The following is a 72,089-nucleotide window of genomic DNA, read 5'->3' on the forward strand; positions in this document are numbered from 1 at the left end:
ATAACCATAATGACATGTCATTTGTATCCTAAGTATTCACAAGGTTTGAACGGGACTTTTACATCTCAAATCCTTTATTTTAATCGCAGTATAACATTTCTGTATACCATCATGAATTTCACAATTATAAATTACAGCTTTAAGTAAACTAACCTTCCAACAATATCTATAATATCAATTATCAAATCAAGATTATAATTCCCAAAATTATAAATAGTAATTCATCCAAAACATAAAATGAAAAATTTAATCTCTATATGAACTTACCTTTTAACACCCCTAACCCACAACCGCCGCCGGAATAGCATTTCGGAGCATTACTGATCAAACAGACATAATTTCAAACATTTCATATTATATAATATTCAAGTCTAAACCAATCAAACTTATACATATTGTCCCTTATTCGACCCCTCGAGACCCAAAATACTTGTTAAAAGCAAATCGAGACTAATTTGTAAACTCAGAGAATTTTTCGCGAAATATTAAAAATTTTCAAAGTTGTGGGGTTCACACAGCTGTGTGGTCAAGCCATGTGACTCACACGGTTAAGAGACACGTCCGTGTCTCAGGTCATATGGATATTCAAAATAGGGACACACGACTGTGTCCCAACCCGTGTAACTCTCTCATTTGGGTCACATGGCCAAGCCACACACTTATGTGCCAGACCGTGTACCCTTCCGAAATGGCCTCTCACGCCCGTGTGCTAGTCATGTGTCTCACACAATCTAGTCACATGCCAGTGTGTCTGGCCGTGTGGACTCAAAATGAACCTTAAACAACAAGTTTACCATTCCCTACAAGCTTTGACAATAAGCAACTCAAAAATCATTCATTTAACCAATTCAAAACACAATCGAACACATCCAAAACATGTCAAAACAATCATCCTAGGTACCTAACCAATGTGCCCTCTTTGGTACCATAATTATATCATCAAAACATATCAACATAATATCATTGAAATCCAATTTTTAAACATGCCAAATTCAATCTATTTTGCTATTTCAAGTTCATTTCAACATTAACTTAAACATGCCATTATATGACCTTAAACATAAATACATATTTATATGTATATAACCAACCAATATTAACTTATAATCTTATTTACAATCAATCTACAAAATGATTAATAGTTAGACACCCTAGGTACATGCCGACACAAAAGGATAAACATCATTACATTTGAGTTCGGGATCATTGTTGGATGCTAAATCGGTGATCAAAATTAAGTACCCACCGTGCACACGAAAAACAAAATCGTATGCTGAGTAAAAACTCGGTGGTATTTTTATAATCCAAATATCAAAAGATATGAAATCACAAATATACAATCTAAATATTACAATAACCATATTACATTTCATTTGTTTCACAATATCTCAATTCTTATACTTGCTATATAAATAGCTTTTCACAATATAATACACATATCATCTAACATCAATCATAATGCAATTTCAATTAATTGCCCCTATTAACACGACTTGGACTTGGACTCGGACGGATACACGGATCCAACCAAACACACCAGTTTGGCACTCAGTGCCTCATTGGATAATTCGAAGTAATAATTTGACACCCAGTGTCTCATTAGCTAAACCGAAAAATTGTCACCTAGTGCCTCCACGAATATATTCGAAGTGATAAATTGACACCTAGTGTCTCATCGACTCGAAGTTGAAAAAATCCCTGAACTCTTCCAATCCTATGGCATGCCATCTATATCCGACTCAGCTCGATACAGTTAATAGAGTTTAATTTCACATTTCAGATATAATCAATATCCAATACTGATTTTTCATATAATAACATAATTACACATATATTCATTTCAATTCAAAAATCAATCCAATATATATATAAATTCAATTCATTTAATTAATTATCAAAATATCAATTACTTACCTCAACATTTACCATATACATTAAATAAAATTTACAACAATTAATAACTAGTTTCGAATTATAGAAATACAAACCAAAAATTTCGAGCTATTCCTCGTCGACTTTATCTTTCTCCTTTTTAGTCGAGGACTCCGGCACGACGTTAGCTATGGAATTAAAACAATGAAAATTCATCAATACAACACAATTCAATCACATAATTAATATTTCAATTTTTATTTCATATTTGGCTAAATTTCAATTTAGTTCCTAAACCGAGACTAATTTTTATTCTTCACAATTGATCTTATATTTTCATACTAGTTCCATTTTAAACTAAATTTAACTCCCTATTTTCACTCAAATCCCTTAATTTCAAATTTTTCATAATTTAGTCCCTATTACACAAAATTTTCTATTTGTTCTACAATTTAATCCTTTTTTATTTCTAATTTAAAAAACTATAAATTTAATTCCTAATATTAAAAATTAGTCAACATAGATAATACTTAAAATCTCAATAATTTCTAAAATTTTGACATGGTAGTATTTAATATCGGGATTCCAAAAACATAAAAATTACAAGAAAAATGGACTAAATTGACTAACCAATTAATCTTGAAACTTTGAAAACCTAGCTTTGGCCTTTCTCCATCCTTCTTTCTTTTCTTTCTTTCATTTCTATTTCGCTTCCACCTTTCTTTCTCTTTTTCTTTATTTATTCATTCTTTATCTGTTTGTTTTTTTATACATTAATATATTATTATAATATATATACTTAAATGTGAAGTAAATATATTTTATTATAATATATATTAACTTTTTACATATATTTTTTTTACTTATGCCGCCTCATTTAATGCCAATGGCATACTTACTTTTTTAGTCCTTTTAGTTTTTCTTTAATCTGTAATTTAGCTTTCACTCTTTATGCAATTTAGTCTTTATACCTAATTACTCTTAATTCATGCAAATTCACCTAACCAAAATCTAATTAACTATACAACTACGTTCGTAAATATTTTTAATAAATATTTACGAGTCTAATTTACAGTAGTGAAGTCTCGAAAATATATTTTTCGGCATTCGTGACTATCGGGTCCTTACAATTCTTCCCCCTAAATAAATTTCATCCCTAAAATTTACTTGAAAAGAGGTGGGGGTACTGAGATCTCATTGTCTCTTCCGGTTCCCAAGTCGTTTCCTCAACACTATGACTATGCCATAATATTTTCACTAACAGAACTCGCTTATTACGCAACTCTTTTACTTCACGTGCCAAAATCTCAACTGGTTATTCTTTCTCCGACAAATCAGGTTGAATTTCAATATCCTCTGTCGAAATAACATGAGATAAGTTTGATCTATATCTTCTAAGCATTGAAACGTGAAAAACATCATGAATTTTTTGCAATTTCGCAGGAAAAACTAAAAGATATGCAACTGGTCTCACTCTTTCTGTGACCTCATACAGTCTAATAAATCGAGGACTCAATTTTCCTTTTCGGCCAAATCTCAAAATTTTATTCCAAGCAAAACTTTAAGAAATACTTTATTGCCAACAGAATATTCAATATCTCAACGTTTCAAATCTGCATATGATTTTTTTCTGTCAAAAGTTGTCTTCAATTTATCTCGAATTTTCCAAACAATGTCTTCCATTTCTTGAATTAGTTTCGGCCTGATCATTTCTCTTTCACTCAATTCCATTCAACAAACAGGTGATCGACACTTCCGACCGTATAAAGTTTCATATGGAGCCATTTGAATACTTGATTGAAAACTAATGTTGTATACAAATTCGGCCAAAGGTAAGTAACGCTCCTAATCTGATTCAAAATCAATAACATAAGCACGAAGCATATCTTCCAAAATCTGAATAACACGCTCAGATCGTCCATCAGTCTGTGGGTGAAAACTTGTACAAAAATTAAGTCGTGTACCAAGAGATTCATGTAACTGTTTCCAAATTCTCGAAGTGAACCGCAGATCTCAATCAGAGATTATTGACATAGGAACACCGTGAAATCTCACAATTTTTTGAATATAAACTTCAGCAAGCTTTTGAAGAGACCAATCAGTCCTAACTGCAATGAAATGAGTCGATTTCGTAAGTTGATCAACAATCACCAAATAGCATTTTTCTTACTTGCAGGTAAAGGTAACCCCATTACAAAATTCATCGTGATACAATCCCACTTCCATTCAGGAATAGTAATAGGCTGAAGTAATCCAGTAAGAACTTGATGTTTTGCCTTAACTCACTGACAAGTTAAACATTTAGCCACCTATTCAACCACATCTCTTTTTATTCCTGGCCACCAATAAGATTCTAGCAGATCACGAAACATTTTCGTTCCTCTAGGATGCAAAGAAAAAAGACTATTGTGAGCTTCGCGAAGTGTCAACTCTTTCAATTCAAAAACATCTGGAACATAGATTCAGTTATGAAATCTCAAGCAACTATAATCATCAATGCTGAAATTTTCTAATGTACTATTCTGAACCAGTTTTCTTTTCTTCGCCAACTTGTCATCTTCTAACTGCGATGACTTGATTCGATCAAATATCACAGTTTGATTTTTAATTCAACCAATAAGCTTCCATCATCATTGATACTGAGTTGAGCAAATATTGCTCGCAATTCAATCACTGCTTTTTACTCAATGCATTAACTACAACATTAGCTTTACCAGGATGGTAATCAATAACACAATCAAAATCTTTCAAAAGTTGTATCCAACGACGCTGTCTTAAATTCAACTCCTTTTGAGATAGAAAATATTTGAGACTCTTATGATCTATATAAATATAACACTTTTTACCGTACAAGTAGTGTATCTAGATCTTTAGAGCAAAAACCACAGTAGCTAGCTCTAAATTGTGTGTCAAATAATTACGTTCATGTGTTTTCAACTAACAAGGCGCATAAGCAATCACTTTCCCGTCTTGCATCAAAACACAACCAAGACCGCTCAAGGAAGCATGACTATAAACAACAAAATCATTTTTCGATTCCGGTAAAGTCAAAATCGGCGCTTCAGTCAACATCTACTTCAATTTCTCAAAACTTTATTGACATTGATCATCCCAGACGAACTGAACATTATTATACAACAACTTTTTCATCCACAAGGCTATCTTCAAAAATCCATTTACAAATCTTCTGTAATAACCAGTTAGCCTAAGAAAACTATGAACCCCAGACACATTCCTCGGTGCTTTCCACTGAACAATTGCTTCAATCTTTTTCGGATCAACTCTAATTCCATCTGCTGAGATAACATAACCCAAAAATACAACCTCTGATAACCAGAATTCACACTTACTAAGCTTTTCGTATAACTGTTTCTCCCGTAACACTTGCAAAACAATTCTGAGGTGTTGTTCATGCTCGGATTCGTATTTTGAATAAACCAAAATATCATCAATAAAAACTACCACAAATTGATCCAAATACGGTTGAAAAATACGATTCATGAGATCCATAAATGCTGCAGGAGCATTCATCAGTCCAAAAGGCATCACTAAGAATTCATAATGACCATACCGTGCTCAAAATGTTGTCTTTGGTACATCACTTTCTTTCACTTTCAACTGATAGTAACCCGATCTCAAATCAATCTTTGAAAAGATAGAAGCTCTTTTTAGTTGATCAAATAAGTCATCAATACGGGGTAGAGGATATCAATTCTTAATCGTCAACTTATTCAATTGCGGATAGTCTATACAAAGCCGCATCAGACCATCTTTCTTTTTAACAAAAAGCCCTAGAGCTCCCCAAGGCAAAACACTACAGCGTATAAAACCACAATCTAATAAGTCTTGTGACAGCCCTAAATTGACCCTAGTCGGAAAGTGGTTTCGAGACCGCTAAACCGAGTCACCGAAGTATTTGAATATGATATTTATTGTCTAAAATATGTGAATATGAATGTGTGAAAGTTTTAAGCTTCGATTTAGTCGATTGCATGTGAATTTAATTAATAGGACTTATGTGTGACACTTTTAAAAGGTGATAGGTTAATCTATAAGGACCTATTAATGCATGTTATAAAAATGATGGGTTTGCATGTCAAATTTCCATTTATAATAAGTAGTGGCCGGCCATGGTATGGGTCATTGATGATAATATGTATTTTCTATTAGCATTATTAGTTTACAAAATAAAATAAGGAATTAAGAATAATAAAACATGTGGTAAATGGAAGGAGAAACCAAAGTTTTCATCTTTGCTCCTCATTGCCGTGACTAGGAGAGAACAAGCTTGGAAAAATTCAGCTATGGTGGCTAGCTAAATCAAGGTAAGTTCAAGGATGATTCTTGGATTTCTAGCATTTTTTTTGAGTTAGTCATTAAGCTCATTGCTTAGCCCATGTCCAAATTTTGAATCTTGTTGGTAACATGAGTAATCGGTTAAGAGAAAATGTTCAAGAAATGGTTGTTGTTCATGTTATTTGGATGAAAAGAAAAAATTGGTAGTTAGGTGAAGTAAAGTTTAACAAATGAGCACATATGTGCATTAGTTGGGCCGAATATGATTTTGGATATTATTGGGCAATGTATGTGTTTTGAATTCATGGAATGGAGAGGATGCTTTAATTGTGTTATGAACAATTATATGTTAAATTAAGGTTTGCTAAGCTACATATTAAGGTGAAGTGCAAATGTTAGTATTTGATTGCTAGTGTATATATGTGTAATAGCCGAAATGAAGATGCTTGATGTCATGAATAAATGTTGTTTATATGTTTGGGAATTGAGTAAAAATTTGATGTTTAATCACTTAAGGATTCGGCATTGTTTAAGATAATTTACTTAAAATGTGATTTTGAATGTTATGAGTATTGGGATGTAAGTATATGTGTGTGCTTGGTCATAGGAGTTTGCTATGAAATTTTGTTTGGTTGAGTGATGAATGGCCGAATGAACTATAGGCTAGGGTGGATAAATTTTTGTACGTAAGTAGTGTGTGTGACTATTGGTTAATGAATATTCGGCATAATGGGGTTTATGAGTAAATGGCATAATATATATATGTGTGTGAATATGTGGTAGTGCATAAAACAAGAAATCGATTAAATTGGGATGGTCACACATAGGTATATTCGGCTTGTAGTTTTATAAATGTGATATGAGTATTTTGTTTGTAAATGAGTAGTAAATATGTTAAGAATGGTTCTAAAATGTATATGGATGTCGTGTGATTGTGTTTGATTGGGAAGTAAATTGTTTGATTTAGATCAAGAGCTTAGAGGATCAAAGTTGTATAAGGGAAAGGAAAAAGTGATCGAATAGCCGTTGAAATCGTTTGACAACATCCGAGGTAAGTTTTCGAGTAATGAAACTTAGTTTATGATTTGATTAAGTCATGACATATAAGCATAACAAATAAACGGTGATATAATGATTCTACTTGAATTGTATATTGAGGTGATTAGTTTATACCTATGACGGGTAGCCGAATGTGTATAGAGATCATGTTATAAAGCAAATCAAAATCATGCTCTTTGTATGTGGCTATTGAGCCGAAAATGGTAATGGTTGATAAGCGTCTTGTGTTTGAATTCTAGTTATGATAATGAAATATGGATGTGTCATGATTTATTGGTATATGTGCTTGATTATTCGGATGATATCCGGGCTAAGTCCCGAAGGCATTTGTGCAAGTTGCTATATCCGAGCTAAGTCCCGAAGGCATTTGTGCGAGTAGTTGCTATACTCGGGCTAAGTCCCGAAGGCATTTGTGCTAGTGACTATATCCGGGCTAAGTCCCGAAGGCATTCATGCTAGTGACTATATCCGGGCTAAGACTCGAAGGCATTTGTGCGAGTTGCTATATCCGGCTAAATCCCGAAGATACTTGGGTTTGGAAGCGAGCGATCTTGCTGTAATAATTTCAATTAATACGCTCATAAAATACAAACGATAAGGTATGTTTCGTATATGCATCGGAAAGGTTGATTCCTTTCAAATAGTACTCGCTCAATTGATTAACGAGCTTCCGGCCTCTAGTTAGGTTTGATACCCTGTGTATGAATATATTGGTTGAAGCGTGAAGAAATTATGATTTTGAGAATGTGCATATATGAAATTATTCATTTAGTCATATGAACGTTATACTTTAGTCGTAAATAATTTCGTTACTCAAAACTTACTAAGCATTAAATGCTTATTCCGTTTCTTTAATTCTCTGTTTTATAGATTTTTGTTCGTCAGCTATCGGACTCAGGATTGTCGAAGTCGAAGTCGTCCACACTATCTAATCCCTTTTGGTACTCTTTTAGTTAAACGTTGATAATGGCATGTATAGGACTAACCTTTGTTGTTAATCAAGTACCTTTGGTAATGTGTATATATTCGGATAGCCATGCGAAAATGGCTTAAATATTTTGAGCATAGTATTAAAATCATTTTGTATATATATGGTTATTGAGAGGTGTGGAAATTCTTGGCAATGATTAGCCATTGGAATGGTTAATCACGATCATATTTGGTGCTATGTATGTCAAATGGCTAGTTGAATCATGGAAACTATGAAATAGGTGAAATTTACCTTAAAATAGATGCTGACAGCAGCAGTGATGTGAGTTTGAAAATTCACTAAAAATAGTAGGAATGTAATTAAATAATGAATAAATTATGTAATCGAACCTTGATGAGTCTATTTTCATATGGAAGAAGCGAAATGATCATATGAGCCGTATTTTATGAGATGTTTAAGTTTTCGTGAAATAGGGCCAGAACGGTTACTGGATCCCCTGTTCTGAATTTGGAAATTTACCATAAATTAACCAGAAATAATTAGAAGTCATTCCTTATATGTACAGATTCCTTTTTGAGTCTAGTTTCATTAGAAACAAACGTAATATGTATTGAAGCCCTGTACAAGGAGATATCTAAGTCGTAATGCATGAAGGTCAGAGTAGTCGAACCCTGAAACAGGGGAGACTTTAACTAATAAAATGTACTAATTGGCCTGACCAAAAATTCTAGAAAAAAATATGTAGATGGATATATGAGTCTAGTTTCAGGGAAAATTTACAAAATCAGTTTTCAAGTTTTGGAACTCGAGATATGATTTTTAAGGTGACAGTGATGCAGTTAGCCAGCTTGTCTGGAAATTTTAAAATAAACTGTGTAAATAAATGAATTAAGTTCGTTAACACCTCGTGTTCGACTCCGGCAACGGTCTCGGGTGCGGGGCGTTACAAGTCTTGCAATTTTACTTTTAATTCTTTCAATTCCGTAAATGACATACGATAGGGAGCATTGACACTGGAGCTGTACCAGGAAACATTTCAATTGCAAATTCAACCTCCCGATCCGGTGGTAATCCGGTAATTCATTAGGAAACACATTAGGGAATTTACAAATAGTTCGAATCTTACTGCACTGACTATCAACAGAATTCGAATTGATAAAATAGGCTAGAAAAGCTTCACAACCTTCATGAAGAAGTTTATTAGCTTGAATTGTTGAAATGATACGAGTTGAACCACTTGTTTGAATACCATTCACCTTAGTCATATCACCACTTTCACTCTGAACAACAACTTCTTTTTACAGCAATCCAAAATCACTCTGTACTCCGTAAGCCAATACATTCCCAAAATCATGTCAAAATCACCAAACGGAATTATCAACAAATCAACAGGAAAGGTCATATACTGTATCATTGCGGACATCTCCTACACACCTGATTCACTAACACAGATTGTCTCAATAGACTAGACACCACTATCGACACTCTAGAAGTCTCAGATTTTAAACTTCCCGACTCAACCAATTTAGTATTAACATATGAAGGTGAAGATCCCGAATCTATCAAAGCATAAACAGGTTCTGAATGTAATAAAAATATACCTATCACAACATCATTAGTATTACCATCCTCACGAGTCCACACAACATAAGCTCGAGCTGGCGTTCTAGCTTCTGATTGTTGAGTAACAGCATCATTGCCCTTTCTAGTACCACCTCTCAAAAATGAACCACTTCGACTTGACCCGCGACCTCTAGAAACAGGAATAGATCTCTGAGAAGTAACAGGTGTAGCATTCTTTTTCCTAATATGTTTTCGTTTAATATATTATTACAATCTTCAGGTTTTTTGATTAAATTATGGTCAATAAAAAAATCGAATCTTTTGTAAAGCATTGCAATATAAATCACATGATATATTAAACGTGATGTAGCTGGTGTCATAAACTAAAATGCTTCTCCACAAATTCATAGAACATAGGTGAGATCCTTTGCTTGAGAAAGTGAAATTATTTTGTAAAGATCATGAGATAGAAGTCCCCAATTTAAGTACTCCATACAAAGTTGGTTGAGGTTGGTCTCGCATCCAGAGAGATAACCTCACAATTGACCATCACTATTGGTCTGATATATTCATTACTAGTATCGATTCATTGCTAACAGAAATGAATTCTCGCTTTAATGAGGTAATGGAGTTACTTGTTCTTAGCTCCGCTTTGGATCCACGCGATAAACCACAAAGCTTTTCGAGTGGAAGCTATCTACAAGCTTGTGAACGATTTTTATTCGGACGCTTTTATAGAGCAAGAAAAGGTATATATGAAGATTCAATTGGAGCATTTTCAAATTGTTAGAATTAAGTGACCTGAATCCTTATTTAAATAAAATACAGTGATAAAATAAAATAAAAGAAAAATCCATATAGAATTACACTTCTTTTATTTATTTTAGAATAAGGTTTTTTAAACCTTATTAAATTCCATCTATTTGATATTAATTAGAATAAAGTGTTTCAGTCTTACTAGAATATGGCTTTACAAGCCTATAAATAGACATAGTCTATTCCTTTTGTAATTATTCGAATCAACATAGTGAATTTTCTTCTCCTCTGCCCGTGGTTTTTTCCCGAAAGGGTTTCCACGTAAAATCTATATGTTCTTTATTTTATTTTATTTTATTTTATTTTTCACAGTTTGGTATCAGAGCTTCCGGGTTGTTCATCTAAATCACAGTATGTAATGGCCTAAATTCAAGGTTATCGGAATAGTGGTTTCGTAACTACAAATCCAATTTAAAGAGAAATTTATTTTAATATTTTTGCATGAAAAATTGATATGATAGGAAAATCGTATGAAAATATTGATAGAAAAATTTTACCGATTTAGTGGTTAGTTAGAAAAAAAATTATTGAAGAAATTGGGTAAAATAAGGTATCGGGACCTCTATCTCGTAGAATCGAGTCGAAAATAATTTTATAAATATTTATGAAATGCTAGTAATGTGGTATTAAAATTTCGTTAGGAAATTTTAATGTTTGGATAGTTGACTAAATAAAAAGAACTAAATTGTAAAAGGTGTAAAAGTGGATGGGATGATTAAATAGCTTAAGTGTCTAATGAGAGAGGATTTAAAAGGCAATTAGACCCAAAATTTATTTGGGCTGGACGACAAAGGCATGAAATCAGCAAGAAAATTGATAAATTAAGGGCAAAATTGGAATATTGTAAAATTAACTAAATAAAACTAGGACTAAATAGGAAATATCTAGATTTCTCTTCATTTCTCTTCAATTCCAGCAGATAAAAATGCCATAGGAGGGTTCTCTAAGCTGGTATTCCATAATTTTTGCACCAAGTGAGTTAATCCTTGCCTTTTTCTTGTAATTTTTGTGTTTCTAAGACTTTTACAACTAGGTCCTACTATTAAATTCATTAGTTTTTGATTTCATGGATGAAATTGAAAGTCACCATGGTTGAGTGCTGCAATTTTATGATGACATAGAATGAAATTAAAGCTTTAATTTGTTTATGAGATGATTTTATTAGGTAATTTGAATAGAAATTGATTTTCAGGACCTAATTGTGAAAATGTTTGGAATTAAAGTCTATTGCTGAAATTTTGATTCCTAAAGGTTGTAAACTAGTTTAAGGTGATAGAATAAAGTGTTAATTGAGAAAAATCAGCTCAATTGAGAGGCTAATTAAGTAGGGACGAAATTGTTATTTATTAAAAGCTTAGGGAAAATGGTAATAAACAGCTTGCACTAAAACAATATTGGACAGCAGCAGTAGACTAACTTTGAAAAATCACCATAAATTTTAGAAATCGAATTAGAAGATGAACAAAATATGGAATTAAAGCTTATTGAGTCTAGTTTCTCATAGAAGAAATAGTGTAAGCAATAGATTAGTAAACTTTGAGATATAATAAATTTTGTGAGACAAGGTCAGAATGAATTCTGGTTCCCCTGTTCTGACTTTTAAAAATCATAAAAAATTGAAGAAAAGAAAAAAATTAGGGGCTTAAATTTATATGTCTAGAATTCTGAATGAGTCTATTTTTAAGAGAAACAAACGAGAACATCATTTGAATCCTGTATGAAGAGATAATTAATTTTTAGTGAAAAAGGGTCAGAACTGTCAAAAAGCAAAACATGGGTGATTTTAAAGAATAAACTGTACTTATTGAATAAACAAAAAATTTTGAAAATTTTATGGTAAGAAGATATATGAGTCTAGTTTCAGGGAAAATTAATGCATCTTAATTTGGTGTTCCGTAGCTCGAGTTATAAATAATTTAGTGACTATGACTCAAATAGACAGCTTTGAATAAACTATAAATAATAATAATGAAATTATAGAAATTGTTGCATATGAACATGAAATGTATTAAATTGATAATTAAATTTATTTATTTAGATCCAGAAGATTCAAATACGAAGCTAGATCGAGGAAAGGAAAAAGTTCAGGATTAGTATATTTTTGTACACGAACAAGTATCAAGGTAAGTTTGTGTAACTTGAATTATATTCTTAAATACTTGAAAGGTATGTTATTGATGTGAATATGATTTGAATGTTCATTATATAAAAAAATTTATGAAACATTGATATATTTGATAAAAAGGGGAAGAAATCCCGGTTGAATGAAAGGAAAATTCGATGGATCTCTGAGAACGAATTGATGATAAAAAAGGATCTAGCCTGGACAGGTGATCCTATCCTGATATAGCCCTCCCGAAGAATATGTGAAAAATGAATTTAGCCCGGACGGGTAATCCGAATTAGGGTCTGAATTTAGCCTGGACTGGTAATTCAGATCCAAGCTCATTAGAGTGATTGTCATTGCAGGGGATTTAGCCTGGACTGGTAATCCCGACAATACTCTATGAGTTTATATTACAGGGGATTTAGCCTGGACTGGTAATCCCACTGTAAGGATGAGGTTCGCGGGAGTGTGCTCTCTGAAATGGAAATGTGCGCACATGAATATGAATTGACGGACCCGAAAATGTACACTAAAAGTGTACCTCTGAAAATCCATCGAAATTCTGAGAAATTCAACGGGATAAATATGGAAAATAACAAGGAAATGGAAATCATGGTATTGATGAGCTCATCAATCATAGTATATATTATGGGTACGTGGAAATTATTTTACTAACTTGAATGTTGAGTTTGTGCATGTTAGGGTAATAATGCATTGAATGGATATATAAATGTTTATTGTATTGTATTGAAAATATTAGGTAAGTATAATTCTTGTTACATGAGCTTACTAAGCACAAAGTGCTTACCCTATTTCCTTTCCCCCTGTTTTGTAGTGTTAAGAGCTCGGAGGTCGGATTTGGTCGGAGACACATCACACTATTAACCTCAGGATTTCGGTATATAAAGAAACTTTATTTTGGAAGTCAATGGCATGTATAAGCTAATAAAGTAAATGTTAACGTGAAATGAATTTAAAGTTAGCCGTTAGTATGGTTAACAAACCTGGTTTTAGGTATGTGATGAAGTTATCTTATAAATATGCATGAATTTATCTTGAAAATATGTTGAATTGGTTTGGTTGAAGTGGATTGGTCTCGATTTAATATTGCAGGGAAGGTTAGATATTTATAAATGGGCTATATTGAATATAAAAAGAATCGTAAATTCCGGTAATACCTCGTACCCTATTCCGGCAATAAATACTGGTAAGGGGTATTATATTTTTTGGTATCAGAGCTATGGTTTAGTCAGTTCTAAGATCGATGTAGCAAATACGGGATTAGCTATACATGTCATTTAAATTATTTTTGATAGTGTGATATCTCCTGACCATTTAAATGTGTTTTTCTTATAGTAAATGTCTACCAACTGAGCTCAATCTGAGGAAGCTGGGAGTCATGCTCCGGCTTCAGTAGAAAGAGAAGAAATTAGCAGTAGAAGGCCCGAGATAGAGGGTCGAGAGGAGGAGGCAAAAATAGCCTTATTTCAAATGATGAATGAATGGTTTAGTCAATACTTAAGAACTAACCCTGTAGTGCAGCAAGTTCAAGCTCCCCCTCATGCTCCTCCACCAGTTCCCGAGATCCCACAGGGTACAGGTACTGAATCTGTCAGAAAAGGGAAGCTCCAGTAGATAAAATTCAAAAATATGAGGCCGAAGAATTTTGAGCAGCAGTTGATGATGATTCCGAACAGGCTGAATTCTGGTTAGAAAACACTACTCGGGTTTTGGAGGAATTATCTTGTACACCAGAAGAATGTCTGAAATGTGCCGTCTCACTGCTAAAAGATACAGCTTACCATTGGTGGAATACTAAAGCTTCAGTTGTTCCGAAAGAATAAATTACATGGGAATTCTTTCAGACCAAGTTCAGAAAGAAATATATCAGTCAGAGGTTTCTCGATCAGAAGAGAAAAGAATTTCTTGAGTTGAAACAGGGTAACAGATCAGTATCTGAGTATGAAAGAGAATTTGTTCGATCGAGTAAATATGCTCGAGAATGGGTACAGTCAGAAGCTGAAATGTGCAAACGATTCGAAGAAGGGTTGAATGAAGACATTAAGCTACTGATTGGAATTCTTGAACTTCGATAGTTTGCTACATTGGCAGTGAGAGCTTATAAAGTAGAAGAATTGAGCAAAGAAAAGAAACGGGCTGAGAGGGAAGCTCGAATTTTTAGTAAAAGACCGATGGGAAAATCCCAGTTTTCTGCTCCAAAGAAATTGAATAAGTACCAGGATCGTTCTACCTCAGCCACTGGGTATTCGGGTAGAGAGCGAGGATCTCAACGCGCTTATCCAAGACCTTCCACTCCATCAGTGGCCAGTGTTGGCAATGTTGGCACTCCTAAGCCGAGATATCAGTACTGTAATAAATCTCATTTTGATGAATGTCGATTAAAGAGCGGGGCTTGTTGCTGATGTGGTTCTTTTGACCATTTCCTCAGAGACTGTCCAGAAAGAGATGAAAAAGAAGTTGAGCAGATGTCGAAGCTAAGTAATCCAGTTTCGAGGGGCAGACCACCTCGACCATCCGGTAATGTTAGTGGTAGCCAAGGAGCTACAAAAGATATTGCAGGTAGGTCTGAGGCACGAGCACCTGCTAGGACATATGCCATTCGTGCCAGAGAAGATGCCTCAGCACCCAATGTTATTACTGGTACATTTTCTTTACTTGATACTGATATTACTGCATTGATTGATCCTGGTTCTACGCATTCATATATATGTGTTAAACTTGCAATTGTTAAAAATTTATCTGTTGAACCTACTGAATTTGTGGTTAAAGTCTCGAACCCCCTGGGTCAATCTGTTTTGGTGGATAAAATTTGTAAAAATTGTCCACTGATGGTAAGATGTTATTGTTTCCTGGCTGATTTGATGTTACTGCCATTTGATGAATTTGACGTGATATTGGGTATGGATTGGTTAACCCAGCATGATGCAATTGTAAATTGTAGACAAAAATATATTGTACTAAAATGTTAGAATGGTGAGTTGCTCCGGGTTAAATCTGATCAGACAGAAGGGTTATCTGATGTGATTTTAGTAATGGCAGCACAGAGGTATGTCAAAAAAGGGTATGATGCTTACTTGGCTTATGTACTCGACACCAAGGTATTTGAGTCAAGGATACAGGCAGTGCCAATAGTATTTGAATTTTTCGATGTGTTTCCAGAGGAATTACCAGGGTTGCCACCAGAAAGAGAAGTGGAATTTTCCACAGATTTGAATCCAGGAACTACTTCGATTTCTATAGCTCCGTACCGAATGGCTCCTACTGAATTAAAGGAGTTAAAGACACAGTTGCAAGAGCTTGTTGACAGGGGTTTTGTCTGACCGAGTCATTCACCTTAAGGTGTTCCGATTCTATTTGTGAAAAAGAAGGACGGGTCTTTAAGACTGTTTATCGACTACCGGCAGCTTAATAAAGTAACCATAAAGAATAAGTACCCGTTACCCCGGATTGATGATTTATTTGATTAGCTGAAAGGTGCTACTGTGTTTTCAAAGATTGATCTTCGATCAGGTTATTATCAGTTACGGGTAAAGGAGTCAGATGTGCCAAAAACAGCCTTCAGAACCAGGTACGGACATTATGAGTTTCTGGTTATGTCGTTTGGGCTAACTAATGCACCTACAGTATTCATGGATTTGATGAACCAGATATTCAGACCGTACTTAGACAGATTTGTAGTAATATTCATTGATGATATTTTGGTTTATTCTCGGGATGAAGAAGAACATGCAAAACATTTGAGAATTGTGTTGCAAATTCTACGAGAGAAGCAGTTATATGCTAAATTCAGTAAATGTGAATTTTGGCTCCGAGAAATGGGTTTTCTTGGACACATTGTATCTACCGAAGGCATTAGGGTAGATCCAAGTAAAATCTCAACTATTGTCAATTGGAATCCACCAAAGAATGTATCTGAAGTTAGAAGTTTCTTGGGTTTAGTTGGTTATTATCGGAGATTTGTATAGGGATTCTCTATGATAGCTTCTCCAATGACTCGATTATTACAGAAGGATGTAAAGTTCGAATGGACTGATGAATGTCAGCGGAGTTTCAACCGATTGAAAGATCTACTAACGAAAGCACCTGTATTAGTGCAGCCTGAACCGGGTAAGGAATTTGTTATTTACAGTGATGCCTCATTAAATGGTTTAGGTTGTGTCTCGATGCAAGAAGGTAAAGTAATAGCCTATGCTTCAAGACAACTTAAACCACATGAAAGAAATTACCCAATACATGATCTTGAATTAGCTGCTATTGTATTTGCACTGAAGATATGGCGGCATTACTTGTACGGTGAGAAATGTCATATTTATACTGATCATAAAAGCTTGAAATATTTGATGACACAGAAAGATTTGAATTTGAGACAGCGCAGGTGGCTTGAACTGATAAAGGACTATGATTTGATTATTGATTACCATCCGGGTAAAGCTAATGTCATAGCTGATGCTTTGAGCCAGAAATCTCTATTTGTTTTACGAGCTATGAATACCCGGTTGTCACTGACTGGTGATGGTTCAATCATAACTGAATTGAGAGCTAAACCGACATTTTTACAGCAAATATGTGAAGCTCAGAAGAATGATGAGAAGTTACAGGTTAAACGAGCACAGTGTGAGTCAGGTAATGATTCTGAATTTCAGATTGGTTCTGATGGTTGTTTATTATTCAAAGGTAGGGTATGTGTACCTCAGAATTCAGAGCTCATACAGAAGATTCTACGTGAGGCTCATAGTTGTACTATGTCTGTACATCCGGGGAGTAATAAAATGTATAATGATTTAAAAAAGATATACTGGTCGTTGGGAATGAAACATGATATCTCTGAGTTTGTATCAAGGTGTTTAATATGTCAGCAAGTTAAAGCTGAACATCAGGTACCTTCGGGGTTACTTCAGCCAATTACTATACCGGAATGGAAATGGGAAAGAATCACTATGGATTTTGTATCGGGGTTACCTTTGTCTCCAAGGAAAAAAGATGCTATTTGGGTAATTGTTGACTGATTGACAAAGTCAGCGCATTTTATTCCTGTACGTATGGATTATTCTTTAGATAAATTAGCTTAACTATAAATATCTGAGATTGTTAGGCTACATGGAGTGCCTGTCTCTATTATATCAGATAGAGATCCCCGATTTACGTCTCATTTCTGGGACAAATTGCAAGAAGCCTTGGGTACTCAGTTGTATTTCAACACTGCATTTCATCCTCAGACAGATGGTCAATCTGAGCGTGTAATTCAAGTATTGGAAGATATGCTACGATGTTGTATACTAGAGTTTGAAGGTAATTGGGAGAGGTATCTACCTTTGATTAAATTTTCTTACAATAATAGTTATCAGTCCAGTATTAAAATGACTCCGTATGAAGCTTTGTATGGTAGAAAATGTAGAACACCGTTATATTGCACAGAACTCAGTGAAAGGAAGATACATGGGTTGATTTGATCAGGGAAACAGAAGAAAAAGTAAAGGTTATTCGGGATAGTCTAAAAGCAGCTTTCGATCATCAAAAATCATATGCCAACCTTAAACAAAAAGAGATTGAATTTCAAGTCGGTGACAAGGTATTCCTAAAAGCGTCTCCTTGGAAGAAAGTTCTTTGATTCGGTCGAAAGGGTAAACTAAGTCCAAGATTTATCGGGCCATATGAAATCATAGAAAGAATTGGACCGGTCGCTTATCGATTGGCATTACCACCGGAACTTGATAGAATCTATAATCTTTTTCATGTATCTATGTTACGACGATATCGATCAGATCCTTCACATGTTATTTCTCTGACAGAAGTAGAGATTCAACCCGATATGACTTACAGTGAAGAACCGGTCAAGATATTGGCACGAGAGACAAAAGAGCTTAGAAATAAACAGATAAATTTGGTGAAATTATTGTGGCAAAAGCACGGGATTGAGGAAACGACATGGGAACCGGAGGAGGCAATGAGGAAACAATACCCAAATCTCTTTACTGCTAAGATTTTCGAGGACGAAAATCCTTAAATGGGGGAGAGTTGTAATGGCCTAAATTCAAGGTTATCGGAATAGTGGTTTCGTAACCACAAATCCGATTTAAAGATAAATTTATTTCAATATTTTTGCATGAAAAATTGATATGATAGGAAAATCGTAGGAAAATATTGATAGAAAAATCTTACCGATTTAATGGTTAGTTAGAAAAAGAAATTATTGAAGAAATTGGGTAAACTAAGGTATCGGGACCTCTATCTCGTAAAATCGAGTCGAAAATAATTTTATAAATATTTATGAAATGTTAGTAATGTGGTATTAAAATTTCGTTAGGAAATTTTAATGTTTGGATAGTTAATTAAATAAAAAGAACTAAATTGTAAAAGGTGTAAAAGTGGATGGGATGATTAAATAGCTTAAGTGTCTAATGAGAGAGGATTTAAAAGGAAATTAGACCCAAAATTTATCTGGGCTGGATGGCAAGGGCATGAAATCAGCAGGAAAATTGATAAATTAAGGGCAAAATTGGAATATTGCAAAATTAACTAAATAAAACTAGGACTAAATAGGAAATATCTAGATTTCTCTTCATTTCTCTTCAATTCCAGCAGATAAAAATGCCATAGGAGGGTTCTCTAAGCTGTTATTCCATAATTTTTTCACCAAGTGAGTTAATCCTTACCTTTTTCTTGTAATTTTTGTGTTTCTAAGACTTTTACAACTAGGTCCTACTATTAAATTCATTAGTTTTTGATTTCATGGATGAAATTGAAAGTCGCCATGGTTGAGTGCTGTAAGTTTATGATGAAATAGAATGAAATTAAAGTTTTAATTTGTTTATGAGATGATTTTATTAGGTAATTTCAATAGAAATTGATTTTTAGGACCTAATTGTGAAAATATTTGGAATTAAAGTCTATTGCTGAAATTTTGATTCCTAAAGGTTGTAAACTAGTTTAAGGTGATAGAATAAAGTGTTAATTGAGAAAAATCAGCTCAATTGAGAGGCTAATTGAGTAGGGACGAAATTGATATTTATTAAAAGCTTAGGGGAAAAATGGTAATAAACAGCTTTCACTAAAACAATATTGGACAGCAGCAGTAGACTAACTTTGAAAAATCACCATAAATTTTAGAAATCGAATTAGAAGATGAACAAAATATGGAATTAAAGTTTATTGAGTCTAGTTTCTCATAGAAGAAATAGTGTAAGCAATAGATTAGTAAACTTTGAGATATAATAAATTTTGTGAGACAAGGTCAGAATGAATTCGGGTTCCCCTGTTCTGACTTTTAAAAATCATAAAAAAATTGAAGAAAAGAAAAATAATTAGGGGCTTAAATTTATATGTCTAGAATTTTGAATGAGTCTATTTTTAAGAGAAACAAACGAGAACGTCATTTGAATCCTGTATGAAGAGATAATTAATTTTTAGTGAAGAAGGGTCAGAACTGTCAGAAAGCAGAACAGGGGTGACTTTAAAGAATAAACTGTACTTATTGAATAAACCAAAAATTCTGAAAATTTTATGGTAAGAAGATATATGAGTCTAGTTTCAGAGAAAATTAACGCATCTTAATTTGGTGTTCCGTAGCTCGAGTTATAAATAATTTAGTGACTATGACTCAAATAGACAGCTTTGAATAAACTATAAATAATAATAATGAAAATATAGAAATTGTTGCATATGAACATGAAATGTATTAAATTGATAATTAAATTTATTTATTTAGATCCAGAAGATTCAAATACGAAGCTAGATCGAGGAAAGGAAAAAGTTCAGGATTAGTATATTTTTGTACGCGAACAAGTAGCAAGGTAAGTTCGTGTAACTTGAATTATATTCTTAAATACTTGAAATGTATGTTATTGATGTGAATATGATTTGAATATTCATTATATAAAAAATTTATGAAACATTGATGTATTTGATAAAAAGGGGAAGAAATCCCGGTTGAATGAAAGGAAAATTCGATGGATCTCTGAGAACGAATTGATGATAAAAAGGATCTAGCCCGAACGGATGATCCTATCCTAATATAGCCCTCCCGAAGAATATGTGGAAAATGAATTTAGCCCGGACGGGTAATCCGAATTAGGGTCTGAATTTAGCCTGGACTGGTAATTCAAATCCAAGCTCATTAGAGTAATTGTCATTGCAGGGGATTTAGCCTGGACTGGTAATCTCGACAATACTCTATGAGTTTATATTATAGGGGATTTAGCCTGGACTGGTAATCCCGCTGTAAGGATGAGGTTCGTGGGAGTGTGCTCTCTGAAATGGAAATGTGCGCACATGAATATGAATTGACGGGCCCGAAAATGTACACTAAAAGTGTACCTCTAAAAATCCATCGAAATTTCGAGAAATTCAACGGGATAAATATGAAAAAATAACAAGGAAATGGAAATCATGGTATTGATGAGCTCATCAATCATAGTATATATTATGGGCACATGGAAATTATTTTACTAACTTGAATGTTGAGTTTGTGCATGTTAGGGTAATAATGCATTGAATGGATATATAAATGTTTATTGTATTGTATTGAAAATATTCGGTAAGTATAATTCTTGTTACATGAGCTTACTAAGCACAAAGTGCTTACCCTATTTCCTTTCCCCCTGTTTTGTAGTGTTAAGAGCTCGGAGGTCGGATTTGGTCGGAGACACATCACACTATTAACCTCAGGATTTCGAAAGAAACTTTATTTTGGAAATCAATGGCATGTATAAGCTAATAAAGTAAATGTTAACGTGAAATGAATTTAACGTTAGCCGTTGGTATGGTTAACAAACCTGGTTTTGGGTATGTGATGACGTTATCTTATAAATATGCATGAATTTATCTTGAAAATATGTTGAATTGGTTTGGTTGAAGTGGATTGGTCTCGATTTAATATTGTAGGGAAGGTTAGATATTTATAAAGGGGCTATATTGAATATAAAAAAAATCATAAATTTTGGTAATACCTCGAACCCTATTCCGGCGATGAATACGGGTAGGGGGTATTACACGGTAATGGCGTCTTTGAAGTATGAAATTTCGTTGTTGGATTGCAACACCATATTTGTGTTGTTGCGGATTAAGATGCAAATAGTTCTTGCGTAGATGGATTTAGAGGAAGCTCTGCTAGGAATAGATAACATGCCTTTGTAATTAACAGATGATGAGAATAAACGTAAGGATCAAAAGGCATTAACACAATTACATCTGCATTTTTCTAGCAAAATTTTCCAGGATGTGATGAATGAGAAGATCGCCGCTGGATTATGGAAGAGGTTGGAATAAATATGTATGTCGAAAACTCTAAAAGCAAGTTGCATATGAAGCAGCATCTTTATGGTCATCGTTTGGAGCAAGGTGCGTCTGTACATGAACACTTAACAATATTTAAAGAAATTCTCTTAAACTTGGAGGTAATGGAGGTTCAGTATGATAAGGAAGATCTAGGGTTGATTCTACTTTGTTCGTTGCCTCTGTCTTATTCAACCTTTAGAGACATGATTTTATATAGCCACGAGTCTCTCACAGTTGATGAGGTCTATGATTCTTTGACCTTGTATGATAAAAAGAAGCATCTTGTGGTTAAACTTGACTCTCAGGGAAAGGGTCTCATTGTTCGTGGGAGACAAGATCGGGGTGTTGATGATGAGCGTAGAAGGACACAGGAATGAAATCCTCGCGGTAAATCTAAGGGTAGATCGAAATCTTCAAACAGAGGTAAAACTTATAACTTCTGCAAGAAGAAAGGGCATATTAAATCTGAGTGCTATAAGCTGAGGAATAAGATTAAAAGGGAGACTGCGAATCAAAAGGGAAAACAACCAAAAAATTTCGGTGAAGCTGATGTTGTAGAAGACTATAGCGATGGTGAAATTCTAGCCACTTCTGTCAACAATTCTAAAGTGAGTGACGAGTAGATACTTGATTCAGGTTGTACCTTTCACATGAGTCCCAATCGGGATTGGTTCACAACTTACGAAACAATGTCTGGAGGTATTGTTTTGATGGGAAATAATGCTTCGTGTAAAATCACAGGTGTTGGAACAATTAAAGTTAAGATGTTTGATGGAGTTGTCAGAACACTTAGTGACGTACGACATGTTTCAGAATTAAAGAAAAATTTAATTTCATTGAGTACTCTTGATTCAAAAGGGTACAGATACATAGCTGAAAGTGGGGTTTTAAATATTTCCAAAGGTTCCTTTCTTGTGATGAAAGGGTAGAGAAAGACTGTCAAGTTATATGTTTTGCAGGGTTCTACTGTTACTAGTGATGCAACTATCACTTCCTCTTCCTTGTCAAATGATGATATTACTAAACTTTGGCATATGTGCCCAAGGCATATGAGTGAGAATGGCATGGCAGAATTGAGCAAAAGAGGACTTCTTGATGGGCAAGGAATTTGTAAATGAATTTCTGTGAGCACTGTGTTTTTGGAAAGCAAAAGAGAGTTTGATTCACCAGAGGAATCCATAACACGAAGGGAGCATATGAGTATATTCATTCTGATCTGTGGGGGCCATCCAAAGTGCTTTTAAGAGGTGGAGTTAATTATATGCTATCCTTTATTAATGATTTTTTCAAAAAAGTTTGGGCGTTCTTCTTGAAGCAGAAAAGCTATATGTTTTTCGCATTTAGGTCTTGAAAAATTATGATTGAAAAACAGACGGGAAAACAAATAAAATACCTCCACACAGACAATGGCTTAAAGTTCTGTTCTGATGAGTTTAATAGATTGTGCAAGTCAGAAAGGATCGTGAGACACTTGACAGTTCGTCATACTCCACAGCAAAATGGCATTACAGAACGATCATGGAGAAGGTTTAATGTATGTTGTCAAATGCCAACTTACCAAAGTCGTTTTGGGCAGAAGCAGCCTCTACTACATGTTTTATGATCAGCCGATCCTCATCCATTGCCATTGCGAAAAAGACTCCACAAGAGGTATGGTCTGGTAATCCTGCTAATTATTCTGATTTAAAGATCTTTGGGTGCCTTGCGTATGCTCATGTTGATAATGGAAAATTAGAACCGAGATCCATTAAATGTGTTTTTCTTGGTTATAAAGGTGGTGTAAAAGGGTATCAGTTATGGTGTCCGGAAAATAGAAAAGTTGTGATTAGCAGAGATGTTGTTTTTGATGAAACTTCGATGCTACCTAACTTATCTCTTAAAAACTCTTCCAATAAAGAAAATCAAAAACAGGTGGAGCATCAGAATAATACAGAGTCGAGTCCTCAAGCCAGTACAAAAATTGAGAATAAAGTTACTTCTTCACCGCAATACTCTATCACCAAAAACAGAACTAGAAGAGAAATTAAACCTCCAAAGAAGTATGCCGAGGCTGATCTAGTTGCTTATGCTTTAAATGCGGCTAAAGATATATATGCGAATTAAGAGCTATCTAATTATTCTGAGGCGGTTAGCTGTGAAGACTCAGAAAAGTGGATGTTTGCTGTGCAAAAGGAGATGGAATCACTCCAAAAAAAATAGAACATGGGATCTTGTGAAACTTTCTAAAGGTAAAAAGGTTGTTCGCTGTAAATGGGTGTTTAAAAAGAAATAAGGAACTTTAGGAGTTGAAGAACTCAGATATAAAGTAAGGCTTGTTGCAAAGGGTTACAGTCAAATTCCAGGAGTGGACTTCACAGATGTGTTCTCCGCAGTTGTGAAGCATAGTTCGATTCGAGTTTTGCTTGGTATTGTGGCCATGCATGATTTAGAGCTTGAGCAATTAGATGTAAAAACTTCATTTTTACATGGAGAACTTGAGGAGGATATTTACATGCAACAACCAGAGGGTTTTACAGTCTCAAAAAAATAGGACTATGTTTGCTTGCTGAAAAAGTCCCTTTACGGTTTGAAACAGCCACCAAGTCAGTGGTACAAGAGGTTTGATTCCTTTATGACTTCTCATGATTTCAAAAGAAGTAGTTTTGACAGTTGTGTTTACTTTAAGAAAAATAGTGATGGTTCTTTTATGTATCTATTTCTTTATGTTGATGACATGTTGATAGCAGCAAAAGATAAATGAGAGATAAGAAAGGTCAAAGCCCAACTAAGTGAAGAATTTGAAATGAAAGATCTGGGACCAGCAAAGAAGATACTTGGTATGGAGATTTTCAGAGATAGAAAAGCAAGTAAATTGTACCTAAGTCAGAAGGGGTACATTGAGAAAGTTCTTTGCAGGTTCAATATGCAGAGTGCTAAGCCTGTTAGTACTCCTTTAGCAGCCCATTTCAGACTTTCATCAACTTTGTCTCCACAATCAGATGATGAGAATGAGTACATGTCACATGTTCCATACTCTAGTGCAGTGGGATCTCTCATGTATGCTATGGTTTGTTCACGTCCAGATTTATCATATGCAGTTAGTGCAATTAGTAGATATATGGCGAATCTCGGTAAAGAACATTGGAAAGCAGTTCAGTGGATTTTAATATACTTATGAGGTACTACTGATGTTTGTTTACAGTTTAGAAGAACTAGAGATGGAGTCATTAGGTATGTTGATGCTGATTTTGCTGGAGACCTTGATAGAAGAAGATCTCTCACAAGTTATGCAGTGAAATCAGTTGGAAAGCCAGTTTGCAAACTACAGTCGCTTTGTCTACCACTGAAGCTGAGTACATGGCGATTACTGAGGCTTGTAAAGAAGCTATTTGGTTTAAGGGACTCTTTAGTGAACTCAATGAAGACCTTCAAATCAACATAGTATTTTGTGATAGTCAGAATGTCATCTTTCTTACAAAAGGTCAAATGTTTCATGAGAGAACAAAACACATTGATGTTCAGTATCATTTTGTTCGTGATATTATTGCTTGTGGTGATATTGTTGTGAGCAAAATTGGTACTCATGAAAATCCTACAGATATGATGACTAAGTCACTTCCCATAACCAACTTTGAGCATTGCTTAGACTTGGTTGGTGTTCATTGTTGAAGTTAAACCCTTAAAAGGTTTTATGGAAGAGGTGAAGAACTTGTTCTTTGAGAGTTCGCGATGAAGAACTTGTTCATTGAGAATTCGTGTCAAGGTGGAGATTGTTAGAATTAAGTGACCAAAATCCTTATTTAAATAAAATACAGTGGTAAAATAAAATAAAAGAAGAATCTATATATAGAATTACACTTCTTTTATTTTATTTTAGAATAAGGTTTTTTAAACCTTATTAAATTCTATCTATTTAATATTGATTAGAATAAGGTGTTTTAGTCTTACTATAATATGGCTTTACAAGCCTATAAATAGACATAGTCTATTCCTCTTATAATTATTTGAATTTGACATAGTGAATTTTCTTCTCCTCTGCCCGTGGTTTTTTTCCCGAAAGGGTTTCCACGTAAAATCTATGTGTTCTTTATTTTATTTTATTTTATTTTTCACACAACTTGATGCTCATCAAAGCACGGAGTTGCAGAAAGCTTCTACATTTGCTGAGTTGTAACACCCCTTACCCGTATCCGAGGCCGGGCTAAGGTACGAGGCGTTACCAGACAAACATACAAACATTAAACTAAAATACGAGCCATAAAATTTTATTCATATTTCAAAGCGTTCATTCTCTTACACATAGTCCCCTATTTGAGTCTACGGAGCCCAAAACATACTTTAGAAAGGGTTTGGGACTAAACCGAGAACTTACGAAAATATTGGAAATTTCATGCTTTAAGGCTCCACACGCCCGTGTCCCAAAGTCGTGTTTCATACACGGCTGAGACACATAGTCGTGTCTCTGCCTGTGTGGAATATACCTAGGCTATTTTCCAAGCTTTGGTCAACCTTGATCTCTTACACACTTATACAAAATCAAAAGCATATAACATGGTATTCATTTAATGATTAAACATCCTCAATTAAACCACAAACATAGCATTTGTATGTCATCATACATGTGTCTCTCATACTCATTTTACCTTGTTTATTATAGTACCACTTATACATTTATACCAAGATTATCATCTTACCAAATATCTTCAGCTTAATCATCAAGCATTCATATTTAAAGCTATATCATATATTTATAAAATACCACGATTCAGATGCGCAGAATAACATGTTTTCCTGAAACATTTCAATTCAATTCCATACCCAACAAGCATTACATTGAGACTAGTCATATATATATATACATGTCATGATACATAACATTCTCTTTTTGTTTTCTTATAAACACATATCATTTATTTCATTATATCAATATTTCATATACCATAGTTTCCATGTATTCCACATATATTTATTTTCCTCCTCCTCCTCTCCATTCCACATCCTTAATGTATATAGCATTCTTGTAAGTACGATTTCACAATTTACTAATAAATGTTCACATCAAACTATCCACACGAGTCATAGTCACTTAATTATTTATAATTCGAGCTACAGAGCTCCAAATTAAGATCAGTAAATTTCCCCTAAAACTAGACTCACATATCTTTCCACCATAAAATTTTCATAATTTTTGGTTTAGTCAATTAGTACAGTTTATTCATTAAAATTTCCCCTATTTCACTTTCTGACAGTTCTGACCTCTCTTCACTAAAAACTAATTATCCCACAGTACAGAACTCGGATAATGTTCTTGTTAATTTATCTTGAAAATAGACTCATTATGGATTTTAAAAATATAGTTTTGAGACTCTAATTATTTTTATCCAAATTTTTGTGATTTTCCAAAGTCAGAACAAGGGATCACGTAATCATTCAGAATCAGTCTCACAAAAACATAAATATCTCAAAATATAGAACTCCTTTGCTTTTATGTTTCTTTTATATGAAAATAGACTCACTAATATTTAATTTGATATCTCATTCAGTCTCTGATTCAATTTATACTATTTTTGGTGATTTTTCAAAATCACGTCACTGCTACTGTCCAAAACAGTTTTATTGCTAATTCACTCTTTCACACTTTCTTTGTATTAACCTCATTTTAACATACATATCACAAATCATTTTCACCACATTTCATACATCACAAGTATAGGCCCATGATCACAAGGTCACCATAAAATCATCCTCATGTATAACTTACTTGTTTATAACCTTACCACATCGTGGTCACTTAATGAACACATCATTCACATAACCAAGTTCCTGCACTTATTCATCATAAAACTCACAAAGCAGTACATAGAGAGTCTCCCGTTGAACACTTTGGATCAATCCTTGATACTTGGTGGTTTTAGCACATAGCTCCACCCATCATATAGTTCGGCTCTCTTGTACACATGGTGAACACTTAGTACCACCCATGTGACCTAGCCAGTTTATCTCGTAGCTCTCTTGTCTACATGGTGTCCTTCACTTGGAACCACGCATGCGACCTAGCTACATATATCCCGTAGCTCTCTTGTCTACATGGTGTACACATAGTATCACCCATGCGACCTAGCTACATCATAATGTCTTGTAGCTCTCTTGTACACATGATGTGCACTCAGCACTATACATGTGACCTAGCTACATACCATCTGTATCATCCAATCTTTCCGAATGTTCAACCAGGATTTCTCTCTCTTTCCCAACAATTCCACCAATCTAGTAATTATCCACAAACATATTTCCAATATTTTTATAAAATATCATAATACAAGTAATAGTGATGTATTACTTACATATAAACTTACATCTCATTTAATATCAACGCAATAACATTAAATTACACATTGTCTTATTAAAAATCATATGAACTTACAATTTCCCATAATATCCATAATCATAGAAATCACATTTAAGTATGATAATTCAATGCACTTCATGTACCATAGACATATTTTTAAATCAATTCATAAACTTGGCACCATAATCATTTAATTTAACATAATTCAATTAATTCACTAAATTTAACTTTCAAATATAAATTACAGCATTATTGTTGTATTATTATCATACCAACTTACATACTTTCAACACCTCGGAGATCATAGTAAATATATCAATTTTACATTGAAACATGCATAAATTAATGCTTATTATACATATGAACTTACCTTGATATTAAAACGGTCATTTTACCAACTTTCCCAATTTTCAATTTTTCTCTCATTCTAGGTTCAAATCTTGTTTTCCGGGATCTAAAACGTCATATTTTACTTATTTAATTAATGTACTATTCAAAACAGTCCTTAACTCAAATTTGGAAAAATTACAATTTTGCCCCTAAACTTTTACATATTTACACTTTTGCCTCTAGGCTCGAGAATTAAACATCATCCCTTATTCTTATGTTTTATGACATGATGATCACTTTTCCCTTCTATGGCAACATCAAATTCTCACTCTAACATATACTTATGACTATTAGGTATTTTTACCGATTAAGCCCTTTTGCTCGTTTTCACTTAAAACCGAGTAGCACAAGTTGTCTAACATAACTTAAAACCTCATATTGTATCATAAAACACCAGAATACACATATTTTACCTATGGGTATTTTTCCAAATATGAACCCTAGGTTGAATTATTGCTAGCATAAGCTAAATCAAGTTACCGGGACTCCAAAAATGTAAAGAACTTGAAAAACGGGGTTAGAACGGACTTACAATTGAGCTTGGGAAGCTTGAAAACCCTAGACATGGAGTCTCCCTTGGTATACACGTCCATGGTGAAGAAGATGAGCAAAATTGGCTTTTAATTTTGTATTTTAATTCATTTTACCCCTAAATGACCAAAATACCCTTACTACTAAACTTTCCAAAAATTCCATCCATGTCCAATTTTTGTCCATAACTTAGAAATTGGTCAAATTGCTATTTAAGACCTCCTAATTAATATTTCAAATCAATTTCATACTAGAAACTTCTAGAATGCAAGTTTTGCAACTTATTCAATTTAGTCCCTAACTTCGAATTAAGCACTTTATGCATAGAATTTCTTCACGAAATTTTCACACAATCATGAAATCATATCATAGACCTCAAAATAATCATAAAATAATTATTTATATCTCAGATTTTGTGGTCCCGAAACCTCTGTTCCAACTAGACCCAATTTTGGGCTATTACATGAGTTGTGCCAAGTGTTTGCTGAGACAAATAAGTCAAGTATTTATCCTCTTCTTGATAGAATTATTCGTCTTGTACTAACTCTTCTCGTGTCTACTGCAACAATCAAACGATCATTTTCAACGATGAAATTGTGAAGACAAGGCTTCACAATAGAATGGAGGATGATTTTCTTTCAACTTACTTGGTGGCATACATCAAAAAAGAGATAACTCAAGAACTTTTAACAAATTCTATCATCTATGAGTTCAATCTTATGAAAAAAAACAGAGGGTGCAACTTAGGATGCTAGTATTGAGAAATATGACTAAGGCCAAGTTTTTTTAATTTAATTTTTGGAATTATAACGATATTTATGAAATTTTTGTTTATTGTTAGTTATTCTTTTTTGCATATTGGAAAGAAATATTTAATTTTATATAATGTGATTTTTTTTATTTTAATTTTTTTACAGTTAAATTGTTCATGCTTTTTAAAATACATTAAATTGATTTGTTTGATAAGAAAAAAAAGTATTCGAGAAGAATTGACTTTTTTTTTACATTAAAAAAAAGTCGTTCAGATTTAGAAGTTTCACCCCCTGGGACTGAAATCCTGGATCCGTCCTTGGGTACATTTAAATTGTTGTAAAATGATTGTGTTTAATTTGTTTGGATTGTTCTTCAACTATTTTTGTTAATTTGCATTTATTTATTATTACCTATAAATAATTGTATTTAATTTTTTGTTTGAATTTATATTATTTAGTGGCTTCAAATATAGATTTTTGTGGATTCGTATATTCGAAATATAATTGAAAATGTTAAATTTGGATTTCTTACGTATTCGGATATTTGACAGATAATGATATTAATTCGAATTCGGATTTGAATAGTAATACTTAGATAATTTGCGGATTCAGATTTTTAGACAAATTTACGGATTCATATAATCTAAAAATTGAATATATCTGGCCCGTTGTCATGATTACTCGAGCCAACCCAAACAACACTAACAAATCTCTATAGGTCCAACACAACAAAAGTGGGAATGATTTAAAAAGTATTTCACATTTTGTGCTTTTTCTCCAACAACACAATACTTTTCATTGCAATCCTCTCTTCTAGTCCCCTATCGAGGGCTAAAACCCCAGATGACATTTAGAGACTTATGTATAGCAAAATATGTTGCATTGTCTATCTTGTTAAAATCCTTTAATTTAGTAAACATTCCTTCTCTCTTTGGCAAGAGGTAATACAAGGATCCAACCTTTCTTTTGTATGCAAAAAGATAGGAAACAACCCTAATAGATGGCTTCCACCGTTGGTCACAACTTCTTAAAACATAAGTTTGTAATGTGGCCCAAGTTGGTTAAGGTTTAAGTCATACAAATTTAAAATGTCCCCAAAGAATGGGTGTAAAAGAAAATGAAAACATGCTTCTAAATGTGTAGGCAAAAATAGAGGCTATTCTTCTCCATTTGTGCATTCTTACAACATTGTATACCATCAACCACAAAATATCCAACAAAGTCCCTTGAAACTCCCAAGTCCTTAGCAATTATAGCAACATCAGTCATATCTACATCCTAGGTTATATTGTCAATAGTCATAGATGGAGAAAGAATCCTAGTTATCTCCCTACTTTTGTTATTGCTAGCCTTCGAAGAATGATAGAACAAAGAATTCAAGAGAGATGAAGAAAAATGGAAGAAACTGACCTCGTATAGAGATTGAGATTAAAACTTCCACAATTGCAACAACTTTCCACGAAATATCCTTGAAGATGTTTAAGGTTCCTTTGGAAATTACTTTGAAAAATTATTGCAATGAAGGTTTGTATTTGAGAAAATAAAGGCCCATTAAACTTGCACAAATTGGCAAAGTTAAATATGAGGCTCAATGACTATGATAATCTAAATGTTCAGTGGCACGTTCTTTCATATCAGACATGCCTTCAGCATTTATTTAAGGCAATTTACAAGATAAAGCCCTTTTTTTAATATTTACGGAAATGGGCCAACTTTTTTATTATTTATCGGAAAAGGCCGAATTCCCCGAAAGCGAGTTCACGTCAGCGCGATGTCAAGTGACATGTCAGAAAAACGCGTCCCTGGGGGAGCGTTGTGCCACGTCAGCACAAAGCTCCCTAGGGATACGTTTTGCCCATTTTACCCCTCTAACGGCTATTTTTTTATCGTTAGAACCCCCAACGGTTAAAAAAAACTATAAAAACCCCCCTTCCATTTTTTTCACACTTCAATCCTTTTACACTTCAATCCTTTCAATATTCTCTCAAATTTCTCTCAAATTCCTCTCAAAGCTCTTTTTTAATTTTTGCAAAAAAAAGCTCTATTTAATTTTTTTATGAATAATTTTTTAAATCAAAAAATATTCAATCGTGTTAGCATTGGCTGGAGAATTAATTCATCTTGATAATAAACACATCTCCATCGAACAAATAAAAATGGTAAGTGTTAAATTTAAATTTTCAATATTATTTAAGATTTTTTTATTTATGCAATTTTAATTAATTTTTATTTTATATTTTTTTATAAAAGTCTGTAAATCAGGTGTTGCAATGCTATATCCGTAATATGTTTGGTCCTCCATTATCGTTGATAGAGATTTACCTGCGGGGAGCGAGTTTTTGGCACGTGGCCACAATAGGCCAGGGGTGCAAGTTGAACCCGAAACTCATTAGTGCGCTAATAGAAAGGTGGAGACCTAAGACGCACACATTCCATCTTCCATGCAGAGAGTGTACTATCACTCTGGAAGACGTGCATTTGCAATTAGGATTGCTAGTAGATGGGTACGCAGTCACCGGGTCCGCTCAATCTACTGATTGGGGAGCCGTATGCTACGAGCTTTTGGGTGTTATTTCGAATAATATTAACGGAGGTCAGATCGAGATAGGCCGATTACAAGACACATTCCCAAAGTTGGATAATGATTCGACTGAACTAGAAAGAATACGATATGCTCGGGCATACATTCTTGAGATAATTGGAGGTTATTCGGTGCTGGACTTATCACGAAACCTCGTACATCTGAGATGGCTGCTGAAACTCGTTGATTTTAGAGTAGCTAGTGAATTTAGTTAGGGTCTGCCATGTTGGCAACATTGTACCGGGAGATGTACGAGGCAACGTGACCTAATAAAGCCAAGATCGGAGGTTGCCTATCACTACTGTAATTATGGGTATGGTTTTCCTTTTATGTCCTCGAGTGGACCATCTATATACATTCTCACTCATAAAGAGGTAAATTTTATATTAGAATTTACATTATTACGTAGATTTAAAATATAATCGTATGCTAAAAATTTATTTAATTAGGTGGAACTGTTCAGCAAGTTATGTTGGATTACCTTCCTCTTTTAAAGATATACGGCTTCTATTTGACCAACGGTCAAAAGCACAAGTAAGTATTAAATAAAATAGATATACATAATAAAATAGTCAAATCGTATTTAGTATTTAGTATTTAGTATTTAGTATATAACTAATATTTTTATCATGTTCATATAGTTTTAATGGACACCATACGAGGATCTGACAATTCGGGCAATAATTCCGAATGAATACTTTCAAAATCTGAACATTTGGCATGTGAAGGTACCATTGGTCAACTATGTCATCGTGGAGATGCACCAGTCAGATAGAGTATTGCGGCAATTTAGATTTCAACAACCGATTCTCGTGGCACCTAAAGTGCTCAAAGATGAACATAAAATCGACTTACGGTAGTTGCATATGGATTGGCTGAGATATTGGTCAGCATATATCAAAATGTGGGAAAATCAGTATGATTACATACCTACACGGGAACCGATCATCGTTCCAGAGTTAGCGTGCGTCGGAATACATGCCATGGTTTAGGATCCATGGCAAGCCATATTTACTGTGGAAGATGAGAGGCGATGGAAAATTCATTTCGAAAGGGAATGACGGGGCCTTTTAAATCCAAGAAGAATGGATAATGACACCGGCTCATCAACAGCGCCCAGACAATCACCGTGCCCACCAACAGCGCCCATACAATCACCAGGCCCATCAACAGCGGTCACACAGTCACCAGGCCCAACACTTCAACTGACGACACCCACATCATAGCCTTTTCAGATTATGCCAGGTGCGTATCCTAACCCTTACATGTTTCCTTTTCCAGTTCTATGGCAGGTAGGAATGCATGGCCCAATTTATCTCCATTCCCGATTACTCTGAGCGGACCGCCAATCTATAGGCCACCGTCGCATGAGAGATCAAACGAGGCGCTGTCGGGGAGCTCTTCTTTTTACCAATCCCCATCGCCTTATAGGATTCAAACACCTTCGCCATGGGTGATGCAAACACTTTCGCATTCACTATTCTATCAAGGTGGGCCATCCTCCCAACATCCACAACCAAATCCCCTGCCAGAAGAACCAGAATCCCCGCCGGAGCAACCACAACCCTTGCTGAAAGCTAGACAAAGGAGGAATCCAGTGCGTAACCATCGACAACCCTCATGTGGCACTGAATTCGACCGATACCAACATTTATTTTTTTAATATATTTGTACAAACTTTTTTATATTATTTCATTTAATAAAATAAAATTTATTTTGAATAAAGTAATTGTAATTTACTTTTATATTTTTAATAAAATAGAAGTTCTTTTAAATAAAGTAATATTTTGAATATTTTTATATTTTTAATAAAATATAAATAATGCAACATATTTTTATTACAACAACTATCAGTTATTTTGATTTGGACATTATCGACTTGTATGGCCTAGGTTCCTACACCATCCGCAAATCTTCTGTTGGTTGGTTGTTTCTCAGATATCCATATTGTTACGCATTCTAGTCAAGCAAGGTCGACCCTTTAGGTTGTGACGTAATTCTCTATCAAGTAACAACTTAAACGGAGCAAGCGATACAGACGGCCACTTACGTTCATCTGGGACCGGTGGGAATACGTGTCTCCACACGTTATACATGTATTTTATTTTGTACACTTCGTCAACATAGCTTATGGGATCCAGACGGAGATTCTGACAAGTTGCAATTACATGAACGCATGGATAACAAAGTTCGTCAAACCTCTCACAGTCGCAAGTCCTATTTCTCAAGTGTACACTATATTGCCCACCAGTAGTACCTTGGTGCGGTTTGTCAAACTCCGTCACACAAAACTATAGGTTGTCTCGATCGTGACACACTATGTACGTGGTGTTCGCCTGCGCCTTCGCCTTGTTAATTTCTTGCAATACTTTCTTGCACCATACATAGCCTCCTTGCATTTGGCCTTTATAACTCGTTACTCGCTTTGGAAATAGTGCCGCTAAAAAAATATGTCTCTCGCACAACCGATGTTATCAGTAAATGACTCGCTCCTTTTAGAACAGAAATTATAGATTCAGCCAAGTTTAAGGTCATATGACCATATCGTAGACCGTCGTTGTATGCTTGTGTCCACTGTTCGAAAGGTATGTTACAGAGGTAGTCCGCATCTTCTTCGTTAACTGAACGCAAAACTGTCAACATCTCATGAAAACGGTCCTTACTTATCTCATACCCTGCCAATATAAGTTCATAGCGAAAATTACATACCACTCTTCCATTTAGAATAAATTCAATATTACAAACAAAATTATATTAATAGAGATTAAATACCTATGTTGGTCACTTGTCGTTTTTCACTTGTAGATTAAAATTGCCCGTAGTAGTTGGATGCAACGTGCCTTAGGTAATGCCGATAGTGTGTGCGATGCCATAGGCCTCCCTGTCACTTAATTGTGGCTAGTATTCCAATGCCCCGATCCGATATAACGCAGATATCAGGTTAGGGGCAGACATGCCTCCTTAACCTAGAAAGAAAGAAATCCTAGTCATCAGCAGACTCCCCAGGTGTTATTGCAAACGCAATTGGAAAGATTCCCCCACTGTCATCCTGTGCCATAGCTAGCAATAGTCGATGGGTATATCTACCAAACATAAAGGTACCGTCAATTTGTACCAATGCCTTGCAGTATAGAAATACGTCTCGACATTGCTTAAAGCTCCAGAATAGACATTTGAACACTTCTCATCCATGGAGCAATTGGTCGTTATAGTACGCAGGTGCCGTTTCAAGGTCTGTTATGCAACCTGGGACGTATCTCTTTAACGCTTGACACCACTACCACATTTCACTATATGAAGTGTCCCACTCACTATGCCTCTTTTCCAACGCCTTCTGCTTAGCTATCCAAGCCTTGCGGTAAGAGGAAGTGTACCTCATTTGGCTACCAATATTGGCAATTAAGATCGAAACTGAAGTCTTGGGATCTGCCTTCACTGTCAGTAGTATTAAGCTAGCTAACATATCTAAATCCATCTTGGGATGATCTTGTCAAACACCTGTCAACGAAGTACGTTAAATAATGCAACATTACATAATAACAATATTATTCAAAAACCCTAAATACTATACCTCCAATACATGTATGTGGACCTTTGTACTTTTTTATCTCCCACAACCCTGTCCTTTTCCTCAACGAGGCATAGATTTTCCATGAACATGTACTGTCTTGTAGTGCACACTTCGCCTCAAACTTATCGGGTTTGGATTTAACCACGCAGTAGTTAACCCCGTTCATGATGCTATATTGTTTCAATGCATCAAGAAAACTATCCTTATTGGAAAACTCATTACCAACTTCCAATTCACCCGAATCTAATAACGAACTTGTATGATCACGCGTTCTGTGTGGTAGATTTGGAAACTCCAACGCATCATCTGCAGATAGATCGACATTATGCATGTGAGCTGGAGACGAGTATGCCTTGAATCGTGGATCTTCTTCTTCATCTGAACCCCCTTCAACATCTTTAAGTTCGGTTGGAATAGGTTCTGGTTTAGAAAATAATGCAACTTCTACACCATCGGGGTCAGGCTCTCAAGGTGGATCCACATCAGACTCATTATCTAACCCATCATCATCTGCAACGTACGAGGTTCCTTCACCGGTGGACATCGTAGAGAGTACACCATCCATTCTTCTGGATGTTTCATAACGTCCCCAATTAGATGTAGATTGTCAACCACTAGAAGTTGATGTCATTCTCCAGTACGTATTTTCAGCATCAAACATTGACCCACCGAGGTGCATGTCCTATCTACTGACGGAGGGTCGTGCAGGGGTTGTGTATTCCATACTGCTACTAAACACGGGCGCTTTCATGTTTTGCAACCCACTAACGGAGTGTCGGGTAGGTGTATTCCTCTCAAACAGCAATAAATGTTGAAGTCGCAAATGCATCATTTGGCAATGAAAATTGTACATATAACTCAATATAGGGTGATCCACTAGCGAGATGAGTCTGCACCATTGCATCCAAGCTACGAGCACCTTTAATGTCGAACGAGTCATATCTCACGGGATCAACAGAAGCACAAAATTGATACCTAATAGACAAAACTTTCATTGGCGTCGTTCCGAAAGATTTTACACCTAATTCTTTTACGAAGTTCTGTCAAATCTATGTTCTGGTTAAAAGCCAGTCGCACTATTCTCCGATAAAAAAACAACGCCGTTCTCGGTGTGATGAACCTCACCATCATAGTAAATAACAGCACTAATACGTTCACTCATCTTCAATTTCTATTTTGCTTAGCGTATCTAATTTTTCTTGCTGTAACTTATGCAACCTGAGAATAAATTTTGGCTCATTTATAGCCTCAGGCCAAATAGGAACTACTGTAGAAAAAGAGTGTCCACGTGGGAGCTTTTTTCAGTATTTTTGCTGACAATGCATCCTGCTTGAAGCGTTTTTGACACTATTTGTTCAGAAACATCTTTTCAAAATTATTTTTTCAAAAACTACTATAGAAAAAGAGCGTCCACGTGGGAGCTTTTTTTAGTACTTTTGCTGACACTGTATCCTACTTGAAGCATTTTTTACACTATTTGTTCAGAAACATCTTCTCAAAATTATTTTTTCAGAAACTACTATAGAAAAAAAGCGTCCACATGGGAGCTCTTTTCAATACTTTTGTTGACAGTACATCTTGCTTGAAGCGTTTTTTACACTATTTGTTCAGAAACATCTTCTCAAAATTACTTTTTCAGAAACTATTGTAGAAAAAAAGCGTCCACATGGGAGCTTTTTTCAGTACTTTTGCTGACAGTGCATCCTGCTTAAAGTTTTTTTGACACTATTTGTTTAGAAACATCTTCTCAAAATTATTTTTTCAAAAACTACTGTAGAAAAAGAACGTCCACGTGGGAGCTTTTTTCAGTACTTTTGCTGATAGTGCATCTTCCTTAAAGCGTTTTTGACACTATTTGTTTAGAAACATTTTCTCAAAATTATTTTTTTAGATACGTCTTCTCTAATTTATTTTTTCAGAAACTACTTTTTTTATTGCTAATATATTTTTCCATAACCCCTAAACAAAAAATTATTTAAAAAAATTAATTCATAATTTAATTAATTAACCCTAAAACCTAATCTAATTTATTTTTAAATTAATAATTAATTTAATTAAGTAACCCAAAACCCTTATTTATTTGATTTTTTCTTAAAAATCCTAAACCCTAAAATTCTAACCCTAAATGCAAAAAAATCCTAATCTTAAAAAAAGGGCAAAACGCGTTCTTCGGAGAGTGTTTTGCTGACATGTCACCTGACATCGTGCAGACATGGACGTGCTTTCGAGAAATTCGACACTTTCGAGTAAATAATTAAAAAATTTGGCCTATTTCCATAAATATTAAAAAAAAGCTTTTTCTTATAAATTGCCCATTTATTTAGCTTATTTAATAATATTCTGAAAGTCATGCTTTGTCATCGTTGCTCTTTAAAATAAGTCTTTCCATTGGATGGATAACCTCCATTAAAATAGGCTACACAAATATGTCATAATTTATTTAAGGCAAAAAGAATTTTTTACAGAGTCTCACACATAAAGAAAATATTCACATGATGCTCTCCACAAACATTGGAAATCTTTCGCACTCATTCATCAAAAGGAAGAACTATTGTTATATCCACACAAAAAATGACCAAGACCTAAATGAGATCCAAGAAAGCAGAATGCTTACATGAGCTCACGCTCTTTAACATCCAAGAGCTTATTTGCCAGCGTCATAAATCCATATGCGGCAAAATGGGATTCTCTCCATATAACAAGAGCAGCTTTTACCTTGAAGTCTGAGCTACAAAGCTTCCCTATCAAATAAGAGATGTCACGTCAATCAATCATAGTAATAATTACATTGACTTTACCTTAGGTATGACCTCTCATTGCTACTCAATTTCGTTAATACCATTTTCTATCAACCTTTCCCTTTTACTAAAACATTGATTAAGGGTTGTTTAGTATTACTTATGGCTAGAAAAATACTTTTGAATAAAAAGTTATGCTAAATAAGTTTTTTTTTTAAATTTTTAGTTTTTAAAAAGGAGAAATTAAAATTTTTAACTTTTTTAGTTTTAAAAGTACTTTTGATACTTAATTACTTTTTCATCACTCCAGCAACATAGTATTTCTTTTTTTAAAAAAAGTTATTAATTAAAAATAAAAAAATATTTTTTTAAATAATACAAATGTGTTAATATCTAATTACAAATATTTAATGTCATATTTAAATATTTAAAATATAGTTTATATATTCTAATTAAATTTTATAAATAATTAATGTTTATTGCTTAAAAATATTTAAAATTTATATTTTACATATTAAAAAATTAACAATAAGTTATAATAAATTATTTTTTATATTCTTACTAAAATATAATAATATTAACTAATTTAAATATTATTTAAATATATATTTATTACTTGATAATATCATATTTAAAATAGACATTTTAACAATAATACTAAACACTCAAATCTTAAACTAAACTTGTGAAAAGTACTTCTTAAAAGTACTTTTTCATAACACCTTTTAAAAATACTTTTTAAAAATATTGCTACTAACCCTTAGTATCAGAAATTGTCTCAAACCACAATTTCCGACCCCTCTTAGTATCCTTTGTCTTGTAGATCACCCTATCAAACAACTCTATCCATTTAACAACCCAACTTGCTACATAAAGACATCACCAAACAACAAATAAGATTATAAGTGACAGGTTTCTTGAATATAATCCATATTTCTACGATAAAGTTTGAAACATGACTACCCACGGAAACAAGAATGGACATAATTATGTGGTCGAAATTGAGGTAACTGTAACTTAAGATCAACAAAATGTAGCTATTCGGAATAGGAAACAACAAAGTCTTTCCTCATTTCATGGCAACCAGAACCAGTATTCATCTTATATTAAGCTTTTAACTCAATATCTAATTAAACCAGTAATCTTGCTAGATTTGATTTTTTTTATTAATATGTAAGCATAAACCGAAAGGCCCAAGCCTTTCACAGAATTACATGATCAAAAGATCAGTGCAGTAGGCAGAAGTGTAAAGTTGAGAGTTTGCTTGGAACATTTTTATATTAGACAAAGGCCCAGTAGAACCAAGATTGACAGAATTGTGCTAGCTCAGGGCACCTAAAGTGTTGGTATCCTAGGTAATATCTTATCAAACTGTCGGCAACCTATTTACCAAGTGCGTGTGATCAAGCACGCTCTCAACTTTTGATCTTGCCCCTTCATTTTCAATTTTAGGGAGAAATTTATGACCATCTATTTTATTTACCCTCATATCTGTCACCGAATCAAACAATGTCTACTCTTGTTTTGTCGGCATATAGTTAAAATGTGCTACAGTACATACAGATAGAATATGATTATTCCAGTTGATTGAGTACTCATTAACGTTTTAGCAAAGAATTAAAGAATTAAAGTTCGAGTCTTGTTATCAATCTCATTTGATGTCTGATCCATGAGTACCAAAAAACAATGAATGCAATAGATGAAATAAATCCTTTGGCACAGATTTTGGTGTACAAAAGTCAAAACCATGGAAGGTGGTCCAGTTAGTTTTGGAGAGCCAAAACATTACATTTAACCACAAGGAAGAAGCCAAGGTTTTCACCTTAGCTGCTACAGCAGCAGCAGTAGCTGTAAGTTCGTGCACCTAGGCAAAATGAAAGGTGGTAATGGGGTATGGGAGGTGGGTCCTTCTTTCTGCATCACCAAACTGCAATGCCGCCGAAACCATCTACTGAACAAGGTTGGCAATGTCAACTGCATTTTATGACAAAACCAAACAAAGCTTAAGCTTTTGTGTAGATAAGGCACCTGCAAAATGATAAATGTTGGCTAAATATTAGCTATGCTCTAGTCTTCCATGGCCCCTACCATTTAAGAACATGGTCAGTCAGCAATATAAGTCCATATCATAATCTGGCTTTTTTTGTGGGAAGTTCAAAACCAACATACATTCCTCTTTCCATCACTATTAGTAGTACTGGAGGGACATCCTTCCCTAATCTTTAGCCTATGTGCTCAAACATTCCTGCTTCATTTCAACTATAGTTTTCTGCATATGGTTCCTCCACAACTAGAGTTTTCAACTTTCATACGCATTGAAAACCAATTCTTTGAGCAAGATACGGAAAGTTTTTTATCTATGATGAAGTCCAAGGGGAATATAAGGCCCAAAAAAATAAGCCCAGGAAATTAAGGGGTGGCTAAACCAGTAACCAGAGTAAATGCAAATCTGGGGTTGTCTTGTCTCTGCACTCGGCTCCCTCACCTCCTTGGAAAAGCCTAACCCTTAAATCCTTTGAATTTGTATCTCTAAGCCATTGACATTATCATATAATCAGATCCATTGTTAACTCTTTTATTTGATCGTAATTCCTGGTAGAGAAAAAAAAAAAGAAGGGTGAGGGGAGCCTCCTGAAATTCTTCTTATAGCTGGTGAGTGTAAACAAACACGATCTCTTTTTCTTTAGATTTTTAAGTCCCTTTTTTTGTATTAATATTTGATGAGATTTACGAATTGGGTTTTGTATTTTGCTTGTTTCTAGATCATTTCTCAATCACATTTTTGTTCTTTTTTCTTACTAACTTTTACTTTGTATGTTTTTGCTAATCTCTGTTTTGTCAATACCTTGCTTAAATTCATGGTTTTTAAGATTTGATCATATCAAAATCGATTTTTTCTGCTCTAATTCATTTGGATATTCTAGACTTAGTTATAATGGTTCGGTGCTTTTAAGGTTTTTTTTTTCTTCTTTTATGGAAAGAGTTAACTGGCTGTTCCATATATGAACTTGGTTCTAGCCTTTTAGTCAATTGCAAAATATAAAACAAAAGGGCAGTTTGCTTGGTGATTTAGTTTCTACCGGTGTCTCTTTGATGCAAAACTGAGTCTAGTATGCTATAATTTGATCTCTCTTTGCAAGATGCAGATGCTCTACTTTATGATCAAGAGCATATATATTTTTTTCTTTGAATGTTGAAATTGATTTACTTGGATCTATAGCTTATTTCCTGGTCAAAGTTCTCTAGTTCATACAATCAGAGTTTCTGTGTTTCAGTGAATTTTTATGAGCTGTTGACATAGCAGTAAAATTTTTCAATCCTTAAATTTAACTCTTTAAATGACTCCTATTGGAAAATATATGAAACCTTTTAAAGACTGAGTTTTTCAGCATCTCTAATGATTAAAACAAAGAATAAGACAAAAAGTAACTTTTTAAAAGAATTCTTACAGTTAGAAGTGAAAGCACAAGGGCTTGTTTATATATGAAGTTCTATATTGTTTCTGTACCATGGTCCAGTGGTAATATTCAAAAGATTGAACTATCACATGTTATCTTATAAGGTCTAGTGCATAGTTGATGCATATTATTATACAATCAAGCATCTTATATTGCCCTTGCAGATGATTTATTGCTTATGATTGATTTCATATATAATTGTTGTTCAAAAGATCTTATCAATTATCAGTTCTTTGCTACCAAATTTGGCCTTTAGTTTTTTGTTATCTAATGACACTTATATCTGTTAACTTTTAAAGTTTATACAAAAATGATGTGATGTTTTACTGGTTAAGGGCAAGGACTAAACATAGGATTAGGAATCTTAGGTGGGCTATTAATCTGTCACGGTTGTTGGGTGAGTTGTTTTTTTATTTCCAATCGATTATTTGGATATTTCACTTGAATGATCTGGCATTTATCATATGTCCTTATTTTGAGCTTCTAAAATCTAAGCAGTAGAAGGAGCTTAAGTGGGATTTCAGGTGCGAGGCAAGGTGTTAGCAAGTTGGAGAGATCAAGGTACTGTTCCTTGCCTTCTAAGGAACTATATAATTAAAAGACTTTAATGAGTTGCATATTACTTGTTTCACTTAATTGTTTACTTTTCAAATTCTGATAAATATTTTACTTATCTTGAATATTTTAGCCGGAGACAGACATTTGTTTTACCCTGTACTGTAACGATTAGTACTTTGGTTGGTTTTACATGAGGGCCCTCGTCTTGTTCCTGCAGGAACCGTAACGTACATATTCACTAGGAAGGTCATTAGTACTACACGCGTAGGGTGCTCAGGATAGATTTGTCTATGTTGCAGGAGGGTGAAAGTGGAGTAGAGTTTATTCCTTTTTTATTCAATTGACCTAATATTTGCTTCACAAGAAAGGTATTTTCATGTAAGCAATTGCTGAATGACACATTTGTACTCTTTATTCCTATTTTAGCTTCCTTTTTCAGCTTGCCTTTATTCTTTTCTTCGGTAAACCCATTTCTGTTCTTGAACAGGATACAAGGTTGGTGCTTCTTAGGTGATAACTTCAAGTACCAGAGAAGAAACTTAATTCCGAGTGCTTTTCATTGTTGATATGGTTATATAGAGTGACACTTGTAGGAAGGTTGTAAAATGGCTTTTGTTTCAGAGGAAGAAAAAACTGAGGATTACCTTTTCAAGATTGTACTAGTTGGTGATTCAGCTGTTGGGAAATCGAATTTACTTGCAAGATTTGCTAGGAATGAATTCTACCCAAATTCCAAGTCAACCATAGGAGTGGAGTTTCAAACTCAGAAATTGGATATAAATGGGAAGGAAGTTAAGGCACAGATCTGGGATACGGCTGGTCAGGAGCGCTTCAGGGCCGTTACATCTGCATATTACCGAGGTGCAGTTGGAGCTCTTCTTGTGTATGACATCAGCAGACGACAGACTTTCGATAGCATTGGTAGATGGTTAAATGAACTTCAAAGTAAGAACCGTGATTAACTTTTGTGCTTTTGTTGATTATACTTATAACGCATATGCAAACCCTCTCATCGTGAATCTCGTTTCTATAATTTTTTACCGAATCTCACCAATCCAAAATGGGTTAAATTTTGTTTTCTGACTGTTAGGCCATATTGTGGCAAATTTTTGTAACTAGATGGTGTTTCCTTTCCATGCCCAGCCACTATTATAGATTTGTTGTTTTTAGCCCATGCTGGCTAAGGACTGAATTGTGTGATTTGACATTTTGAACAGCTCACTCAGACATGAACGTAGTCACCATTTTAGTAGGCAACAAGTCGGACCTCCGGGATGCCAGGGAAGTATCCACAGCCGAAGGGAAGGCCTTAGCAGAGGCACAGGGTTTATTTTCATGGAGACTTCTGCACTTGATTCCTCCAATGTAGCGGCTGCATTTCAGACTGTCGTTAAAGAGATCTACAACATATTGAGCCGGAAAGTTATGATGTCTCATGAGCTCAAGAAGCAGGACGCACCATTGGATGGGAAGACCGTGGTTTTACAAGGGGATGAGAACCAAGAACGTGCTACTGAGTCACCCAAATCGGGTGGTTGCTGTTCATCCTGATGCTTATCCATTTTAACGATTCTCCATCAAGTTTCCACTGAAGTTGCTGATATTTCTTCTTCTCCATGTCTTAATTTGTTTGAATAACATTTGTTTTTACTCGGTCATGCTTTGCTTTTATCATATATGGTGGCTGAAGAAGAGACTCATATGGAATAGAAATTAGAATATGTAAATGAACTCGAGGGGGATTGGAAGGGGGTTAAAGAAAAGAAAATCAAATTCAGATGACTATAAATTTTCGAATGTCAGACATATTTCCTTCTTGCTTTCCACTTCCCCTCCCCTTTGTTCTTTCTAGTTTCTACCCCCATTTTCCTGCAGGGCTTTGTTTTCTACTGTTATGTAATACGATGGGACAGTGATTTACGTAATACACCATATATTTTTCCCTGAATATCTTCTTGCAAGGTATTATCTGTTTCGGCCCATTGGGTCTCATGGTTTTATCCATGAAAAGCACCTCATCAGTTGAAGGTGGTTGTATCCCCACCACTCAAATGAGCGCTCGTTGTTGTTAGTGACACGGTTTTGTTGACCAAAGATACCTTAAAAGTTGTAAGTTGGAGATGATATAAACCCTTGTATCTTAGGATCAACTTTAGTACACATCCGACGTGGGATTCACGACTCCTCTTAGGATGACCATATTGCAAAGCAAGTTCTAGAAAAATGGTGGGATTAATATCGTTCATTGCAACAATAATACTAAAAGGATAATTGAAAAATTCTTACAGAAGAGAAGAGAGGATTGTTGTGAAGAACAAGCTATAATATTCACCCTGTTGGCCAATTCAATTGGAGGGGATATAATAAGATAATTCTAAACTCAATTGATGATGTAAGCTCCTAAACATGGTTTAGCTAGGCAAGGCTTATAGCATCATCATGGTGACTCAAAAACTCGCCTCCTCCGTAGTAGGACGCCTCAAGAAATATCGTAAACTATTAGCAAGAACCTGCCAGATTTCATGCAATCAAACCACTCATTAAAATGACATCCCAGCAAGCAATTACGATGTCTGCCCTACCTTACCTAAATAATTAATACCATACATACAGATTGCAATTGTAGAACTCTACTTTGATCTTCTTTACAAACCCCACAACAAATGTGCAATATGGGTTAAACTTAGTGTTCATTGCTCTTTACCTGCTGCAGAGGCCTGATGATAGCTTTACCCTTGTAGCTGACGTGAAACTTTGCCTTTGCCAACAACCCCTATGTGTCAAAGGTAAAAGCATCGAGAGAAAACTAATATCATTAGGCTAATTCAAGATGACAACATACGAAACAGAATGAGTAACTGACCGGCTCACCTCAGTGTCGAACTCTCCAGACTCAACGGTGATGTTGATGTCAGTAATAATTTTTACAAGATCCACCAGCAACCCTGGACGGTCAGCAGTCTCCACATGGAGCAAGCTGAACCAAATTTATTTCCAAAACAAAGTTATACAGAAATGAACCAATACTACAAGCCAGAACATATCATCTCTTTCATTTTGATAAACAAGTACGGTGCCAAGGCCTATAATCTTAATTAAGCTATCAAAATTACAAGGGTAGTGAATGCATTTGACTACAGCATCCATTACCTACGATCAGGACCATCATCATCGACTCTTATGTGGGTTGCAATGTCCACATCAACCTGAGGAATCCCAGCAAAGCAAAATTTAAACCAAGGACCAAGGTTATTGTGGGATATCATTCTCAGCTTAATAGTTTATGGACAATTCATATCATTTATGGTCAGTTGCATCAGTCTCTGTTGCAAGCATGGAAAATATCTTTTGGGATTACAACAAATGTCAACGTAACAGTCTTCTTGTAGCTGCCGTAAACATTCAACACAGGAAAATGCTGAACTTACTGAGCGAGCAGAAAAGATGAACTTTGCAAGAAGAATATACCTTTTCTTTTGGTGGCTCAACGCCGAAGGTTGCACCCATAGCTAACTGGGAACTTGATTCCTGGACCACAAATTAACATTTGATAGCTTTTACTAGGAGATTTCTCATTAGGAATTAGTAAAAAGGAATAGGTGATTACTGGATGATATTCAAGTAAGTTGTTAATAATCGTCAAACGTATTGCCTCAAGCAGTTCTGGGTCCTCAACTTTCCTTCCAGTACTACTACAGAAAAGAACCAATGCCATGTTAGCAAAGTTGCATTGAAAATAGATATTATAACAATACAACTGATACTAACATTCACTTTTCATTTGAGTGTGTTTTATTAACTGCATTGAATTTCTGAAGTTGAATATCCCATGATTCTATTTGCTTTGCCACAATGACAAGATTTTAGCTCGAGAAAAATGAGGAGTTATAATTCTGCCCAATAATTCAAGGAAAATGGTGATATAAACTCTTGAAGATTCTAAAACTAAAACAATTTGTAATGCTTCACACGCTCACACATCATTCCATTGTCCGTTTGTGTTATTTAGGAGCATGTACATTTACAGCTTTAATCACTTAAAAATAATCCTAGACAATAATTATAAGAACTACTTATCATTAAGCTGAATTAGGGGAGGATTAACTACAAACAAGAAGAAAATTACAGTCATTAACTGCAGATAGCTAAACCTTACAGAAAATGTAAAATGCTATAAACGATCAACAAGTTTGTATTCTGTTTCCAAGAAAGTGCAAGATGAAGACAAGTTAAAAGGCATATGACTTACGCCTTAGTGATGGCAAACTTGTTATGCTTCCCAGATGAATCCAGATAGACATTTGCTTTAGAAACATTCAACCCCAGATTTTTCAGTGCATTCATCTGCAACTCATTCACTAATAGTTAGATTATACACGATAGATTCTATCATACAAAAGTGAAGATCCAATATCTCATTAGGAAAAGCAAATTAAGTAAATGGATTTATACAGTATCCAAAAGAGCTCCAAGCCGATCGCCAAAGGTTATTTCCACTACAGTGGCATCTGGATTAGAGTCTTGGTCAATTATAACTTTGGGGGTTGGAACTGTATCAGTGTCCTGGAAACTTCCATCACTCTTCAAGCATACAATCATAAGAATAGGAACTTTAGCCAGTTAACACATAGTTAAAATTCAGCCAAATATATATGCATATATATATATATCATTCTTCTTCCATACCTCCACAGCTGTGGCTGCTGATGTTGCTCGTGGAATGATCCCCATCATTGAAAATGACAATCTAACACTGTAATGATTAAAAGTGAAGATGCAAATTAGCAAGAGATTAGGTATCAAGATACAATAAAACTATCGAACAATGTTTAACAAGCAAGAATCCAGTTTAAAAGTAACCGTAGTAAATTGATGAAACATTTGGATGGGATAATTTGAACTGTAAAATTGCAGCCAAAGCTAGACAAGCTGCAGTGTGTGTGTGTGTTTCTTCATTGGCATAAATAAAAGAGTCCCACGGGCCTTAAATTGCGATGTATGATTCAGTTCCTAACATAATGATTCGTTTCTTCTAATTGGGGACACCCATAAGCTGATTTATGCAATTCAGTCGGATTTACAAGTGCATTGATGTTTTTACTTGAAGCAACAGAAAAGTCATCTTAAAGAGTACTCAAATCAACAATTTCAGCACCCAGAGTAGGAAGTATCCAGATACCAACCCTCCCCCCACCTCGCGCAAAAAAAAAAGAAGCTAAATTTAACAATGAAATAGATTGAAGAAAGGTACCTTCTTTTCTCAAGAATGTTGGGTGGTGTGGTGACAAAGGCAGCAGACCAAGAATGGTTTTTGAAATCAAAAACAGGAAAATTAAGCTTGTTAGTGTTGCTTGAAAAGTATACACCACAATTAGCAGCAGAAGCCATAGCCACAGCCATTATAATAGAAAAAAAAAAAGCTGAAGCTGAAGAAAGGAGAAAGGAGAAAATGAAGGAAAAAAAAGGTAAGGAGATGAGAAAGAAGCAGCAAAAAACAAAGAAAAATGTTATGCGAGAAGGTTCAAGAAATGAGAGTGGGATCTCGTTTTATCCGCCATGAAAATGAGAGAGAGAAAGAGAAGTGTCGTATATTTTGCTCCTCTCCTTTTTACTTTTTTTTACTTTTTCTGAATTCGGTTAATAATAAGCAGATGAACCTGTTTTAGCTTAGGAATGAAAGTGTTAAGATGTAAATGAAGGTGCAAACTTTGGGTTAATTAAATTGGTGAAACTGTTGCCATTAAATGGTGGAAATCAATAGGTCTCTTTTATTTTGTACATGTGATACATGTGAGCCTCCCTTGCACAGCTCTCGCAAAAGTTAGACATAATTGATTCAATATTGATTAACATTACACTTTGACAAGCATTTTTATTTGAACCTCTAGAAATGATCATTTTATGTCCAATTAGAAAGGACCCCTTAGTGGTAAGTGATGCATCTATGAAAGTGACTATGAAGTTGTAGAAGTTTAGATAAGATGAGATAAAAATGACCACACATTCAATTTCAAGGGTCATATATTGTACCATTGAATCACATTTTGTATGATTGTGTCTTATTATTCTAGGCCTTGGGGGATTCCCAAAAGAGTGGGGATCTCTGTGGAGTCTAGAATTATACAATGCAGATTAAAATCAAACCAAATATCTCATTACAATTTCAATCTACAAAATACAATAACCCAGCAACTTCACTGGATAATATTTTATCAGCACAATATCCAACGACTCTAAAATTAATGGAAGAAAAAAAAAATGGTCTTCTCTTATATGTATCCCAATGTCACCAAGAGATGCATGATACATAATCTGTGTATACCCACAATCTTGATTTTACATCTTAATCAATCCCAGTAAAGAAAACCTGTATTGAAAGAAAAAAAAATAAAAATAAAAATGAACCCTCAAAAGCTCAAACCTTACATGAATCCTTTGCAACTGATCTCTATATCAAGTTTTTTCATCAAACAAGGTGAACCAAATTAGCTCTACTCATATTTTTTGCCATATAAAACTGAAATATTTTCACAAAGGAAATGTAGAAATCACAGTCATTAACCAGCTCCACCATACAAATTTCCTACAATTTGACATCATAGCTTCATCCTCCTCCTATGCAGCAATTCCTGGAAAAGAAGATGATTAAGAGGAAATGAGTACAAGGAAAGCACCCAAATTAACATTACCTGTTTCTCAACTAATAACATTATCTTAAAAGGGGGAGGATCTCCAGGTATCAGAAGTGTAATCTTATGCTAAGTATAGACAATGATGCAGTCTATGCATGCATGGAAAACAAGGTAGCAAGTAGACAAGATTTAAAAAATGGCATGTACCATTAACTTGCAATAACTTGTTTCAAACACAAGTTTTTGAAGGAAACTAATGCTGTTCGAAAGAAAGGTACTGAAAGGAAATCAATGTCATCTTTAAGATGGTCAACAAGAAAAATGAAACTGCCAAGGAAGCATTTATTCTCAAACCAGATTTAATTATTTCGTAAATGGAAACTAATAAATACATACATCTGTAAAACTAGTTTAACATTATTAGAAATGCTTTCAGCCTAAACTAGTGCACATTCCCTGCATCTGTTGATCAGAGTTCTAGATCCTAAAGATGCAGAGAGCTGTTAATAAGTATAAGAACACAATGAGCTTATCTGAGGAAAAAGAAAAGGAGAACAATGAAACGGACAACGAGAAAAGAAATCAACTTACCTCTATCTGACTGCATATTGGGAACACCATAACCACCAATGTAGCCAGTAGAGCTATTACTCCTAACATCTGAAGTTGAGTTTCCCGGGCCAAAACCAAAAGAACTAGATCGCTGTAGGTCTAAGGGTGAAGGGAGCCAAGTAGAATCCCCATAAAATGACCCATTTTCATCTATATCAGCATAAGCCCCATTATAACCACCATTTGAAGCACCTTGGGATGATATCTGTGCAACACCGGCCGCACTGTTTCTATCATAGCCCATCCCTCCTGATCCAACCACAATGTCTCCACTTCCATATCTAAGATTGCCACTGTTGTAAGCAAAAGCAGCTCCACCTTGACCTGAAGTAGGAGAGGAATCCCAAAGTGCTCCAATGCTGCCGAAAGAATTCACACCTGAATTCCCACTTCCAGAGCCCACAATAGGACTAGAGTTTGAGTTAGTAGCATGGTTAAGACCTCCATTTCCCCACATATTTCGACCTGCTAAGTTTAAGATAGAACTATTTCCTCCACTGCCCCCACCATACCCAAGGAAGCTAGCAAATCTGTCTGGCTTTCCATTAAATGAAGCGTTCAATCCCCGTCCGTAACTGAGGTTAGAACTAAGGTTTGAGCTTCCTCCATAGCTAGGACTCAAATTTGGTTCAAAATTCAGTCCCATCCCATAACCAGGGCTCAATGGAGGAAATCCATTCCGACCAACAGTAACTGGACTAAATCTACCTTCCGCTCTAACACCATAACCTCCAACTGAACTAGCATTATAATTCTGCATGTAACCATTAAGGAAGCTATTGACTCTACTCAGACCAAAGTTATATCCACCTAACTGGTTCTGACTTGGCCCCGGAGATGATTCTTTGGGGACAGCCCGTTTGACCTCAACCATTTTTCCATTGAGTTCATGAAATGTTCTCTGCAAGACTTTATCCACAACTTCCTCTGAATCATAAGTTATGAATCCAAAACCGCGTGGCCTCTGAGTATTGTGATCATACATCACAACAACATCTGTAATTGTGCCAAACTGCTCAAAATACCTCTTAAAGTCACTCTCAGTAACTGTAGATGCTAACCCTCCTACAAATATCTTTTTTGTTCGAGCAGGACCAGGTGATCCATGAATGCTAACATTGCTTTTGTTTAGAATGTTACGGTCATCCCTAGGAACTGCCTTCTTTGCCTCAACCTGAAAGAGAAAACCAGGACAGAGAAAGTGGAGTTTAACATAATTCAGTTTAACAACACAAATCCAAGTTTCTCAAGTGGATAAACCCTTTGAATCTTAATGTAGATAGGCATCACCTATAGTTGTTTAACTTTCCCAAATTTTATTTTCCACATCATGGACACCTATACTCTTCACAGTTGAGGAACTTTGAAAAACAATGTATAATATGCTCTTCCACATAATATAGATTGTAATTTTGCAACGCTCTAGGGTTTGCAAAGTCTCTTTGATGCTAAATTATTACCAATGGTCCTTTTGAAAATTAGCAAATTTGCCTTCTTAATGCAATTGTAACAAGAAAGTTTGTACTATTTCTTGGCATTAATCCTTCTGTTCTAAAATAAGCACCGGTTCTCATAAAAAATTATTCTACAACTTAAAGTGAATCCTACAGATGATTTAAACTGCAAAATAAAGCAATTGACATTCAAGATATTGAGGACTCAATGGCCTACTTTTGCCTTAGAAAGAGAAATACATATTGCCAGTGTAGTTCTTACTCAATGGCAATATGTTGCCAAGCAAACCTCACAATGAACTATATATGCTTAAAAAGAAAACGTAAGGAGAAATCGTTTAATAAAGCTAATACAACCTTAAGAGAAAACATAGTAATATGAATGAATGTCATCAAAATGAATCAGGACAAGAAACTTGCCAGTTCTAAATCATTTATATGATTCATGACATGAAAGGAAACCAATAAAATAGTAAGGTTTCGAATTTATCATGTTATAAGAGAGTTAAAATAAAGGTAGGAACTTACGGTTCTACCATCTATCATATGCTTTTCCATAACAACTCTTTCTGCAATAGCCGGGTCGGCAAACACGACGAACCCGAATCCACGGGCACGACCGGTAGCCCGATCCTTCATTATCACAGCTTCAACAACTTCCCCAAAAGTCTGAAAATATTCTCTAAGACGGTCCTCATTTGTGTCCCAAGAAATCCCACCAATGAAAAGCTTGCCAAGTTCCATTTCCATGCTGAACACAGAAATCCAATCATCTTTTATCATTGTTCAATGGAATTCCAGGCAATCATAAACATACAATCACCTTTGTCTAAACGAAACATAAAAATCAAGTCTTCTCCTAGATCAGTTCAAGTAAAATTCAACTAGAGAAGATAGGAAACATCGGATCTAGAACGAGGCAAGGTATTCATAATTTTTTAAGGCAATTCAGAATCCAACATCATGTCTTAAAGAACAATCCACCATAAAAAATTGTAATGCAGATTAAACAAAGGAAACTATACCTTATCAAAATACAGAAAATCAAGCAAAGCTGGGTTATTTATATCAATATAAAGAGATCGGGTGCTGTTGGATTCAATCGAAAAGCATGAGACCAATTACCGATCAACTATCAATCGACCAACAATCCAGGATTCCTAAAAACCAAACCAAAGAAAGACCCAAGCTTCATAAGAAATGAGATAAAAGCGTCAATACCCAGAAATGATATTAGAGCAAATAATGAAAAATAAATAAAAAATAAAAAAACAACCTTTGCTGGTTATGTTTTTATTTAGTTTTAAAGAGATGATGATATTAAATTTACAAAAGAAAAAAAAAACCCAGATGGGAAAAGTAAGAGAATCTAAGATCTGAGAAGAAGCATAATAAGAAGAGAGAGGGCTTAAAAGGCCCTCCTTTCTTTCTTTTCTTTTTTTTTTTTTTTTTGGTTTTTTTCTTTGTTTTTGTTGCAGCTAATGTCTTTGATACCAATGGGTTGGAACTATATATACATGCGTAAATGAAAGGACTCTGTGCATCAAACAGAGAGAGGCATAGACGTGTGAGTGAAAATCAATTTAGATGAAAATAGATATTAAAAATAAAAATTGTAATTTTTTCTTTTTTATATTTTTAAAAAAAAAATTCTTTTTTTAAAAGAGAGAGAAAGAGAAAGGTTCGGCTATCCGTCTATGTAAGAAAAGCTTTTTACTTAGGAATCCATGAACATGGTGACTTTCTAAATTTGTCTTTCTATTTTGTAACTTCATCATCTATTAATCTATTTTCCTTTTTATTTTTCTTTTAATATAATTAAGAATAGATGACGTAAACTTATTCATTTTCCGTACATCTCGATTGATCTAATTCAATTCAAATTAAATAATAGATATTTTTACTTTCGGATCCTTCGATATAAATTTAAACGTAATGATCTTAATTTTTTTTTTTTTACTAATTACACTTTTATCATATATTTCTTCTTAAGATAGACAAATTAGGTGGTCCTAACTAATACGGATATGGTCCATTGATTTAATTGCTAAATGTTTTTATTTAGTTAATAATCATGCCATGATTTTTTAAACTATATATAGACACCTCTAGATTTTAAAATAAATAGGTAAATTCATGAGTTGGAATATTAATTTAACTCTATGCGTTTTTTTAATATATTTTTAATTATTAAATGTCTTTTAGAAAAATATATAAAATAAGTGTTACAGACTTAACAAGTTTGATTATGCGTCAAGGAATATTTTCTTTAAAAGGAAGATTTTTTATTTTTTTTGTTAATGTGAGTTTCGCTTTTAAATCCATAAACAATTTCAAATATTATTATATAATGAAATTTTGAATAAAAATATTTTTATATTAAAAAAAATATTTATAAAATTATATCAACAAATAATTATTAGGAGAGTAGAAAAAATTTTATTTGAATTTATTCGTTTTATGTTCAATTTTTAAATAATATTTTTACAAATATTAAAAGATAAAAATATTATTATAATAATATTATTTATCTTTTAAAAAAATAGTTTAATGTTACAAAAGAAAATATATATATATGTTTAGAAAAATTAAATCACTAATGTATATAATTTGTATTAAATATTGTATTAATTATTCAATAATAAATGTATAAATGTAATTTATTAAAAAGATAAATGGATACTTTTAAAAAAATAAATAAATGGATAATTAAACTAATAATAATTCATTGATGTGGTTTTAACCAAAAATATTATCAAATTTATTATATCATATTATAAATTTTCAAGGGTTGAAGATAAAATTTTGAAGTGATGAAATATAATTTAAGGATAATTTATTAACTTATCAATCTGTGCGGATTTGGTCTTATATTTTTTAGTATTTTGGTTAAAATTTTCATTAAATTTATTTAAAAATTAGGAAAATTATAAATTTAATCCTTAGTTTTTGTAATTTTTGTTAATTGAATCCTATTTTTTTGTCTTATTCAACCCTCATCTTCTGTTACTAACTCCTTATATGGTAACTCACATTATCGTCTACATCATCAATGCCATGTCATAATAAAGGAAAGTTCCAAAATTACAAAAAATTACAAAAATTTATTTTTGGTACAACTGTGATTTAAACTTAGATTACCTTCTTAGAGAATGTAAACACCTAATCAATAAATCACAATTTAGATTCAAAATAAATATCATGTAGTAATGAACAATTATAGGACCAAAAAAAAATGATATCAAAGTTTAGTTATTTAACAACAAATTGCAATACTAAGATTTTAGGTTAAAATATACTATAAATTCTTATACTTTTAAAATTTCAGAATTTAATCATTATACTTCTATTTTTAATAATTGTCTCTTTAATTTTTAGATTTTAAAATTAAGATTCAACTATTAATAGATTTTATTAAAGTTAAATTTATTATAATGTAATTTTGTACTAAAGAAAAGAGAAAAGAAAATGAAATTGAGCAAGGAATTTAAGAACGAAATGTTGATATCTATAAACCCGATTTGAAGTGTTGACTAACGGTAATTCTAACGTTTGAATCTAAACCACTTTAATTTCCCTCCCTTTATAAATAAAACAATGGCATTTATAGAAAGTTAGAAAGCAGCAAACACATTCATTTAAAGAGAATGAGATGTCACAAAAACGAGAATAGTGGAGTTTGGAAAATAGTTCAAGTGAAAAATATAATTCTAATTAAAATCGTGGATATCAGCAAACAAAGCATGCTACTGATTTAATCTATAATTTCTTTTCATTATTCTAGAACGTCTTTTTAAATTTCTAGATTTTCTTTAAAAAATAAATTATATGCTTCGTAATTTCATTAATAAATTAACATTTTACAAAAATAAAAAAAAACTGTCACATGTCACAATCTAATTGGTCCGTCAATTTATTTTAATAGCCAATATGATTAATCATGGATTCTATTAACGAAATAACTTGATTGATTATTTTAATTAATAACAAATATTTGATTAAGTATGAATTTATTATTAAAGTTTAATTATTTTTTTTAGTGACATATATTTTTGTAAAAAAATTTATTCAATAACGAATAAAATTAATTTAAGAAATTTTTACCAAATAAATAAATGTTTTTGGACACGGATAGCTTTGCATCCAAGTTTTAATATTAATAATAACAATTTAAAAGAAGAAAATAAAAAAAGGTGGGGAGACTGGAGAGAAGTGGTACAAAGACAGAAGAGACTGCTTGCTTGCTTGTGCGCCCCACTCGTCCCATCCAATACTTAACAAACACCTACCATATCCATAATATGGATTCATATATTTAATTTTATTTTTTTATGATTTTGAATAATATTTAGACTTAAACATTTTAATTAAAATATAAATAATAAAAAAATTTAGATTTTAAAATAGATTTATAAATTTAATTTTAAATTTTATAAAAATTACATATATTTAACATCTCTATCCTATAAAGATTGGTGAATTAGAGGTGAAATTTATTTCAATTTTAATTTTCTCTTATTAATAAAAGTATTGTAGAAGCTCATGTGTTAGAAGATAGATAGTATTTTCCCATTTTCACTAAAAAATAGACAAATTGATTATTATGTGTTACTTTAAAGAGTAAATCGATTGATGATTGAATCTCAGTATTACTGTCAGTGCAAGAAGATGTGGGTTCAAGTGCACTGAAGTGTACTATCCTCTTATTTAAGGATTAGGAAGAAACTATGCCTAGTTGAAGGTATTGTATCAAAAAAATAAAACTAATTTACTATTTAATTTAATTTACCCATTTTTAGGAACAAAAATTGTTAGATAAAAAATTGTAGGTGTATGATTGCTTAAAAAGAAAAAACTTGATAACATATGGTGAGAGTATATCACATGCATGACGTTGCTGTCTTGCAGCACAATTTCATCACTTTCTTTTTCCTAATATCACATTATTACTATAATCATATTTATTATTTTTTAAAGTTTATTATTATAAATATATATTCAAACAATTATTAATATAAAATACAGTAAAATAAAAAATTGAACAATAATGTAAATATATTTATTAAAATTTTTTATAAATTTATTTTTAATACACAAAGACCCAAAACTTTGACGTAACATAACATCGTTAGTATAATATATATATATTTATATTTATATGTTTTTTAAAATTAATTTAAATGAGAATAAAAAAATAAGTACAGTAATAAATATAAAATAATGAATCAACTCTTGCTCCTAACTCTTAATTCACATTTCCAACAACCGCCCTTTCCGTAGACTAAGACCTTTCTTATTATTTTTCTCAACGTCAGAGTTGTATATGTTTTCGATTTCCACTCTCCCATTGGCCGTAACCAAAATCTCCATCACCATCATCCACTCATACATACATACATACATTTATCGGGGATTCTAAAAAATTTTGGAAATTTCTTATTAACTCCCATAACTTTTTTGAAAATTTCAATTAGGCTCTTCCAAATATTTTAGAAAATTCTCATTAAGCTCTTCAAAAAAATGAAAATTACAATTAAGTCCCCAAATATTGAAGCTGCGTAATGAAGAGGGCAATTGTAGTTTTTTTGTATATGGATTAATTATTTCCTCAAACTCAATCTCTCTGTATTTTTTAGGCTTAAGAGTGTAAAAAACCTTTAAATTTTTAAAAAAAACAATTAAGCCCCTCTTTTTTTCAGTCAATTGAGTACTTAAACTTTCAAAATATATTAAAAAGTCCCTCAAACTTCTTCAAAAAAAGCAATTAAGCTCCTGCTTGTTTTTCACTCAATTAGGTACTTAAACTTTCAAAATACACCAAAAAGACCCTCAAAATTAAAAAAAAAATAATTAAGCCCCGGCTCTTATTAAAAATTAGAAAAAAATTATAAATAATAAAAATAATAAATTTTAGAAAAATTATTAAATTTTAATAAAATATAAAAAATTTAAAATTTATTAAAAATTAGAATTTTTTTGTAAAAATCTTAAAAGATAAAAAAATTTAAAATTTTATAAAAATCATAAAAAAAATTAATGACCCCTAGTTTTTTTAATTAAATTCATCACGTGTTGCAACACAGCATGACATATGATGAAAAATGATAAAAAAAATAAAAACCAATAAAAGTTATAGAAAAATTATAAAATGCTTCTTTTGGTATGATAATTTTTATAATTTTTTTACAAAAATTTTATTTTTTACATTTTGTATAATTTTCTTACGACTTTATAAAATTTTATACTTTTTTTATATTTCTATATATTTTATAAATTTTTACAATTTTTATACAATTTTACAATTTTTTATATTTTTTTACGAATTTTATATTTTTTTCTAATTTTTAATAAATTTTAAATATTTGAATTTTTTTAATTAAAATTTAATAATATTTATAGATTTTAATTTTTTATAATTTTTCTCTAATTTTTAATAAAAGCAAGGGCATAATTGCTTTTTCTAAAAAAGTTTGAGAGTCTTTTTGATGCATTTTGAAAGTTCAAGTATCCAATTGAGTGTAAAAAAAAGTAGGGACTTAGTTGTTTTTTTATAAGGTTTGAGGACTTTTTTATGTATTTTGAAAGCTCAAGTACCCAAATGAGTGCGAAAAAAAATATGAGCTTAATTTTTTTTTTAAATTGAGCCCTTTTTACACACTTAAACTTTTTTTTAACATTTGAAACTTAGTTCTTAGAATTTTACTACAAGTTTAATATCTCTACTTATCTTATTTAATAATTATTTATAATTAATAACATTGTTAACAGAAAGGCTAATTTTTAAAGGTATAAAGAGTACAAAAATTTTGTCATATTTATCAACAAAGAGGCTTCTTCTCCTAGTATAGTAGTTTTCTAATTAATTAAAATTAAATAAAAAAATGAAGAAGTAATCATTTTGTAGTCAAATTTTAAATTTAGAATGAGATAAAATTATTATAGAGTTTAGAAGTTAAATTGCATTTTATCTCATCTATTAAAAACGGACAATTTAATTCATTTATGTTAAATCAATGAGCAAATTGATTTTTCTTTTAAAAATTTCATCCATTGGTACTGTTTTTTAGTGTAATTAACAGAATAACTAGATAATAATATGTGGTATGCCACATATATCTTACGTTTGTAGAGATTAGTTTTTAACAATAGAAATAGATGAAATTTTTAACGGAATAATTAATTTACTCTTAAATCTAACGTATAATAGAGGGAATAAAATACAATCTAAGTAAATATTTTTGAGTTGGAATATATATGAGAATGAAGGGTGAAGGACAGAAAAGGTAAACAAATATATAATTAAAAAAGGTGATGCAATAAAGTTGAATAGAAACATCCCCTGGCCTCCTTCCTAACATCCAGCTAAGAGGTTGCTTTAGGTTTAGGGTAGTCCAGTAGTCGTATTATTAGACAAACCGCCAGCTACCACTTTGCCAGCCATCATCTTCTACATACACATACATTTTATTCCTCTTATTTTAATATTAACAACATTACCCTTTTTTTTTATTTTAGAAAAGGTTACCTTGGTTTTATGGTTTATATAAAGCATATAATTAAGCCATGGGCGGCCAGTGGATGGGGGGTTTAGAGAAATGAAACACATGCATGTACATATTATTTTATAGTAATGGGATATGATTATGCATTCACATGGGAAGAAAACAATTAATTAATATAGGGAAAGAGGTTTATATGTCTAATGTCCGCTCCATCCCCATCATCTTTCCACAAAATTAAAGTTCCAATAAAAATGTAACCATTATCCTAAAATCTTATTCATGGCCCAAATAAGGAAGTTATAAAAATATTAATAAATTCCCTTCTAATTTTTGTTTTTTTAGGTAAGAGTAAATAAATTTAAAAGCATTCGGACGGTTTTAATAAAAGTACGAGATTCAAAAAATAGGTTTTTGGTAAATAAAATTGTTTAAAATATAGATGGAGTTTGAGTTTTAATATTTAAGGCTCGAGTTTAGTTTATTTTATGTTAAATTTTATAATATATTTTTATGTTATGAAATTAATACTATGATATATTAAAAAATGTTAGGTTGTTTAATTTTAAAATTTTAATAAAATATTAAATTAAAAATAATATTTTTTTTAAATATGTATGAGATTAAAATCGACTTAGAGTCATTTATAAATATGGGCAAACTTAGGTAAAATTTTAGACTCATATTTTAGGCTAAACTGAATTTATTTAAACATAAAATATATTAATATCTTACTTAGAATTAAACCAATCAATCAACACCTCCAATTAGATTCAAGAGAAAGAAACTGAGTTAAAATCACAATGGAAGAGTTTTATTTATATATTTATTTATTTTCCACTTTTACTTATTTCATATTTGAAAAGTTAAAAAAAATTCAAAATGTATTACTTTGTAAAAGTTTGAATTTTATTGTTTTTGATTAAAAAATATTTTTATTTAAAAATCTTAAGTTAATTATTAACATTATTTTTTTTGTCAAAAATTTTCAATCCAACACATTTATTTTCCGACAATTATATAACATCAAATAAAAAGAATTAATTTTAATTTTTTTTAAGTACAAAGATTAAATCTCAAAATTTATCAAAGTAAAAGAATGACTTATACACCTATAAATTTTGACTTAAACTTAAAATATTTAATTTCATCAATTCAAATTTAAATATGAATTAATTTTTTTAAAAAATAATGTCCAACACAAATCCAAAATGATATGAATCCAAACTTTAAATAATGTGAACAATAAACTAGCTTCACGAGTTGCGGATTAAAGCCTATAACCGTTGCGCACAGAACGTCCCATAGAGCTCAACTTATTAAATGGGGCTCATTTGACCCACTTGAATTGCCTCGATGTGTGAAACCCATAAAGAAACCTATCTACTTGAAGCCTTGGTGACCCAATTAAACACTCTAGTAAAACTAAAGTTACTGGGGTGCCTTAGAGAATTTCTAGGAGAATTCTCACTTTTCGAGTGTTAGGTTGACTTAGGTAGATTTGAAGCAAAGAAATCGTCTAAGACAACCTGGCTTGCCATACTAAAGTTTTAGCCCCATGACAGTTGGCATCCGAGCTAGTGCTTGAAGGTGTCGATTGAGATGTCGAAAGGAGTATACGAGCAAGTTAAGCCAATGGAGCCAGGAAAGCTAGCCAATCGAGGGATATGCTGTCAACTTTAGATGACAGGGTGGCCAAACTTGAAGGCTCCTTAGGTGATGTGAAGGAGACCCTCGAGGAAGTTGATGGTGTTGGAAAAAATCCGGTTTGAAAATGATTTTCTTACACAGCGAAAAATTAAAATTTTGAAAATTAACCTAGTTTAGGATATTTATAGTAATAAACCTTGGACCGAAATCGTACTTATGTTTTCAGATAAGTAGATCCTTAATTTTTTTAATTCGCAACCAACCGATCTTCTCTGCTATTCTTGTACCACAAACTGCTTCGAGTATGGGCTCGACCCAATTGAATCAAAAAATAAAACTTGAAAAGTTTTATTTTCCTTTCGGGGTGAAAATGAAAATTCCTATTCTTTAATAGAAACTAGTAGAATTGTTATTCTAGAAAAATATATTTAATAGTTGAGAATAAATTCTCTCTATTTTTCGGCAAAGTAACAATCTCTCTACGTAAATAGCTCTACTGATGCCATTTATTTATCGCAAGAGAAATCAGAACCCTTATTGAATTGTAGTGGTTTATTTCAAATAGAAAAATAGCTTCATACTTAGAGTGAAAGTTTGGTGGACGACATACCCTAGTGTATTCCTACTAGGGTTGTCATTCCCTTTATGTTATATCAGGGAATTTCGGGCCTCTCTCATATCGGGTCCAATTATAAGTACTTCTTGGATTTTTCGACCTAATACTTTGTAACTAGATCTAACCCGATTATGTTTTTCTATTTCCCAAAATAAACTTCAATATATTTATATTAAATAGTTTTCTTATCCCAATTTTAACCCTAGTAAAATTATGACGATTTTACTATTGGTAAAATTTCGAAAAAATATGTTTATATTTCACCACTCGACATGTTCATTATGAGCGAATTTAAAACAGCTCAAAAACATAAACTCGTTCTTCCGATCATTTCTGAGTAATCCATGTAAATTTGCAAATGTGTAACACCCCTTACCCGTATCCAACGCTGGGATAGGGTTCGAGGCATTACCTAACGTAAACTCACTCAAACACACAAAACCAAGACATGAATTTCTGTCCAAATTTAAAAATTTTCATTTACAAGCATAATGTCCCTTATATGGGCCTACGAGGCCTAAAACATACTTTGGAAGCGGTTCGAGACTAAATCGAGAACTTTAAAAATAATAGAGAGACTTAGAAAATTTCTTGTTTTGGAAAGTCACACTCCAGTGTGGGTAGAGCGTATGGTCACACATGCCCATGTGGCTTGGGACATGCCTGTGTCTTCAACCTGTGTAACTCCCTGACTATGACATCATCAACAAAACAAGGTCACACGACTAAGTCACACGCCCGCGTGCTTAGGCTATGTGGCGAATTAAATTCCAAAAATTAAGTGCAGACTTCACACGGCTTGAGTACACGCCCATGTCCTAAGGCTGTGTCCTTCACAGGCTGAGACACACGGTCGTGTCTCTACCCGTGTGTTTACTACTGGGCATTCTGTTTTGCATAATTAGGGTGCAAGGGACACACAGCCAGATCACACGCCCATGAGGCAGACCGTGTGTCACACACGGCCAAGACACATGCCCGTGTATCTAACTGTGTGGGCAATTTCTAGGCTATTTTCCAAGCCATTTGTAACACCCCTTACCCGAGACCGTCTCCGGAATCGAGTACGAGATGTCATCCAATTTAACTTACCGATTCGGAGCATAAAAATTTGCTTTTAAAATTAAATTCACTGTTCATAACAACACTGTCCACCTGCGCAACTGTCACTAATTTAAATATAACTTGAGTTACGAAACTCAAAATTAAAATCCGTAAATTTTCCGTGAAACTAGACTCATATTCCTACTTACCATAAAAGTTTCAGAATTTTTAACTTAGCACATTAGTACAGTTTATTCATTAAAGTATCCCCTGTTTCACAGCTCGACAGATCTGACCACTTGGCGCTAAAAATCAAATATCTAATTGTACAGAATTCATATAAGGTTACCATTAATTTATTTTGAAAATAGACTCACTAAGGAATCTAAACATATAAATTATGACCTATAATTATTTCTGTACAATTTATAATGATTTTCTAAAGATAGAACAGGGGACTTCAAAAACCATTCTGACCTTGTCTCACTAAAATTTAAATATCTCAAAATATAAAATTCCTTTGCCTACACCGTTTCTTTCATGTAAAAATAGACTTGATAAGCTTTAATTATATATATCATTCACCCTCTAATTCCATTTCTACTATTTATGGTGATTTTTCACATTCACGTCACTGCTGCTGTCAAAGAAACTGCTTCTTTGAATTAGTTACCATTTAAACATACATAACTCCAAAACATATTCTTTAATAACTACTTCAATAGCTAACATTAGCCATATCATTTGGACATGCTCAAAATGATTAAGACTCTATACATGCCATAGTTTAAACATTTTGAAAAGCACATAATACCGAGATGGTTATGATAGTGTGATACGAGCTCCGACGGTCCACTATTCGATCAAGTTCAAATCACTATAAAACAAAGGAAAGAAAGAGATGTGTAAGCTATAAATAGCTTAGTAAGTTACATGTAAACAATAATTACTCAATTAATAATTAACACTTTTAACATATAACTAATCAAAATATTTCTTAGCAATTTCAATCACTTACACATACGCAATCTTACCAATTCACTTGCATATACATTTTCACACTTAACATTTCATATTCACTTTAATTCATTATTAATCCCGTTGAACACTTGGAATATACACGGATACGTAGAGATTTAGCACATAAGTGCCACACTGATATGTAGCCGAAGCTACCACTGATATGTAGCCGAAGCTACCACTGGATGTAGCCGAAGCTACCACTGAAATGTAGCCAAAGCTACCACTGATCAATAACACTGGAAATGTCCACGGGTCTGCTCACATAAGCTGTCAGGTGTCTGCAACACATGCTAGATCACCCAGCACCCGGGACTCACTGTAACACTGTAACACTGGTCTCTAGTGACATGTCACTTGTATCCAATTCTATTCCTAAGTTCAACCGGGAATTTACACTTAACACTTTATTTTCAACACTTTATCACTTGAATAATTCATGAACAACTTTCCTTCCACATTCAATATTAATCCACATATCAAATATAATTCACAATTTATACAAATATAACTATTATTTACATATAACTTACCTCGGATGCAAAACGACTATTTTTGTAATTTAGTCGATAACTTTCTCTTTTCCCCGATCACTTGCACTATTTCTTCTTTCTTGATCTATATTAACACAATTTAATACATTTTATCAATATTCCATTCAAATACAATTCATACACAACATTTTGACACATTTACATTTTTCCCCATAACTTTTCAAAAATTCCACTTTTGTCCCTAAGCTCGTAAAAATAAAATTCTCTAAATTCTTAAATTTCAAACTTCACTAAATCATATTTCATGCTCATAACGGACCTCAATTTCACAAAATCACAACTTTATGCACACTTTACCATCTTTCACAATTTAGCCCTTTTTCAACATTTTTCATTGAAATTCATCTAGTAAAACTTGTAATTAACACTTCAAACATTCATTATCTAACATCACTAATCAATTTACAATTATATCATGAATGGGTCAATTTTTAAACTTTAATTTCATTTAAATTAAATGGTAGAAACATGAAATTCAAGCTTCAATAAGCATAAAAATACGAAAATAATTAAAAACGGGGCAAGAAATCACTTACAATTGAGCTTAGGAAAATCAAAACCCTTAACTATGGTAACCTGAAACTTTCGGCAGCAAGCTTTTGATTTTTTTGAAGAAGATGGACACTTATTTTCTCTTTATTTTGTCTTTTACCCAATTTGGACAAAATGCCCTTGACCCATTACTTAGATATTTTTCTAGAAATACCCTTTTGTGTCCATAACACTAATTTATGGTCTAATTGCCACATAAACACTTCCAATTTCATGCAATAATTCAATTAAGTCATTTAATCACTAATTAGACACACTTTGCATTTTTCTCAATTTAGTCCGAAAAATTCAATTAAGCACTAAAGTATTAAAATTTCCTATCCATATTTTCACACAATATTTCAATCAATCAGTAACTAATAAAAATTTATAAAATTAAACTATTTCACTTCGGATTTGTGGTTACGAAACCACTATTCCGATTAGGCCCTATTTCGGGCTATCACAATTCTCCCCCCCTTAGGGATTTTCGTCCCCGAAAATCTTACCAGTAAATAAGTTGGGATACTGTTTCCTCATAGCCTCCTCGGTTTCCCATGTTGCCTCTTCCACCCCATGTCGTTGCCATAACACTTTCACTAAAGCAATTTCTTTGTTTCTCAACTGTTTCACTTCTCGTGCCAAGATTCGAATCGGTTCTTCTTCGTATGTCATATCCGATCGAATTTCCACTTCAGTCGGTGAAATCACATGTGATGGGTCCGATCGATATCGCCTCAACATAGAAACATGAAACACATTATGAATTCTTTCCAATTCCGGTGGTAAAGACAATCGATAAGCCACTGGACCAATTCTTTCTATCACTTCATACGGACCAATAAATCTTGGACTTAATTTGCCTTTACGGCCAAATCTCAAAATTTTCTTCCATGGATACACTTTCAAAAATACTTTATCTCCCACTTGAAACTCAATCTCTTTTCTTTTCAAGTCCGCATACGACTTCTGTCGATCCGATGCAGCTTTCAAACAATCACGGATTATCTTCACTTTGTCTTCGGTTTCTTTTACCAAATCGACTCCATGTAACTGATTTTCATTAAGTTCAATCCAATATAATGGAGTCCGACACTTTCGTCCATACAACGCTTCATAAGGTGCCATTTTTATGCTTGACTGATAACTATTATTATAAGCAAATTCCACCAAAGGTAAATATCTTTCCCAATTACCTTCAAATTCCAAAACACAACATCTCAACATGTCTTCGAGTATTTGAATTACTCTTTCAGACTGTCCATCGGTTTGGGGATGGAATGCTGTACTAAAATTCAATTTAGTACCCAATGCCTCTTGTAATTTCTTCCAAAACCTTGAAGTAAATCGTGGATCTCTATCAGATATAATAGACATAGGTACACCATGTAATCGGACTATCTCAGCAATATACAATTCAGCTAACTTATCAAGTGAAAAACTCATTCGCACAGGAATGAAATGAGCCGACTTAGTCAATCGATCAACTATAACCCAAATTGAGTCTTTCTTTTTCAGTGACAATGGCAATCCAGAAACAAAATCCATAGTAATTCTATCCCATTTCCACTCGGGCACCATAATAGGTTGAAGTAATCCTGAAGGTACTTGGTGTTCAGCTTTTACTTGTTGGCACACTAAACACTTTGTCACATACTCGGAGATATCCCGTTTCATACCCGACCACCAATAAAATTTCTTCAAATCATTGTACATTTTTACACTACCGGGGTGAACTGCCAAATGACTATCATGTGCTTCTTGCAAAATTTTCTGAATTAAATCAACATTTTTCGGAACACATATTCTATCACGAAACATTAAACATCCATCTGAATCAATCTGAAAATCAGAATTATTGTCCACTGCACACTGAGTCTTTCTTCTTTGCAATTCATTATCCACTTTCTGAGCCTCACAAATTTCTTGAAGAAACAATGGTCTAGCTTTTAACTCTGCAAACAATGATCCATCTTCAGTCAATGTTAATCTCGTATTCAAAGCTCTCAAAGCAAAGAGAGACTTTCTGCTCAAAGCATCAGCAACTATATTAGCTTTTCCCGGATGATAATCTATCACAAGTTCATAATCTTTCAACAATTCCAACCATCTTCTTTACCGCAAATTCAGATCTTTTTGTGTCATAACATATTTCAAACTTTTATGATCTGTAAAAACACGACATTTCTCACCATATAAATAATGACGCCAAATCTTCAAAGCAAAGACAATAGCAGCCAACTCTAAATCATGGGTAGGATAATTTCGTTCATGCGGTTTCAATTGTCGAGAAGCATACGCTATCACCTTTCCTTCTTGCATCAATACACATCTAAGCCCATTTAGTGACGCGTCACTATAAACAACAAATTCCTTTCCTGACTCAGGTTGCACTAACACTGGTGCCTCAGTTAAACACTTCTTTAATTTCTCAAAACTTTGTTGACACTCCTCGGTCCATTCGAACTTAACATCTTTTTGCAACAATTTTGTCATCGGTGAAGCTATCATCGAAAAACCTTCTACAAATCGACGATAATATCCGGCTAAGCCCAGAAAACTCCTAACTTCAGATACATTTCTTGGAGGCTTCCACTCAATTATTGCCGATATCTTATTCGGATCCACTCGAATGCCATCTCCCGAGACAATATGCCCCAAAAATCCAACTTCACTAAGCCAAAATTCACTTTTGCTAAATTTAGCAAACAATTTCTTTTCTCGCAGCGTTTGTAGCACAATTCTTAAATGTTCAGCATGCTCGGCTTCACTTCGGGAATAAATAAGAATATCATCTATAAACACCACAACAAATTTATCCAAATAGGGCCGGAAAATTCGATTCATCAAATCCATAAAAATAGCTGGAGCATTAGTCAGACCAAAAGGCATTACAAGAAATTCATAGTGGCCATATCGGGTTCTGAAAGCAGTCTTTGGCACATCTGACTCTTTAACCCTCAATTGATAATATCCGGATCTCAAATCAATTTTGGAAAACACTGTGGCATCCTTTAACTGATCAAACAAGTCATCTATTCGGGGTAATGGATACTTATTCTTCACTGTCACTTTGTTAAGTTGACGATAATCAATACACAATCTCAATGTCCCATCCTTTTTCTTCACAAATAGCACGGGAGCACCCCACGGAGAGTAACTTGGTCTAACAAATCCTTTATCTGTCAGCTCTTGTAATTGCACTTTTAATTCTTTTAATTCAGTTGGTGCCATTCTGTAGGGAGCAATCGATATTGGAGCAGTACCTGGCATTACTTCAATACCAAACTCTACTTCTCTAATCGGAGGTAAACCTGGCAACTCTTCTGGGAACACATCTACATATTCACATACCACTGGCACTGATTCGATCTTTATTTCAGACACTTTTGTGTTCAACACATAAGCAAGATATGCTTCACAACCATTTTTCAAACATTTCTGAGCAGACATGGCAGAAATCACAATTGGCATCACATTTGACTTATCTGTTTCAACCCGAAGAACTGTACCACTACCACACTTCAACTCAAGAATTTTCTGACTGCAATCTATCTTGGCCTTATGTAATGTCAACCAATCCATTCCCAAAATAACATCAAATTCATCAAATGGCAACAACATTAAGTTGGCAGGGAAACACTGACCTTGTATAATCAAAGGACAATTTTTGCATATTTTATCAACTATCATATGCTTGCCTAAAGGATTCGACACTTTAACCACATACTCAGTCAATTCAACACACAAATTCTTATCAGACACTAAATTCATGCATACATACGAGTGAGTAGAACCAGGATCAATCAATGCAAGAACATTAGTGTCGTAAAGAGAAAATATACCAGTGATCACATCAGGAGAAGATGCTTCCTCTCTAGCTCGGATGGCATAAGCTCTTGCTGGAGCTCCCACTTCAGATCTTACAGTCGTGTCTTTTGTTACGCCTCTACCACTAGTTCCAATCCCCACATTTCTCTGTGGTCTTCCTCTAGTAGTCACACTGCTCGATCTCACATTCTGAAACTTTTCTATCTCTTCTCTTTCCGGACAATCTTTCACAAAATGATCTTGAGATCCACATTTAAAACAAGCTCGGCTGATTAAATAACATTCCCCCAAATGTCGTTTTCCACAATGTTGACATTCCGGTCTAGTAGGTTTAACACTACCTGTACTTGCCATAGAAGTTGCCTGAGCTTTAAAACCTGAATATTGTCTTCCTCGATCTCTTTGAAAATTCACACTAGAAACATTCGATCGAGTATTCATTTCTTTAAACTTCTTCGCTTGAGACTGAAATGGCTTGCCCATTGATCTTTTTCTTTCATCTCTTGCTTCACTTTCCACCTTTCTTTTCTCTTTGCTCAATTCTTCAGCCTTGATAGCTCTTTCAACTAGTACCACTAACTCTTTAATTTCAAGAATTCCCACTAGCAATCGGATATCCTCGTTTAATCCATCTTCAAACCTTTTACACAATGTAGCTTCATTAGATACACACTCTTGGGCATACTTGCTTAATTTGACAAATTCTCGCTCATATTCGGCTACCGTCATGCGCCCTTGTTTCAATTCAAGAAACTCTTTTCTCTTTTGATCAATGAAACGCTGACTCACATACTTCTTCCGGAATTCTTCTTGAAAGAAGTCCCATGTAACTTTCTCTTTAGGCACCACTGACACTAAAGTTTTCCACCAATTATAAGCCGAATCCCTCAGCAATGAGATAGCACATTTGAGACTTTCTTCTGGAGTACAAGATAATTCATCCAACACTCTGATAGTATTATCAAGCCAGAACTCTGCTCTTTCAGGATCATCATTTACATTAGCTCGGAACTCTTCGGCTCCATACTTTCGAATTTTGTCCACTGGAGGCTTTGACAATTTTAACACTTCAGTTTGTTGAGGAGCTATGGGAACAGCTTGAGGAATAGGAGGGGGCGGAGGAGGTTGAGCATTAGGATTAGTTCTAACAAACTCAGTGTACCAATTGTTCATCATTTGGAGAAAAGCTTCTCGAGCCTCATCTCCTTGACCCTGAGTCTCGAATCGACTTTCAACAGGCACATTACTTTGAGCATCATCAGCTGTATCTCGGTTAGAATCCATTACTATAAAAAAACATTTTAAGATGTCAGGAGTCGTCACACTATCATTATTCAATTATGGCATGTATAGATAGTCTATTACACTCGCTACGTTAGTCCGAGAATCGACTAAACCGTAGCTCTGATACCACTAAATGTAACACCCCTTACCCGAGACCGTCTCCGGAATCGAGTACGAGATGTCATCCAATTTAACTTACCGATTCGGAGCATAAAAATTTGCTTTTAAAATTAAATTCACTGTTCATAACAACACTGTCCACCTGCGCAACTGTCACTAATTTAAATATAACTTGAGTTACGAAACTCAAAATTAAAATCCGTAAATTTTCCGTGAAACTAGACTCATATTCCTACTTACCATAAAAGTTTCAGAATTTTTAACTTAGCACATTAGTACAGTTTATTCATTAAAGTATCCCCTGTTTCACAGCTCGACAGATCTGACCACTTGGCGCTAAAAATCAAATATCTAATTGTACAGAATTCATATAAGGTTACCATTAATTTATTTTGAAAATAGACTCACTAAGGAATCTAAACATATAAATTATGACCTATAATTATTTCTGTACAATTTATAATGATTTTCTAAAGATAGAACAGGGGACTTCAAAAACCATTCTGACCTTGTCTCACTAAAATTTAAATATCTCAAAATATAAAATTCCTTTGCCTACACCGTTTCTTTCATGTAAAATAGACTTGATAAGCTTTAATTATATATATCATTCACCCTCTAATTCCATTTCTACTATTTATGGTGATTTTTCACATTCACGTCACTGCTGCTGTCAAAGAAACTGCTTCTTTGAATTAGTTACCATTTAAACATACATAACTCCAAAACATATTCTTTAATAACTACTTCAATAGCTAACATTAGCCATATCATTTGGACATGCTCAAAATGATTAAGACTCTATACATGCCATAGTTTAAACATTTTGAAAAGCACATAATACCGAGATGGTTATGATAGTGTGATACGAGCTCCGACGGTCCACTATTCGATCAAGTTCAAATCACTATAAAACAAAGGAAAGAAAGAGATGTGTAAGCTATAAATAGCTTAGTAAGTTACATGTAAACAATAATTACTCAATTAATAATTAACACTTTTAACATATAACTAATCAAAATATTTCTTAGCAATTTCAATCACTTACACATACACAATCTTACCAATTCACTTGCATATACATTTTCACACTTAACATTTCATATTCACTTTAATTCATTATTAATCCCGTTGAACACTTGGAATATACACGGATACGTAGAGATTTAGCACATAAGTGCCACACTGATATGTAGCCGAAGCTACCACTGATATGTAGCCGAAGCTACCACTGGATGTAGCCGAAGCTACCACTGAAATGTAGCCGAAGCTACCACTGATCAATAACACTGGAAATGTCCACGGGTCTGCTCACATAAGCTGTCAGGTGTCTGCAACACATGCTAGATCACCCAGCACCCGGGACTCACTGTAACACTGTAACACTGGTCTCTAGTGACATGTCACTTGTATCCAATTCTATTCCTAAGTTCAACCGGGAATTTACACTTAACACTTTATTTTCAACACTTTATCACTTGAATAATTCATGAACAACTTTCCTTCCACATTCAATATTAATCCACATATCAAATATAATTCACAATTTATACAAATATAACTATTATTTACATATAACTTACCTCGGATGCAAAACGACTATTTTTGTAATTTAGTCGATAACTTTCTCTTTTCCCCGATCACTTGCACTATTTCTTCTTTCTTGATCTATATTAACACAATTTAATACATTTTATCAATATTCCATTCAAATACAATTCATACACAACATTTTGACACATTTACATTTTTCCCCATAACTTTTCAAAAATTCCACTTTTGTCCCTAAGCTCGTAAAAATAAAATTCTCTAAATTCTTAAATTTCAAACTTCACTAAATCATATTTCATGCTCATAACGGGCCTCAATTTTACAAAATCACAACTTTATGCACACTTTACCATCTTTCACAATTTAGCCCTTTTTCAACATTTTTCATTGAAATTCATCTAGTAAAACTTGTAATTAACACTTCAAACATTCATTATCTAACATCACTAATCAATTTACAATTATATCATGAATGGGTCAATTTTTAAACTTTAATTTCATTTAAATTAAATGGTAGAAACATGAAATTCAAGCTTCAATAAGCATAAAAATACGAAAATAATTAAAAACGGGGCAAGAAATCACTTACAATTGAGCTTAGGAAAATCAAAACCCTTAACTATGGTAACCTGAAACTTTCGGCAGCAAGCTTCTGATTTTTTTGAAGAAGATGGACACTTATTTTCTCTTTATTTTGTCTTTTACCCAATTTGGACAAAAATGCCCTTGACCCATTACTTAGATATTTTTCTAGAAATACCCTTTTGTGTCCATAACACTAATTTATGGTCTAATTGCCACATAAACACTTCCAATTTCATGCAATAATTCAATTAAGTCATTTAA

At 33.5% G+C, this 72,089-nt stretch overlaps 3 protein-coding genes across 4 annotated transcripts; 1 reads left to right on the plus strand and 2 right to left on the minus strand.

Annotated features, from left to right (window-relative positions):
• Positions 1-41,435: 41,435 nt before the first annotated feature.
• Positions 41,436-44,441, plus strand: LOC107962069 (ras-related protein RABA5a-like). The gene is given in 5 exon segments (NM_001327721.1): positions 41,436-41,481; positions 42,786-42,848; positions 43,333-43,790; positions 44,063-44,177; positions 44,180-44,441. Coding segments are annotated over 3 exon segments (672 nt in total). The 5' UTR covers positions 41,436-41,481; positions 42,786-42,848; positions 43,333-43,450; the 3' UTR covers positions 44,397-44,441.
• A 617-nt stretch (positions 44,442-45,058) lies between these two features.
• On the minus strand, positions 45,059-48,656 carry LOC107962068 (ACT domain-containing protein ACR11). Of its 2 annotated transcripts, none has more exons than XM_041115997.1 (10): positions 48,097-48,656; positions 47,532-47,598; positions 47,298-47,426; positions 47,095-47,189; positions 46,453-46,534; positions 46,314-46,373; positions 45,996-46,051; positions 45,717-45,822; positions 45,550-45,618; positions 45,059-45,355 (listed from the first exon to the last, which is right to left on the minus strand). In XM_041115997.1, exons 1-10 carry the CDS (start codon positions 48,243-48,245, stop codon positions 45,293-45,295), a joined length of 876 nt encoding a protein of 291 aa, XP_040971931.1. In that variant the 5' UTR covers positions 48,246-48,656; the 3' UTR covers positions 45,059-45,292. The 2 variants fall into 2 exon arrangements, with proteins under 2 accessions (XP_040971931.1, XP_016753789.1); XM_016898300.2 differs by having other exon boundaries at positions 46,453-46,537.
• Positions 48,657-48,977: 321 nt separating this feature from the next.
• LOC107962067 (heterogeneous nuclear ribonucleoprotein 1) lies at positions 48,978-53,024 on the minus strand. Its single transcript, XM_016898299.2, has 5 exons — positions 52,820-53,024; positions 52,569-52,703; positions 52,072-52,294; positions 50,069-51,263; positions 48,978-49,474 (listed from the first exon to the last, which is right to left on the minus strand). The coding sequence occupies exons 3-5, from the start codon at positions 52,291-52,293 to the stop codon at positions 49,461-49,463; spliced, it is 1,431 nt and encodes a 476-aa protein (XP_016753788.1). The 5' UTR covers position 52,294; positions 52,569-52,703; positions 52,820-53,024; the 3' UTR covers positions 48,978-49,460.
• Positions 53,025-72,089: the final 19,065 nt, after the last annotated feature.

This window comes from Gossypium hirsutum, chromosome A06 (assembly GCF_007990345.1).
Source record: "Gossypium hirsutum isolate 1008001.06 chromosome A06, Gossypium_hirsutum_v2.1, whole genome shotgun sequence".
Lineage (NCBI taxonomy): Eukaryota > Viridiplantae > Streptophyta > Magnoliopsida > Malvales > Malvaceae > Gossypium > Gossypium hirsutum.

Coding starts and splice junctions, on each gene's coding strand:
- LOC107962068 (XM_016898300.2), bottom strand. CDS start 48,245: ATGGCTGTGGCTATGGCTTCTGCTGCTAATTGTGGTGTATACTTTTCA. Junction 47,599..48,096: donor AACATTCTTGAGAAAAGAAG/GTACCTTTCTTC, acceptor TAATCATTACAG/TGTTAGATTGTCATTTTCAA. Junction 45,823..45,995: donor GATGATGGTCCTGATCGTAG/GTAATGGATGCT, acceptor AATTTGGTTCAG/CTTGCTCCATGTGGAGACTG.
- LOC107962067 (XM_016898299.2), bottom strand. CDS start 52,293: ATGGAAATGGAACTTGGCAAGCTTTTCATTGGTGGGATTTCTTGGGAC. Junction 51,264..52,071: donor ATATGATAGATGGTAGAACC/GTAAGTTCCTAC, acceptor TTTCTCTTTCAG/GTTGAGGCAAAGAAGGCAGT.